Source organism: Clytia hemisphaerica, unplaced genomic scaffold (genome assembly GCF_902728285.1).
Source record: "Clytia hemisphaerica strain Z4C2 unplaced genomic scaffold, Clytia hemisphaerica genome assembly, whole genome shotgun sequence".
Classification (NCBI taxonomy): domain Eukaryota; kingdom Metazoa; phylum Cnidaria; class Hydrozoa; order Leptothecata; family Clytiidae; genus Clytia; species Clytia hemisphaerica.
Window position 1 is genome coordinate 178,676 of NW_027104192.1, and position 66,757 is coordinate 245,432.

A 66,757-nucleotide genomic window follows, 5' to 3' on the forward strand; every position below is an offset into this window, starting at 1 on the left:
TGGCCATGTGGGCACGCGGGCACGCAAAGGCACGTGGACACGTGGGAAAAAGTAAGGCACTTGGGCATGCAGGGCACGTCATTTAGCAGACTCCATATTATTGAGGGTCGCCTAATAAAATTATCAAGAACACAGTCAATTAAAGTAAACTTTAGAAACATTCTTGAAAGCTACAAAGAAAGCAAGTATTAAAAGAATAGGTTAAGTAAGAGACAGGGGTGTAAGAGATTGACTGGCACAAAAGATTTTCAGTTTGTGTCAAATGGCTTTTTCACGACACTTATTTGCAGCCCTGTTTTTTTACTACTTTCTAGAATTCAGCAGAATTCTTCCTTCTTAAATTTTATTAAAAAAGAAGTCTTTTTGCAGAAAAAAAACAGCAGTTTTTCTTTCCTATTGATATATCACATCCTGCTTTCTTCTAGGATTTTTTTTGGAAACAAATTTATTTCTTAGACTCCTTTATTTTCCATTGATATAGAGCTAATAATAAATATTGATTTAGAAAGACATCAATATTAAGAGATGGCTAGAATAAGTTATGCAACAGATTTTGAGAAATCAGTTCTCGTGAATAATTTTGAGAAGCGCGGATGGAATCATGTCAATCCTGAAGATGAGTGGCATTTTTATTGGTAGGATCTTAGAATGTTTCTTTCAGTCTCTTTAAAAGGGTTTTATACCTCATAAAAACTAAAAGGGAACTGTGTAATTGACAAATTTTTACCGGTAGTGAATCAATTCAATTTTTCCATGACAAGAATCAAATAAGATCATTACAACTTTTCTTTGTGATGAATTGCATTGGACTTTAAGAAATAAGTAAGTCAAGAGATGATAGAAGGAGTTTTGGATTTAAGTTTTTGTGTCAACCTCAAATTTTAATAAATTTGGACCTTTTCTTCATTAAGGATATTTTTCAAGAAATTTCTCCAATAATTTTTTGGCACAAATGATCTGCACCTATCTAAGAATAAGAAGAGCTTCCTGGAGCTTCAAAAGATCACTAAATTACTACATTATTTATTCATTTTAGGGCAAGTGTCGGTACTGTAAGACAAATTTTTAATATTGAGAATGGCTACAGACTCAATGAAAATCAGTAAGTATGCAATACATTATATTTGTTCTCTTTTCTGCTTTCATATTTTTCTCAATATATTTTTTTCAGAACACAAAAAGTTTGAACTAATGATATAACAAGTATTTGTAGCATTCTAATGAAATGATAGAAAATAAAAAACACAAAGAGGAATATGCTGAAAATGCTATATATGAATGATACACCATTTTTTGGAAAAATATTGGGTGTACAATAAAAAGAACTTATTAAGGGAACTTATTTTGGTGAGAACTATTTTTGGCAAACTAAATTTTGCTGAAACAAAATTGCTGTCCCACAAAAAATTCGCCAAGATTAGTTCCCATAAAGGTATTCAATAAATTAGCTTCTTAGTTTTACATAGCTATCTAATAAAAATCTTCAAGCTGGTTTGTATGAATATTGTATGTATTGTACGAAAAGGTTTTCAAAGCCAAGCTATACAATATATAAAGTTGATCTTGCAAAGGCAATGGAAAATAATTTGTCTTATCCATAAAAAATGTAGACTCAGTTCATCTCAATTGTTATTCAACTATTTTTGACACCAATGTGTTCTAGATTAGTGGTCTCCACCATGAAATAAGGCATTCTATTGTCAAGAAAAAGGATCAATAACGTGACACGTACTATTTTTCATTTCAATGCTGCAACAATACAGCTCAGTATTTTACTCATAGAAATACAGAACTCAATTCTAATACTTTCAATTTGGCTTTAAGGGTTGTCAATCATTTTCCAAATCATTACGAGTTGACAAGGAAAGATTCCATGTTGAAGAATTTGAAAAGATATCGCAAAGAATTGGAAAAAGAAGGAAACCCTTTTGCTGAGAAAGATGACAATGGAAAGTACACTTATCTTGGTATGGTAGTCTTTATTACAAAATCAATCAAACATAAGACACATACCTTTAATTCCATCAATTTCTACACACCAAATTTTTGTGCCTTTAATTTTTGCACACCTATTAAAAAGGATATTTAGATGCGCACCCTTTAATTTTTGTTCATCTTGTAATTTTTGAGCTTTTTCCGGGTGTTTTTGGTGAAAAATATGCTTAAAAAGGGCAAACAAGTCATAGAATTAATTTTTAGCATAATTAGAGGACTTGTTTTTAAAAAAGAGTGCAAAGATGGTGGCATTCCTTTAATTTTCGCTCAGGTGATTGTGGGAAAATATACTTTTCTGCGCAAAACGAAAAGGCGTCCAAAAATTAATGGGATTAAGGTATAAAATTTAATTGTTGAGTAACTACGGTAGGGTGAAATTGTTGGAACTTGTAATGACTGTTGTTGTCTCTTAAAAGATTTATTTAAGGTCCTATAAGGTATAATTTGTTTTCAATACAATATAGTGGGCTGAGAATGCTGTCAAGAAATCCATGTATTAGCTCTGTCCACTGTAAAGAATATATTTTCTAAAAGCCTTCAATAATGATGAGGCTTGTCGTGCATCCCATCAAGTGATTGCAGTAATCAAAGTCTGTTATCATTTTAATATCACCTAAAGCTACAATTGTCTACGGCTCAAAACCCTCAACTTATAAAGGTCCAGCACCAAGCACTCCACCATTCAAGAGATATTCGTATGGGGAATCTGTCTTACTAAAATCTGTTGGGAACCACTTCCCATCCTGTCTACTTTTGATGCATCTTTTATAGCTACTACTGCTTTTATATCCAATAATCAAAAACCATCTGGCGTCAGATCTCTTGCTTGCGTGGATATACTTTTCGAATGAAATATACCCTGCTTGCCTTCTTATTTAGATCGCCTTACTTCTCCCTGGGGTTCAAGACCTCGTTGTAGAAAGAGTTACTATGTAAAAAGTGTTGTTTTTTTCTCTCTAATTTAGACTTCGTTCCAACCACCTTTCTTTTACCTGGTGATTACAACCTGTTCGTGGAAGAATTTCGGAAAAATCCTTCATCAACATGGATTATGAAACCTGCAGCCCGATGTATGTATCATAAAATGTGTTTTATATTGTGAAAACAATAGCAACTCGCTGTAATCAACAGAAAGCTTTAACCGAGAGCCAATATATCTTACTTTAAAGATGTTCTTATTGCAGATCATTTTCGGAGAGGTAAATGCCTGTGAAGGAGAATTCATTAAATAAATTTTTGTAATTACATAACTTAAACAAACATAAAAACCTTCGATCTATGATCTAACTTTTTTTTCTTTAGCACAAGGCGTCGGAATCTTTTTAATCAACCGTATTTCACAGATTAAAAAGTGGTCAAAGGATGGAAAATCTGGAAAGTGAGTAACTATGTCAAACAAATAACTTAAAGTCTGTTTCAAAAGCATGTGGATACTTTACTTTTTAACAAATTTTCAGCAACTATTTAAGCTCTACTAGAAATCAATACACCGTTGGAAAGATGTTTCAGAGGAGAATAATTTATAAGATTAAGGATTGAAAAAAAATCAAGTAAGATATTTGAATATTTTAAAAAGTGTCATGTCATAACTTTTGAAACCACAAGAGAAAAGATCATTTTTAAATCTTCATTTTTCTTCTTTATTCTTCAATCTTTCAAAATTTTATTTAATCTTTCAGATAATTCTATTCTGAAATATCTTTCCGACAATGTATGGTGAAACTGTTTAAGAAAAGGACCTTTGCAGACAGACATTACGAGTCCTTCCATTGTTTTGTTAACGAGAAAAGTATCGAAATGTACTGAAAATTACATTTTATCTGATATTACTTAAAATCCAATCTGTAAAATGTGTTTTAAGGGGGTTTTAAACTGTAGACATGTTGATTAAATCTTGGTTCAAAGACAAAAATAATCATTTCATAATCGGATTTTTTGCCTCTCAAATAGTGTCCCTCACAGCAGTAAAGACTCGTATGTCATTTCACGGTATATCGATAACCCTTTATTGATCGGTGGCAAGAAGTTCGATTTGAGATTATATGTGCTGGTGACATCTTACAGACCACTCAAATGTTACATGTAAGTTCCTTTTGTCAATGCTACTTTTATCAGATTCGCGAATTTTTGAGACAAATCGGTGTTTTTACGGCCTTTTAACTGGTACTTTTAACCGAAGCTATCTCTGAAGTTGCCCGAAGGTAGGGGAGGGTGCCACTCTTTCTCCATGGATTTCTCCCTCCATCTGCCTCCATTGGATAACTTTGTATACCTGGGCGACCATAAGGTAAGAATCCTACAATCTCCTAATTCTCTATTTTTTCAGGTATAAACTTGGATTCTGTCGTTTTTGCACAGTGAAATACAATGCAGATGTTAACGAATTGGATAACATGTTTGTTCATTTGACCAACGTCTCCATACAAAAACATGGGGTAAATTCATTCAGTATTTCATTTGTTTACATATCGTCCCTCACATGACTAAAGGTTCAATCTCAAAATAAGTTTCTTGGAAAATTGGAAATCTTGCAATCATGTTCTGCCTTTCAGATTGGCCTTTTTGTCATATGAAAACATCGACTATTCCTCTACATGAAAAAAAGGGCAATCTCAATCTCAAAGATAACCACCACAGTAAAACTCTAAATTTCATAAGGTATTAATTTTGAGATTAAACCTTAAGTCATGTGAGGGACGATATACCGTATTCTAGAGTGTGAATGTTTTTCGACTCATGATATGAACCATTGTAAATGTCTTTTGACATTAAATCACGGACTGAACAGCTGTGAGAGTGACTGATTTTACGTGATTTTTCTATTTTAAGTCAAAAGCCATTGTAATGATGCATATCATATCAAGAATAATAAGAAATTCAAAAAAGGTTTTTAACTACCATTTTCAGGAGAAATGTTCCTACAATCTGAAATTAGCAAACCTCAAGTAGACATCGCTATTTCTAAAGAAGCTTTTTCAGGCATAAGTTGAATGTTTCTCATTCATTGCATGGTAATCGCTTTTTTATATTATTTTAGGATGAATACAATTCGACACACGGTGGAAAATGGACCATTGAAAATTTACGATTGTATCTAGAAGGGACTAGAGGTCACGAGGTAGTTTGTTGTATTTATTTTCATCAAAACATACAGCCGGGTCTCTCTAATTCGATTTTCGGGACCAAGAATTATCTTCGAATTATATTGAAAGATTCTAATTACGGAGAGTTTTTTGTGTCAATTTCCAGCTCAAGGACCAATATTTCAGTTCGAATTACAAAAAGATTCGAATTATAGAGTGTCGAATTAGAGAGAGTTGACTGTACTGCTCTTCTAGAGTGTTCAAGCCATTCATTATTTGCCGTGGACCAACGTCTGATGAATACGGAGCATCATGGTTTAATTCGCTAAAGAGATCAGTTGTATGTGCTCACTAAAGAAAATCTTTAGTGAGTTAGACCATAGTGTTTGTTTTCCCCATGAAATGATAAAAAAAAATTTTGGTGGCAAAAATACTAATTATTTTACTGAACGCAAGTGTAGTGATGTAGGTTTTATTTTTTAGCAATTAAGATATTCGACCGCCAGGTGATATTTAGATTTATAAAGTCTTGCAGGTCTTCGGTCGTTGAAAACTAATCGCACATCAAATTTGTAGTTCTTCGGCCGCTAGCGTAGGTCTCCGGCCGCTGGAAAACCGCAAGTTTAAGTTTTGAAGGTCTTCAGCCGCTAGCACGTAGGTCTTCGACTGTTGACGGAGAAAAAATCTGCAGTGCGGACTATGTATGGAGTTAGTTTAGTCTGTCTCAGATTATGTCAAATTCTGGTTGAATGTTAAGAATTGATTTTAGGTCAGTTATATATTTTGAATGTTTTCTTTTGTTTTTAGGTTACCAATAAATTGTTTGATGACATTCATTGGTTAATTGTGCATTCTCTAAAGTCTGTCTCAGTAAGAGATTTAATTGGGTAACTTTTCCGAATAATCTTTAAAAACATATTATGTACTTTTATCGGATTAATTTTCGGGAGATTTAATGTCACAAGCCAAAAAAGACTTTTGAGATTTCGTGAATGAGTCAAAAAAAGTTGCAAATATCCTTGGAATCGCCATTTTTCGTCGAAAGTAAAAAATTTCAGTGAATTTGAAAACGAAAATGTTAATTAAAGGTTCGTGTGGCTTTATTTTCGCTAGTGATGAGCTATCTCATGAGATTTGGTGTGTTTTATTTTCGCAAAAAAGACAAAAATTCGCGAAAAATAATCCCATTAAAAGTGAAGTCTATCTCAATATAATTTGCAGCGGAGACAAAAACGACTGTAACTTTTGATCGAATTCGATAGCGGTTTTGTGCTCGTAACAAGATAATATGGAGTAGAATATTTAAAAAAAAAAAAAAAAATTAAAACATGGAAAAAAAAGGTGAAAAATGAAGAAGAAATCAACTTTTTGTAGAATAATGCTATGGCCTTCATTTTTATATCAGAAATTCTTTAATTTTAGAACGTCATAAATGCGAAAAAAATTTCAAAAAATATTCAGCCAAAAAATACAGCTTAAAACTTTGTCCTGGTTGACACAAAAAATGGATCTTTTTTGTTGTTTTCTTTAATGGTCAATCAGTGATAAACTTTGGACTATATCTTTCGATGGAATAAATTTCTTTGAAAAACTTTTTCACATCAGTGATGTTCTAAGATCCAAGGATCACTCTTGTGAATATGATAATTTTATAACAATTGTTGAAGAAGTTCATTTTCTCAGAGACTTTTTCATTTTCCGATCCTTTTCTGATCTTTTCTTTATGATAATATTCCACTCCAGATTATTTTTTTAACGAGCACAAAACCGCTATCTAAGTCGAATTACATCAAAAGTTTAAGCCTTTTTTCTCTCCGCTGCAAGTTATATTGAAACCGACTTTAGTGACTTATTCACCAAACTAATCAACCCTTTTGCTAACAGGGATTGTGCTCAAATTTGTAACGGTTAAAGTAACCTGCTCAAAATTATGAAGTCTGATATCATTGTTGTGCTCACACACTAAAAACATCCGCTTGACGTCACTGGACCCTGGTAAATTATATCCCGATACGGTCCACTCTTTTGGCGTTATGTTTCATACCCCATTAAAAACATTGCACCTATCATATTCAGATCCTCAACGATGAAATTAGCATTTATGACCTTGAAATCTCTTCTTTTCTTCCTTTGATAGGGTGTCATGGTAAATGACAGGCACTGCTACGAAGTTTATGGGTGAGCGAATCACGTCATTTCAGGGGAAACCTCTAACTTTCAACATTGTCCCTTATCCAGCAGTAGGCTCTTTGTGTCACATGCTTCATTGTTTATTGGCAACTACGAGTTCACGTGCAGAATCATGAAGTATCCATTTACCTCAGTCTCAGTGAGACAAAAAGTTTGCTAGGTCGGCAGACGTTTCTTGATGTAAAGTGTAAAGGTGTCTTTCGGTCGAAGAACAGCGTTAACTGCCAATCTTCTTCTATCAATTGCATCGATACGCCTTTTCGCTTTATAAACAAAAACTGCCAGTCTGCGTTTGAAATGAGGTTTGGTTATTCCGATTCTGCAACTAATTCTACCCTCACAAAGTTTCTTTGTTTCTTTTGTATCAATAAAATGGAGCTTAATTCGTTTTTCTTTGCATTTCTACTATTCTAATTTTACCTCTGTCTTATTCAGGTACGACATTATCATTGATGATTTTCTGAAACCTTGGATTATTGAGGTAAGTAATTTTTTAAAGATTGAAAAGTTTTTCAAGGGAAACATGCCGTAATGTAAAAATAATTAGTCGGGAGAAACTTTTGTCGCCTTTGAGCATTTTCCTCGTTTTACCCAACCAAAATTTCAAAGTCGTCATCTTTTCCCAAGCAAATTTACAATTTTGTCACTTCAAACCTTAATTTTTTGGAAAAATATTTTTTTCCTCAAAACTTCGGAGGATGAGACTGATTTTCCTTCTAGAATATTATTCAACTTTGAAAGAATTCTCCTCTCTACCCATTTAAAGGTTAACGCTTCACCGTCGTTGTCAGCGACCACCTCAGCTGATCGAATCATGAAATTCTCTTTGGTTAATGACGTCATCAATATTGTCGTTCCTCCTGGTGAATTTCCTGAGTAAGTTCATTTGATTGGATCTTTTGATTGGTAGTAATCTCAGGCCCGTAGGAAGCATTTTCATCTTGAGGGGGCAAAGTGAGAAATTTCGCAATTTAAGGTGTCTAGATTGCTAGAAAACTGCATCTAATTAAAAGATTATTTTCAAAATGATGCCATTAATACAAGATTTTTAAAGCTATCAACTTTATTTTTTTTTGGGGGGGGGGGTGCCCTACGGGTTGCTACGGGCCTGGATCTGATCTTCATTTTAACATTCTTTGTTTTTTTTGTCTCAGCGAAGTATATAGAGATGCGTTTCCGTCTAAAAATTCTGCATAATTCACCAAAGCGAGGGGTAAAAACACTCCGAAAAAAACGTACGTGATTATTTGATTTTACTGAGTTTGCTTTTGATTTTTTTGATTTAATTGATTTTATTGATTTCAACCTTGATTTTATTTAATTTTGTCTTCGATTTTATTGATTTTTCTGATTTTTTTTTAAGTGTACGTGATTTTCCCGAGTGTTCTACCCCTTGAACCAAAGTTTCAAGAATATGTGCAAATTTATTGTGTAAAATCCATTTTCAGTCTCGAACGAAAAACCTTGTTTTGATCACTGTTATAAGGCACATAGCAAAGTCAAAACATACCTATTTAGAAAAACAAAAGTATTTTATCACGGATCAGAAAACATTTGATTATTATCTCAAAATGACTTCGGTGACCATTAGGGAAGCCAGACTCGCTACTTTCACTGTTATATCACTTTTCGTAAGCCGACGATAATCGAAGTATCGATTGATGTCAAGTGAGCTTAAAATGAAGTTCAAATATGCAGATGTAGAATGATAAACTCGGTATACATGACTATCTCCGATATCATTAGACGTATTTTTTTGTTTCATACTTTCACAGTGTTAGGAGGGAGAAGATTCCAAAGAAAGAACACCTTGGTAACTTCGATGTCCTGTAAGTTTGAAATACTATCCATCTTTTTTCCATTTCAAGCTTATGCATAATTTGATACACGTTTTTATTTATAAGCAGAAGCCGACAAGCATATACAGGCCAAAACCTTTTAGCTTTTTTTGTCTTCACACAGCGTGTTTTTGAGATATTTGGGTACATTTTACTTTCAATAAGTGGCTTAATAAAATAACTGGGTTCATTTCCCATCCAACATGTATCTCTATCCTCTTCGGGACTTTAAACTCGATAGTTCTTGTAATTCAGACTGGACGAAGAGGTAGCTGGTCTCGATGGTTCAGGCTCCGATAGGAGTGGTAAAGGCAAGAGCAAGCTGGCTAACAAGGACAACAGAATGCAACGCGCTACTTGGAAGTGAGAAAGGTATGTAACTTTGAACTTTTTTAATCCAAATAGTATGGTAAAAGATTCAACAGAGAAGACATTCTTTAAAAGTGTTGTGGGGAATCTAACTTTTATTTTTAACAAAGCACGCGTGCTCATTATCTAAATCTAAATAGTAGGACTATAAACTGCGTTGAAAGGATAATATGGTACTAGCAAACACGTTCACAAACTAGCACAATATCAAAAAGCTTCCCATTAACGTATGTTACGCAGATGTACTCACCGTTCCCGCGTTCCAATAAAGATCGAGTTAAAAACATAATAGATGTACTAATCGTAAAAACCTAAAGCTATGCCTGTATGAATCATATCAACGTAATAATCAGATACTCTGTCTATGCCTTCTTAGCACCCTGCATATTGGATTTTTCCCCGGTAAATTAAATATATTTATACCCAATACTCAGGTATAGACAACGAGCCAATGAGAAGCCTTCACTTTTGTGTATAATACAGAACCCCAACTTAAAGAGACTTTCAACTACCATGTTTACAAACTGATTACAAAAACAAAGAAAACTATTTTCAGTTTTTTTAACTGTCTATTAACCAGTCGACCGTATCTTAAATTTTAGAAACAAAACAGTCGAAAAACACGAAATAAACACTACAATTTAGTGAGCATAATGTGAAAACAGGAAACTGAATCTGATTAGAGACATCTTTGGCGATTTTTGGGACTGTTTTATTGTTTTTTTTTTATTATATAAAGACAATGAGTATACACATGTGAAATCTATCAATTGAGCACAAACCTTTGTTTTACAATGAGGAGTATACCGTCGACGTTGTCTTTATATCTTATCGCACTGCTGTGTTTTGCAGATTTCTCCTTATCCAAGAGACACCATGGTAAACAAAGGAACTATCAAGGACAAAAGAAAAATATTGTTACAGGGCGACTAGCCATTAGTCCCTTAAAACAGTTGTTGGAGACAAGTAAGCTTGATATGAAACAACACTTAAAACTGGACGATCTTCCTGGAGAAACGAAGGATTCAATACTGCAAGGTGCCAATAAACATATACCTAAAATCATGGTTGTTATGCCGAAAACAGGAGATATGATTAGTCTAAGAACATTCCATCGATTGCATCCAAAGAATGGATCAGTCACACCTTTGTACAATGAAGATAAACAAGGACGTCGTGTCTATTTCCTTCCTGTTGCAAAGAAGGTTGAAGGCAGCCCTGGATATGTCTTGGCCAAGAACTTATTGACAATGACTAAGCACACGGTCGATACTTTTCTCGGCAAACATCATTTGATGGAGTCGCCAGGTGGTGGCATCAATATTGAGAAATTCACCGATGGTCAATCAACATCTCCGTCAAGTAAAGACACTGTTTTTGATGATAACTTGGAAGAAAATATTGAAAAAGGACGACTTTTGAATGAGACTAAAGACTCTGAAGAATTTGACGTCGTGAGTCAGAATGATAAAAGTTTGCTTGGAACTGCGCATGGCGATAAGAAGACACAAGATGTTGGCAATCAAGATGATGATTTTGAGACTGTCAATTCCTTTACCAAGACTCCTCAAACTGATCAAGATATTGATGACGGGGCTAAGAGAGCCATTAACGAGAAAAGTTCCAGAGATGGATCAACTGAAGATGACGGAGTTGGAGCTAAGCGAACCATCAAGAAGAATACCAAAAACGCCAAATCAGCTGTCAGTGAAGATAACAACGACCTTGTTGATGATATTGATTACGTCAATGTTGTTGGACCGAACACCAAGGATGGCAAAGGATCTGTTGAGAATGTTGGTAAAGAAACTGAATCCAACTTCCATAAACAGCCTACAGAAAGTGTTTCAGAATCTGGATTCGCCAAGCTCAGGGCTAAATCAATTTTTGAAAACATGGCCCCTACTGAACTTTCAAGCTTTCACAAACAATTGATTTACGAGGGAATGGAATTATCGGATAATGAAGTTTTTCAAGAGATTGCAGATGACAAGGATGAAGATGAGGATGAAAAGGATGAAGAATCTGAATTCAATAAGTTGAAACAAAGTTCTGAGCAGAATCAAGCACACCCGGCAGACCCTGCAGTCAAGAAATCCCAACAACAACCAAGACAAAAGTTAGCACAGCCAACAGACCCTGTATCTTCGAAGAAATCCCAACAACAGTACAACCAGAAGCTGGCAAAGTCTTCAGACTCTTGGAAGAAATCTCAACAACAGGCGGGAAAGAGGCTAGAGAAAGAGAGCTATGGAACACAGAAAAACAGTCAAAACAAAGAGGTGAAAGAAAAACAGGGACCGAATCTTGAATCTAACAGCACAACGAAACAACATCTTCAAAGTGCAAAAAGTCTAGGTGTCAAGATACGACAAGAGTTTGTGAAGAACCTCGCTTACACATCAGACTCTAAACCAAAATCAATCCAGCAAGAATTCATTGGGAATTTAGGACAAAACAGTAAGTACCAGAAGGCTCCAGAGGTTATCCAATCAAGACAGAGCTTAGTGCAGCCACAATCAAGTCTTCAAAACAGAAAGAAAGAAGCTCCAAAGAAAATTTCTCCAAAGTTTAGGCCGAAATTCACGCAAAAACAGAATAAAAAAATACAACCCATAAATCAAGTTTTTACGCATAAACCATCGGTTAGTGGTCAGCAAAACCATAGGGCATCACAATCGCTAATGAGCTCTCTCAATCAGCAAATTGATACCCATCCAAGTGCGGTGAAAGTTCAACAAAACATCAAGCAACAATCTAAAAAAGTTTCGACGGCTAAACACACTGCAATCAAAGCACCAACTCAGAGTTTCCGATTTCAAACAAGTTCCTTTGCAAGAAAAAATCAACATACCAACATGTCTTCTACTGCTGCAATTAACAAAGTTGTGACAACTAAACCAATCCGGAAACTTGCATCTAAAACCTTGAAGTCGAGTTCACTTAAGAAGGTCCAACAAAAGCCGAAAACTACGCTTCAAGCTCAACAAAAATTGCCAACCATGCTAAATCTCCATCCAATGCAACAAACTAACCAAACCTATCAGCAAAGTTACCAAACTTTACAACAATATTATCAACAGAATCAGCAGAATACAAATCAAACATATCAATCTTATGCAAAACAACCAACCAATCAGTATTACCAGCAGCAACAGCCTACATTGCAATACTACCAGCAAGGAGATCAGAAACTGATTCAAAATTACCAAAAACCTGCTAATAAAACTAAGTTTAATCTTGAACCAAATATGACAGCATTTGCATTGACCAATTTGATGAAAGCTATCACCAACTCTAAGAACGGAACTAAGATTAACAACAGCACTTCAATGGATATTCTCTCTCTTCCTCTTCAACAACCATTCGCCAACAATAAAGAAAACCAAGCTCTCATCAACCAGTTTGCGAAGATGTATCGCCAAGGTTTACCACTCAACAAACGTCCTAAATCTCCTGATAACTCTGCTCTAGAATCTGCTTACCAGGCGCAATATGCTAACCAATACAATCAGTATCAAAGTAATCTCAATTATGCAGCATACGCAGCTAACCAACAACAACCATATCCTTCTTCAACAGAAAATACACCAGAATCACAGTATCCAGATCTGCAAGCATACACCAAACAATCCGACCCACTTTCTCAAGGAAACGAATACTCTCAATACGACGCCAACACTGTAAACGCGTATTCGACAACCAACCAAGATTCTCCACAAACAGACGCATCAAACCAGCCACAGAATTATGATTCAAACATAGCTTCGACATTCACCACAAACGCCCAATCAACTTTATCTCAAACACCACTCTCTGATCAATTCACCCAATCAAAATTAACTCAAAATGCAGCATTTCCTACCCAAGATGGATCTATCACTAATGATTTCACCAAAACAGCTGCATCAGTTATGGGTGAAGAAAAGGAGCTCACCAGCACTAATGCTGATCAAACAGCACAAGAAGGTCCTGGTAACACTCCCGATAATAATGCTGCAGATCCTACAATTTCAACATCGGACGCTACCAGTCTTGTCAGTAATGGCCAAGATACAGCATTAACACCAGATGCTACCAACCAAGGTGCAGAATTCATAGAAAAGACACCCTCGCAAGAAATCAGCGCGCCATATTCAACATTATCAGAGAATGTACCATTAGCTCCACAACAAGCTATCAACAATTATCCTGTCACTTTCTATCCTCAACAAACACAGGAGTACTCCGAATCTGCAGCCTTTTCCAGAACTCGTGGTAAAAATGTAACCCAAAAAGAAAGCAAGCTGACGCACCAAGTCAGTGCTGCAAACAGTGTCCAACACCTCACAAATAACGTTGACCAAGATGGTTTCTTAATCTCCAATGACATCCGATATCCAAGCCCTGTGTTTCAAATGTCCTCACAACAAACAGAGTTCCTACAAACTGCAAACAAAGCTATGGCTGATGTATTGCGCGCTAAATCATCTACTGAAAATTTCATCAAAAACATGAACAAAAACCAGAACAGTCAATGCTGCCATACGGCAAATACAGCACTGGCACAACAACACAATACAGCACATTCTCAACAAACAGTCCGACCTCAATATAAAGTTGCTGATCAAGTTGCAAGTATTTCTCAACCAAATACCAATGCAAACGTAGAAGTAGTTCAAACTCCACAAGTCTCTGCTACCAACTATGCTTCAAATACCAATTACTATGATCCTCAGAAAGATTACGAACCGGCGGCGCTAGATGCGTATCTACAACCAAGTACCGCTAACTATTTCGATAAATATTTCTCACATAACGGTATCCCTGATCAGCGTCATCATGCCAAAGCGTACAGTTTCTTGCATTCTTTCTTACGCCACGTCAAAAGTATTACGCACGATCCAGAGTTCTGGAAAACTCAGCAACCCATCCAAGCTGTTACCCAAACAGCGTTTAAGAGGAACGAAATCACAGAACCTATCCTTGAAGGTCACGGCAACATTCGTGATCATGTTGCAGGACGTATTTTGAGTGAACCTAACTACATGCTTGGAGATGTAGGTGATGTCAAGAAGCTTCTTCATGGATCTGGATTCAATACATTCAATGATGAAGATATGAAACTTCTCTTTGGCTCGCCAGCTGCCAAGAAATCAGAAACCAATGGAGATGAAATTAGCAAGAAAACTGTAACTAAAGCGTCGAGAAATGGAGTCATCTTTTCCAAAACTAATGCTGCTAAGAAATCAGAATCTAAAACATCCATGACCAAGATACCTAACACGAAATCAGCAACAAATCAAGCTGAGACTGCTGCATTACACCACAAGCATCAGAAGAAGGACAAAATATTCACCACCAGAGATGAAATAAAAATTGACGAACCAGCTTTCCTCACACTTCTTCTCCCAGAAGATGATGAAAGGGTATGTTAAGGTTTATGGTATTTCTGCAATTCTTTGTAAATAATATTGCAAACTCTTTAAGGCCTGTCTCCACTTTCGCGCAACATGAGCAAAAACTTTTTGATGTTTTTGTAAGGTCATTGGTCGGTTGAAAACTGAAGCAAATTCATTGGTCGAAATTGACGTAACGGATGAAACGTAGAAACTTCCTTCAACTTTTTTTTTGTTTTCGCGAAACTTTTTTATGACGTAATCTTTTCTTCAGGCAAAAAAAGGTTAAGAAAAAAACTGTCGCCCATTTCGCGCGAAAGTGGAGACCCGCCTTTATTCAGTTTTATTTTTTGATCTAACTAGATGTGACTTTTTCGCTAACCGATTGGCTATCTTTTGCCTGAGGAATAAAATGGTTAATAGACAAACTTAACATATTTTAAAAGGAATTTAAATTTATAGTAAAAGAAAGGCAGTGTCGCAATATCACTATTAAAATCTTTAAATAAAAAAAGCTAACAAGTAAACAAACCTCGAAATCTCAGAATCTTATCTTCAAAAAATGTCAAAACATGTGAGATTGACCCACCAACAAATCATTCTGGTTTATTTCATAGATTTCAACTCAAAGAGGAATGAAGAGATCAACCTCAGTTCACAGACGATCGAAAAATCCACAAGAGCGTCTTCACAAACCTACAAGATCGAAGATTCCAAAGAAAACAAAATCAGTCGATTTAAAAGCTTTGGAGTTTAATGGCACTGAATGACCAATATACTCACTGGAACATTTCAAAGAATTGTAGAGATTTTTCAGTAGTAGAGAGATAAGTTAGAGTACATCGTTTTATTATGGAATTGAAGAACGGCTTGTTTTGAAAGTAACATCGATATTAAAGTATGTAAGACTTTGTTGAAAGATCACGGTTTAGAACCGTCCTTCGATTTCAACGTTTTAGTGGGAATTTTTAAGAATCGTCTAGAAAATTATTGAATAATTGATGCTTAATGGTTTATAATGGAGTGGATGTATGAAGACCTTAAAATATTACGAACGCAATACTATTTTGGACTCGGCTTGGAGTTGAAACTGTTGATATGAAAAATACGTAGATGAAGAAATTTACCAATGATGGCCTTTTGTTTTGGTTCATAAAAACTATTTTCTTTAAGAAAAATTAATAATTGTTGGATTTTATTTTCGTTTCATGGAAGCGTATTTATTTGCGCGTTTTTTATTCAAATTATCGAAATTAAACTGTGATGTTATATCTAATAAATTTTTAAGTTGATATAGCTAAATGGTAGTTCATTACGTTTTGTTTAATCAAATCAGTTTGATCAAAAGATCAAAAGTCCCACGGAATCTTGATCAATTGCCAAAAGACTCATTAATACATAGTTGTGTACGATAGGGCCGGTACAATTGTACTTAATTTTTGTGTTCGTGTCCATAGAATTACTGTCCGAGATGTCTGTTAATAGCGTCTTTAAGGGATCTATTTGGAACGAGGTTTCGGTTTTCCAATGGTAAATTTGTCATTGGACTTCTATTGTTTCCAGTTTCAAACCATTGAGTGATTGATGTTCGTTCGTATGTGTAACCGTCTAAAGAATGATAGAAAGAAAAATTAATAGATTAGGATGATTAAAGGTCCTAAGGAAAGGGTACCTAAGCAAAGGGAAACGCCCTGTAAGGGAGGAGGCATTGAGTTTAAAGCCCGAAGGGCTAAAGTAGAATCTCGAACCTTTCCCAGGCAGCAAAAAGTGAAGCCCCTTATTTCCAGTCCACGTGCCTGGTGTGATGTTTTATAAAAGCTGTAATCATGACTACTGATTGTATCTAGTGGTTCCTTTGCTTTGGAGGACTGCATTTTTTGAAATCTAGTGATAGCTTTTAGTTCTAATCCGGTGTTTGTGGAAAAACCACGCGCATGCGTTCTGGATGGGAAATGAAACTACTTATTATATATTTGCAATCTCTTTTTTTACCTGCCACGATAACAGGATCAGTCATCAACTCTTGAGTTATCGGACAAAGAAATTCGTCCGGCGTTTCCTCCTCTTTTTCTTTAGTTCTCTTCTCTTCTTTTTCTTTTTCTAATAATTTAGTTAAATTCCTCATAATCTTCCTTCGGTGACCGATACGTTCTGAAAACAAAGCGAAATCGGGAATTGTGATAAAATTAGTGTAATGTTTGTAGCCCTTAACGAAAGGTTATCTAAAAGGAAATAGTTTTATGTCTGCAATTGAAACTAGTGTAAAATCTATTTTTTTTGTTTCTATGTGATAAGTGTGACAGCAATTGGTCAATGCCTAAATTGGGACCAGTGGATCTATGAACGTATCTCAAGAGCAGTCACTATATTTTATAGAAGCATTTAATATTTAATCTCATTCCGAACTATGTTTCAAATGCCGAAGGGAACGAAGAACAGCTAAAAAAAAAATAGAACTTGACGTTTTTAACCAACCTATTTTAAGAGCGTCTACTAGTGATTCTTCATTCTGCTCCAACAACTCAACACCATCGATCGCATGAAAGCGGAACAATTCACAATATTCTTCCAGAGAAATGTCTTTCAGCCAATCGCAAACATCTTCAACGGTCCATGATTTGAGTTTTACTCGCCAATCACCACTGCTACTTTTTAGATTGTCAGGTGCAGGGGGTTCTCTTTTGGTCGGTTGAAACATATTGCTTCTTTTAGATAACCATGAGACACCAGGAGGTGGCTCAAAAAATTTATTAGTCGATGTAGCTGGAGGTGTTCCGCTATGTATTGCTGAAGGTGGAGGAGGTGGTCCACTGCATATTACTGAAGGAGGAGGTGGTGGTCCACTGCGTATTACTGAAGGAGGAGGAGGTGGTTCACTGCGTGTTACTGAAGGAGGAGGTGGTGGTCCACTGCGTGTTACTGAACGAGAAGGAGGTGGTTCACTGCGTGTTACTAAAGGAGGAGGTGGTGGTCCACTGCGTATTACTGAACGAGAAGGAGGTGGTTCACTGCGTGTTACTAAAGGAGGAGGTGGTGGTCCACTGCGTATTACTGAACGAGGAGGAGGTGGTTCACTGCGTATTACTGAAGGAGGAGGTGGTGGTCCACTGCGTATTACTGAACGAGGAGGAGGTGGTCCACTGCGTATTACTGAACGAGAAGGAGGTGGTTCACTGCGTATTACTGAAGGAGGAGGTGGTGGTCCACTGCGTATTACTGAACGAGGAGGAGGTGGTTCACTGCGTGTTACTGAAGGAGGAGGTGGTGGTCCACTGCGTATTACTGAACGAGAAGGAGGTGGTTCACTGCGTGTTACTGAAGGAGGAGGTGGTGGTCCACTGCGTATTGCTGAAGGAGGAGGAGGTGGTTCACTGCGTGTTACTAAAGGAGGAGGTGGTGGTCCACTGCTTGTTACTGAACGAGAAGGAGGTGGTTCACTGCGTATTACTGAAGGAGGAGGTGGTGGTCCACTGCTTGTTACTGAACGAGAAGGAGGTGGTTCACTGCGTGTTACTGAAGGAGGAGGTGGTGGTCCACTGCGTATTACTGAAGGAGGAGGAGGTGGTTCACTGCGTGTTACTGAAGGAGGAGGTGGTGGTCCACTGCGTGTTACTGAACGAGAAGGAGGTGGTTCACTGCGTGTTACTAAAGGAGGAGGTGGTGGTCCACTGCGTATTACTGAACGAGAAGGAGGTGGTTCACTGCGTGTTACTAAAGGAGGAGGTGGTGGTCCACTGCGTATTACTGAACGAGAAGGAGGTGGTTCACTGCGTGTTACTGAAGGAGGAGGTGGTGGTCCACTGCGTGTTACTGAACGAGAAGGAGGTGGTTCACTGCGTGTTACTGAAGGTGGAGGTGGTGGTCCACTGCGTGTTACTGAACGAGAAGGAGGTGGTTCACTGCGTGTTACTAAAGGAGGAGGTGGTGGTCCACTGCGTATTACTGAACGAGAAGGAGGTGGTTCACTGCGTGTTACTGAAGGAGGAGGTGGTGGTCCACTGCGTATTACTGAAGGAGGAGGAGGTGGTTCACTGCGTGTTACTGAAGGAGGAGGTGGTGGTCCACTGCGTGTTACTGAACGAGAAGGAGGTGGTTCACTGCGTGTTACTAAAGGAGGAGGTGGTGGTCCACTGCGTATTACTGAACGAGAAGGAGGTGGTTCACTGCGTGTTACTAAAGGAGGAGGTGGTGGTCCACTGCGTATTACTGAACGAGAAGGAGGTGGTTCACTGCGTGTTACTGAAGGAGGAGGTGGTGGTCCACTGCGTATTGCTGAAGGAGGAGGAGGTGGTTCACTGCGTGTTACTAAAGGAGGAGGTGGTGGTCCACTGCGCATTACTGAACGAGAAGGAGGTCGTTCACTGCGTGTTACTGAAGGTGGAGGAGGTGCTCCGCTGCGTGTTACTGAACGAGAAGGAAGTGGTCCACTGCGTTTTGCTGAAGGTGGAGGTGGTGGTCCACTGCGTGTTACTGAACGAGAAGGAGGTGGTTCACTGCGTGTTGCTGAACGAGAAGGAGGTGGTCCACTGTGCATTGCTAAAGTTGGAGGAGGGGGTGGTCCACTGCGTATTACTGAAGGAGGAGGTGGTGGTCCATTGCGTATTACTGAAGGAGGAGGAGGTGGTGGTCCACTGCGTATCGCTGAAGGAGAAAGAGGTGGTGGTCCACTGCGTATTGCTGAACGAGAAGAAGCTGGTCCACTGCGTATTACTGAAGGAGCAGGAGGTGGTGGTCCACAGTGTATTACTGAAGGCGGAGGATGAGGTGGTTCATTGCGTTTTACTGAAGGAGGAGGTGGTGGGCCATCGCGCATTACTGGAGGAGGAGGTGGTGGTTCACTCTGCATCGCTGAAGGAGGAGGAGGTGGTGGTCGACTGCGTATTACTGAAGGAGGAGGAGGTGGTCGACTTCTGCTTATTTCAGTTGATGGGCATTGAGGTGAATGAGGTCATAATGATTTTAACGAATATGTATCCTTGTAGAGGGTTGGAATTTGCAAACTTCCACTGGGTGGTGTTTTGGTTGAAGGAATGAAATTGTCTGTCGGTGGTGATTGAGGTTATGATGTATGTGAATTTTCTTTGAATGCCATGTGATCATAAGTAAGAAACTACACATAGAACGTCTGTTTGTATATGTCAACTTAAAACAGTTGCTTGATATTACATAGTAATTATTATAAAATCAAGCAAGACAAAATTGTATTACTAGTCCAGCTAGACACAACAACAAAATTAGTACGCAGCAAAACCAAAACATACATAGCAGCAGTTCTAACCAACGTAAACACTCAAGTTTCACTTTTAATAAAAACATGCATACGCAAGAAATTAAATTATGTCAAAATAATATGCATTGGAGACAAAAAGAAAGGCTGTAGCTTTTGATAGAGCTCAAATTACATGTTTTTTTTTTCTACTCGTTGAAAGACTTGAAAAGATAAATATATAATCAGAAGTCATTGAAAGTTTTGTAAATGAGTTTTTCTCCTTGGCATTTATAAGATAAAAAAAGATTACACTGTCAACCAATTAAATTATCAACAAGAGCCGCAAAGATGCGGATAAATATTTCCTTTACAAATGTTAAAATAATAGTTGATGTCCTCAAAAGATTTCAAAGTGCTTTAAATCTCAGATAACATCAAGCAACACAAGTACCTAAGAATTTCAAAATTCCATTCATGTTATTGCCAGTATTTACAGGATTATTCATAAGATGACTGTAGGTTCAAAGCTACGGATCACGGAATATATCCAAGCTGAACCCGACTGAGAACAACAATGCAGTAATCAAATTGGCTGGAACTTTAATTTTCGTTAGGTGGACTTTAAATGGATTTTAGTATTATACTAGCGGTCACCCGGTGTCGCACCGCCAAGTAGAGTGTTGTTGAACACATCAAAAGACCTGATTATATAATTATCATTTTAAGCGCTGATTTCCAGAAATATTATATAGCCAAAAAGGGCAAATGTTTAAAATGAAAGAATGACAAAAAGGAGAATATTTCACAGTAAGAAAACCAAAGAAAATTTTATATATTTTCAAAATGAGATGAAATATTTTGCATTATACTTTCATATATAAAATATTGTAAAAAATGTAAAAATTTAAAGTAACTTTTGGAGTTTTTTGAAATAATGTACGTGCTAAAAAGTAAAAATCTTTCAAAACAGGGAAACAATTTCATATTTTCCGACAGAATGCAAAAAAAAAAAAAAATCTCATTTTCATATACTGGGAAACATTTCATAATCTGAAAGACTGCCGATAGGATAGGAAAAATTCCCCTAACAGAAGCCATTTTATCATTTCCAAAAGCATGCTGCAAGAGCAAAAAATGTCACATATATACTTGGAAACAATCAAAAATTCCAAAAAAATGTCATAAAATAAAATAAATTGTCATGCCAGAAAATCACTTGAGTTTTCTTCATTTTTTAAATGCATGCGGAAGAAAATGTCAAGTTCACGTTTTGAATACACGTGTATGAAAATCTCCAAATTTATCACAAAAGTTTCCACGTTTTAAATGTACATACCGTCAACTGCTTTAACTTGGGACGATTGGTCGAAACATGGGACTGTTTGATATCTGGTCTGTATTTTTACTAACTTGTTAAACCTCTTTGACAACAAATTTGTTTTGATAACTCCACCAAGTTTATCAATCATACTTCCTTTCATAACATGTCACGATAACTTTCACTGATAGCAACGATTGGAGAATTAGAGAACGCCTGCTGCCTTACCGCCTATCGCCCGATGGGATTAACTAATAACGCGTGTGTAACTTGCCGCGCGAGTGACGTCAAACGCTCAATCGTTTTGCCATTTTTTTAATACGCTGTTCATTAACTCAAATCAAATGACCTTGGAGGTTCAGTGAAATGGTGGCCAAATTGCCGTCCCATGTTTTGTCAGATAGTCCCAAGTTGGAGCAGTTGACGGTAAGAAAATCTCCAAATTCACGACAAAAGTTTCCACGTTTAAAACACACGTTGCAAAAGATCTCTAAATTCACAACTAAAGTTTTCCACGTTTTAAAATGCACGCGGGGAAGAAAATCTCCAAGTTGAAGAAAAATTTTAATTGTACATGTGAGGTGATTTCAAATTATTTACATCGCCTTATTCAATGCAATAAACCTTTTAAGAAGTATAACACAACATTCTTCATATTGGGGCTGTGGTGTTCCGGATCCGATTATTAGGCACTTTAGGCCGATTTTCAAACTTTCAAACCCCCTATCAAACTTGGTTTTTTGGAAAGCTCTATCTTTTCTCGTTTCAACGAGGGGTCGTTGACCTCTGTAGCATTTATAGAAAAAAAAATTATTGGATTTTTTGTGAAGCTGATTGGAGCAAAAATTAGCCAACTTTTACTGCAGAGGGCCTTCCAAAAAGTGGACCAAAAAAGGGCATTTTTTATTAGAAAAAAACTCTATTTTGGGCATGTTTCGGCTATAATTCAAATTTGGGTTTAAAATTTTCTGATTTTTTTTCTTCTAGGTGATCTTTGATCATTATACTATAGGTTCAAAAAATTTTTTTGAAAAAACTCAATTTATCCCAGAATTAACACCTTTTTTATAAAGGCACCTAACGAAAAAATGAAGAAATCCGGGGGTAAAAAGTACTAAAAATCACGATTGAAAGTAAGGATTTCATTTTTTCATGCTCGTTTTGATTAATTTCTGTGTTAAAAATGGTAAATCGTAGTATCAAAAAAGAATTTCTCAAAAATTTCAAATTTTCAGCCCAAAATCAAGAAATTTTGATTTTGAGCCACCTGATGACGTCATAAAACCGTTTTTTCGCAATAACTTTCGATGTACTTTGATTGTAAAGCTGAAATTTTGCACACTGAAAGATATTAGGACAAAGAAAATTTTCAAAGAAAAAATTTGGAAAAAAATGATGACGTCAGCATTTTATTGCAAAAATTTGAATTTGGCTTATTTTTGCTGACGTCAGCAGAAAAAATTAAAAATTTTGATTTTACTGTATTAAAAATCCTCCACTAAATTCATGTGCAAAATTTTATGACCAAAGGTGGCTCCAGTTGGAAGATATTTAAGTTTCTTGATTTAATGACGTCACAGTGAGCTGCTGATGACGTCATAAAATCGTTTCTCGCCATAACTTATGATATACTTGGATTCAAGTACTAAAATTTTGCACATTGATAGATATCAATACAAAGATAATTTTCAAAAAAAATTTTTAGGAATAAAATGATGACGTCAGCATTCTATTGCAAAAATTAGAGTTTTTCTTATCTTTAAAGCCTTTAAATCAGCAAAAAGATAAACTAAAAAAGATTTAATTGTTTTACAAATGCTCCATTGATTTCATGTGCAAGATTTTGTCGCCAAAAGTGGTCCCAGTCAAAAGATATTTTAGATATCATGATGACACATAATCATTTTACTATCCCCAAGAATATTCCTGTTTTTATATCAGACATTTCGGCTGACAAAAGCCAAAATTCAAATGTTTGTCAATTTAATTTCATATAGACAACAATACAAACTTTGATTCATGCAAGAAATTTCACCATTTTCTTATATTTTATATTATCTAATAAATTGGAATTCTTAAATTAACAAAATTATATAAAAAGATTATCCTCAACATAATTTCAATAAATTTCACAGGATCGAAATTATCTTACAGAATTTCATCCTAAAAGCTTTTTCAAACTCCTGAAATTATAAAAAGCGAAAAACAAAGGTCGAATAATTCAAAGTGCGGCTCTAATAATTTTCTTTCAAGTGAGAAATCCGCAAAATTAAGTTCCCGCAAATATTAAATATTAAATCTTCAACTGTGAACCGCAAAAATTAGTTACCGCAAAAAATAGCTCCCTTAAGGTATATACTACTACTATTTCCATTCTTATTGTGTCATAAGATTTAAAACAACAAGGAATGACATAAACATTCAAGTTCTGTATTAGTTACAGTAAATCAAGACCAATTATTTTAGCAACCATACATATGTCCATCGAACAACGTACAACTTCATTGTACATATCCAACGTGGCGTGGGTAAAAGTTTTTACGTAACAGTCATAATTCAGCTCTGAGTAAGAATCTTTGATACTTTGATTGAAAACGTGCAGAAACCATCAAGCCATACAATTCTCTAAAATTTCAACTTGGGGCCTATTTGTTTCACTTACTATAAATGCTGTAGATGCTATCTGCTAAAAGTGCTATGGAATTCCATGAAAACTTTGAAAATGATAGCAAATATTGCAAGTTTTGTTGTCTGCCATCTTGATGATCCCTGGTTGTACTTTAAATTCTAAAAAGTAACTTTCAATCAATTGTTTATTCACGGCTGTGTGGCCATTATCCCGCCATTATCAAAATAACTGCTATTTTGATTTCAGATATAGACCCGTGCGTGGAGCAAGCTACAGTTTCAGCTCTTCACTTCTCTAATTTTATTGGTTTAAAATCGGCAATAAGGCTAAGAAAACATCATCCAGTCTGCTTTTAGATGCAATTTTTACTGTGAAGAAATTGCAGTCTTTGCTTTGCTTGCAAAAGGTTGAGGTTTTTACTATTTTTGCTGATAAGGAGTTTGCAAGTTTATTTACAAAAAGTGCTAAAGTTCTGGACAGAAAAAATTGAAATGAGTGCACTTGTAGTAAATATAGCAAAAATAGTGATGAAACAAATAGGCCCTTGTTCTTGTTCCTTGTTCAAAATGTTCCCATACACGTACACGTACACATACACGTCAACATCTTGAATTGGGAGTCCTGAATAGGTATAAAAAGAAATTTTCAGACATTTATTGACAGCAGATTTGGTTTGTGCAGTCCTATTAAAACAACTGTGAGGCAACAAAATCCAAAATACTGTAATTGCAATAATGACAAATCAAATGATCTAAATCCTGTAGCACTCTACAATATATAGCTACTCTGTTACAGATTTTAAAGCTCACAGCACAGTGCTATAGTTATGTTGGATTATGTCACCAGTGTTAGCTGTGCATCCACAAGCAAAAGTCTTCCAGGCGATCCCACTTCGATAGTATCTATTTCTATTTCTATTTGGAGTCCCAGGAGGCTTTCAGGCCCATTTTCACAACTATAGACGTTTTCAATTAGCGCCCTGTCAGCACCTTTAACTGACTACCCAATTCCCCTCACATGACATGGGTTGACCCGGGCGAAGGTTCATTCACTTGCCAAGTAAACCACTGCCAGTGAGAATCGAACCTCAGTCGCTTGTGCAGCAACCAAGGTCAATGACCAATATACCACAGCACCTGTAGCGTGTATTACACTATCAATACTACTTAAAAATAATGCAAATGTATACTGCCAATTCACGAAGAAGTTGAACGTGCATGTAAAATTGAGTGATTATAAAAAAACTTTTTTTGGTGGTATATACATTAGATTAACTTCACTTGACTGCTTGAAGTGTTTTGACAAGGTATTTTGAACAGTAAGGTGAAAACTACATGCCTGGGTGGGGGGTACTACCCTTGTCAACCGACGGGGTGCTCCGCTGAGGTTACAAAAATGAACCCTACGTGGGACTCTAAATTTGCGAAAAAAGTGACCCTGAATGGGACTGAAATTCCAAAATTTTCTACTTTTTTCTCAAATTTTCCAAAAATAGGCACCCTAAGTGGGACTGATTTTTCTATTTTGGTGTTTTCGCGACCCTACCTGGAACTCGTGGAGGTTAAAAAAGGTACCCTGACCAGCAGAGAATCCCCGTAACCCATCTTGCCCTAGTACCCCCCTGGGCTACATGCACGTTCAAATTTTTCATGATTGTTGGTATTTAAATACATCTACATGCCCGGGTGGGGGGTACTACCCTTGTCAACCGAAGGGGGTGCTCCGCTGAGGTTCCAAAAATGAACCCTACGTGAGACACTAAATTTGCGAAAAAAGTGACCCAGAATGGGACTGAAATTCCAAAATTTTCTACTTTTTTCTCAAATTTTCCAAAAATAGGCACCCTAAGTGGGACTGATTTTTCTATTTTGGTGTTTTTGCAACCCTACATGGAACTCGTGGAGGTTAAAAAAGGTACCCTGACCAGCGGAGAATCCCCGTAACCCATCTTGCCCTAGTACCCCCCTGGGCTACATGCACGTTCAAATTTTTCATGATTGTTGGTATTAATACATCTATAATCTTTACTGGTGGGCAGGATAGCAACTATTTCTAGCATTTTATACCTAAGTAGCCTATCCAAAACAACTTGCTTATCTCTCATTGGCTGTTAACAGTTGTTGCTATATTGCCCATGATTTGCTATATTGCCCATGATTCAAGATAACCCATCATTATCATAGCTGTAGTTTAGTCATTCCAATATTGATTGCAATTTTAGCCAGCCACAAAAGTATCGGTCGTAGAGTGTAGAGTGACCACCAATAATTTGCTTAGTTTAAGATAGTTGAGGCTACTGAGATGATCTATTGGAGTGACTAAAGTGAAGAATTGATGCAGCAAATAACCAAAGGCCAAGGGAGTGGGGAGTGTAAAGTTTCAGCATCACTTCAAGGCCTCATAAAAAGCATATAAAGGGAAGCCTTTCTTCAGGGCAACTTGCCAGGAAAGAAAGTGACTCTGTAACACTTTTCTCTTAAAAGCTTTACGAGGGAAAGAAAATCATTTAACAAACTCACCTATTCCAATTCTATGGTCTTTTTAAAGAATTTTAACAGGATTGACAATTCATAGTGTGCACCCCCGCAGAATAGTGCGGGGGGTTTTGCTGATTTGGGTCGAAAATTTTCAGGTGGGATTTGGGGTTTTCCAGGTTTTAGGTGGGAGAAACAAGTTAAGGTGGGAGTTAATTTCTTTAGGTGGGACTTTGGGTGTTTTGGAAAAAGTTAAAGTAAAATTTCTTATTTTCAGATTTTCAGATTTTATGATATATTTTTTTTATATATTTCATAAATGTATATAATAGACATATTAATATATTTTGGATTTAACACAGGTTACTGTAAATTGCGGTTTAACTTTTATTTGATAAGCGCTATATATATACAGTATTCAAATGGCTGGGTGGCCACCCTCCGCCAACTGAGTCTACTTTGCTAATAGCCATGTGACGTCATATTCAAAATGGCCATCACATCTCCCTGTTCAAGTCGACGCTCTAACTGAAAGCTGACAGGATGAAATATTTTACCTCCCTCCCTCCCTGCAGTTATGGTTGTAGGCGATCCTCACTTATTTATACTAATATTGTAGTTATCGGGACAAATTTTCCCCAAAACTTCTTATTCGAGGATTAGCCATAATTTCATGCCAAACTTATATCTAACGACTCACACTTGCTTCTAAGCCGTCTGACTACTTGATTGGTTTCTACCCCTAATGTAGGTCATAGGCAAATGGAAAGTTAAACATATGTAATATATTGCATCTTCATATTACGGTAAAGAAATTTTGTTTTGTTCCTCGAATTAGTATATTTTTTTTGTTTTTAGCTGGGATCTGGGAGTCTGGGCTGAAGGTGGGAATTTTAGGATAAGGTGGGACCTGAATTTTCAGGTGGGACCTGGAACCCCCTTGAATTTGTCAACAATTTTGATGTGGATTGTGTTCTGTGTCTGCTCTGCTCTCCTCTGGCTGCTTGGTCGGTCGTCTGCAGAAAAACCCTTGCAAAATCGAAAGTGATTCTCGAGACGGGGGTAACGTTAGAAATTTGAAAATCACAAAAGTGATTTTTCGCAAGGTTAGCAATACATTGAATATAAAATGTTTATAGTTTTTGGAAAGCTTATTTTCTGTTCTATAATAAACAGGGTGTGCCTTTTTATTAAACGTGACTGGAAAAAAGTTGTGACAAAAAATAGTTTTCAAAGCTCTGTAGAATTTTACTGAAGAAAATTATGAATTTAGCACAATCGGGAGAAACTAAGTCAATTGTCAAGGCTCTGAATACAGTTATTGGTTTTTTTAAAGGCTAGAAGGAGACCTTGCGAAATTTCAATTTAAAAATGCATACATTTTCGAAAAAAACCAAAACCCCGTCTCAACATTGAAATCGCGCTTCCACTAAATCGCGGCGAGAGGTTTTAGTCACGTGACTGATGTGCCTACGATTATCAGCTAATAAAAATTTGAAATTTATAACCGCAACGAGTTTTCACTAACTGTCACTAACCATCAGTTTAATTCATTGTTGTAGATAAAAAAACCAAGCGGGAAATTCAATCATTAACCAGTCAATTTTGCTCCATGTTAAAATTTTTAGCTAAAATCAGTTCATCAACCATTCCCATTGTTGCATTGTCGGCATTGCATTCGTTGGGTGCAAACTTTTTTCATATTGCAAGTATGTAATTTTTCAGGAATAACATGGTCAGATTTATTCACAGTCTTCGTACGATTTATGGAAATAAACAAACAACATTGAAGTTAGTTTGTTGTGAAAGTTGATAAAATGTCCTGTTTTTTCAAGACCAAGAGATTGTATCATCTCTCAACTCATTCCAGCTCATTCCAAACCAACAGAATGTAAACGAAACATCAAATCCAGAAAGGAATATTAAGAAAAGTTCATCATCGACCATTCCTTGTGACAATCGTACAAAAATCATGATCCAATTCAACTCATCAAAGCATATAAACCAAAGCAAAGAAAAGTAGCGAAAGTTGTTGTCTATTTTCTGCCATCTTTGTTTTGACAGTTAGAAACAAAGCAGTATGGTCCGCCGATCAACAATACGCTTCTGAAACGGCCGACGTTGCCCGATCGACAAGGAGAATAGAGCGCCGTACGGATATTTACCACAGACGTTTCTCGAAGAAATGACGTCTTCCGCCTCGAAAAAAGAACATCCTACTGTTTTTACCGCCGGAGCTTGATTTAAAAAGAGACTCATGTACAAACTCACGAAATTGACCAAAACCGAGCGTTAGACTTGAAGAAGAAATTTTACCGTTTTAACAAATATTTCCTATATAGATAGGAAATATTTAATAAATAATAGTTATCGTACGGTACCTAGTACAATGTGGGTTATATTTTTATGATTATTATATCAAGCTGATATATTCAATAGGTAAAAGTTGGTTGTTTAAATTTCAACCCGTGGTGATGTAATATTCAACAAAGCGAAGCCGAGTTGATTATTCATTACCAAGGGCTAATAAATCTAATAACCAACGAAAACCTATTGAATATATGTTTTATTATATACGAAGAGGCAAAAACAAAACATAGTGATAGTCGAACGATTCACATTAAGTACTCCCATAATCGAACGTTCGAATATTTTTGGACCTACCCCGGTGGAAGTCCTATAAATTTACCTTTGTCCGTTCGTTCGTTATGAGCTTTTCTCCAGATTGGCTAATTAAAATTTTCCGATATTTTGCAAAAATAATCAAAATAGTGAACCCTCGAATGGGCCATTCCATTTTATATCCATACAGAGGGGTGGACGAACATTTCCAGAGGGTTATCCGACTAAGATTTCCAGGGGGTGTTGTTTCGTTTTTCCAAGGGGGTAAAAAGTTATTTTGAAATTTCCAGGGGGTAAAAGACTGATTTTAGTTCGTCCACCCTTATTTCAGGTATGAAAAGAATGTAAATTTTGCCATTTTCCAGGGGGTATCCAGACATTTTCAATGATTTTTTTTCACTTGAAAAGGTTCGTCAACCCCCCTGTATGGTTTTTTAATGGAACAGCCCAATGTGACGGAGCCCGATTTTTGAAAAAAACAACAAATTTTTGGGTCAATTTCGGCCAAAGTATGCCCAAAAATGAGGTTTTATGAGATTTCCTCGAGTTTGAATAATTAAATGTTTCTCATTTTTTGCATAAAGACAGAGCACTATCATAGGGAAGAAATGGTCGAAGCAGATTTTCGTAAAAAGAAATTTTCGGCTCAGAATATGAACTTCAAGCTCTAAGAATCATTATTTTATAAGCAAGCAGATCAAAGTTCTTACCTAAATCACTCATTTTCTCGATGAGATGGATGTTTTTTGCTATTTATTGAAATTGTACCTTTACAGAAGATAGGGTCTTATTTGTTTGAAATTTTGAGTTGCTTAAATGTTTTTTATAAGAATTGGGCCAAATTCGTAATTTATTTACAAACACATTGGAAAAGAAACATTTTACTGGCTTGAGGAGCTTAAAAATAGTCATATTCCGTTGAAATACAGTGCACTTTTTGCTTGGATGAATTTCTACAGGTCTTCTTTTTAATAATTGGAAATTTTTGTTTGGACCTACCCCGCTGGAGATCCTATAAATAAACCTCTGTCCGTTCGTTCGTTACCAATTTTTCCCGGGATTGGCTCATTAGTGTGTGATTGTGATTTTTTGCACAAAGATGTGTAACTATAAACCCTCGAATGTGACGGAGCCCGAATTTGGAAAAATAAATTTTTTGGACAAATTGGGCCAAAAATGGCTAAAAAACGGGTTTTTTGGACTGTGTGAAAAATTGGATCATAAATTTTTTCTGATTTTTTGTATGAAAGTAGGGTACCATCATAGGTAAAAGATGGCTCAAGCAGATTTTTGCAAAAAGAATTTTGTTGGCTCGAAAAATGCATGTGTATCTATAAGAAACACTACTAATAAGCATACATCAATGTTCTTAGGCAAATTACTCAATTTCTTTATGAGATAGATGTTTTTTTTCGAGGGCTTACTTTTGAGGAATACGTGTGTTTAACTTAGGTATTAGCTTTTCTCGAGATTGGCTTTTTCATTCTTTATGATTTTTTGCACAAAGATGCATAACTATAAACCCTCGAATTTGACGGAGCCTGAAAAAATGTTTTTGGGCAAATATTGGATCATTGTTTTTTTCAGATTTTTTGCATGAAAGTAGGTAAAAGATGGCTCAAGCAGATTTTTAAAAGACGAATTTTTCAGCTCAAAAAACGCATCTTTATCTATAAGAATCACTATTAATAAGCATACATCAATGTTCTTAGCCAAATTACTCAATTTTTTGCTTACAAATTTTTGAATATGAAAGAATATTTCAAGAGCATAAAATTTTGGTTTCTTAACATTTTTGTATAAGAAACAAACGATTGATTTTAATAAATCGTCACTATTTGTGTTCTGAATGATTGATATCAATTATATGTGTTAGATGCATAACCAGGTAGGTCCATAAAAGTATCACTTGTTTTTCAAATTTTTTATAAGCACATGTTTGGAAATTTGCCCGAAATACGCCCAATATTGTGTGTTTTTCTCGAGATTTTATCATAAGATTATTTTGCTTAAAAGTAAGTTACTACCACAGTCAAAAGTTGGCTAAAGCAGATTTTCATAAAAAGAATTTCTAGCTATGAAATGAAAGAATCACTATTTACAAGCACAGATCAATATTCTTCTACCTTATAAATAAATGAATTATCTTTTTACCCAAACAAACCTTATTATTTTTGATTTTGACCAGTTATGTCATATGTGTTTCATTGTTTTAATATTCATTGATTAGTTTTGATAACCAGGTAGGTTCATAAAAATATCACTTTTTTAAGTTCTTTTTGCTCCGGCCTAGGAGCCTTAAATTCTCTCTCGTCCGACGACGACGCTTAAGACATTTTTTGTTTGTTTATCTAATCCGATAATCTATTCCGATTTAATAAAAACGGATTACCTGATTCAAATAATACTGTGATTTGATTGGCCGAAAGTATTTAAGAAAAAGATGGCTGCCGAAAGTGGACTAGTTGACTGTGTAGCAAATACTGGCAAATCTCAGTGAAAAATTGATCATTTTCATCATTATTCATGATGTTTTGGACATGATTTATGAGAAGTTTGATGCATACTGGCTCTCTAACAATGTGGAAAGACTTTGGAGAAATTTTGGCCATGAATCGTCAGCTGATCGTCGAGTGCTTAAAAAATCTTGCATATGGACATATGGCTGGCTAACCATAAAATTCTGTTGGTACTGGACAATGTCAATGAAACTTTCAAACACAAATCCATTGGAATTTAAAAGAGAATACTAACATTAATACATTACAGTGAAAATTTGAAAATGATCTGAGTAGTTTTTGTGGTGTTATGTGTATGGCTGAAAATGATCCTGTTTTGTATTCATCATTATTATTGTTGGCTGGCGACCGTTCCTTTTGATTCTTCAAACCCGACACATATTTTTTACAAACATATCACAATGAGAAATCAATAAAGGATACGAAAACACAATTCCTTTTCAAATTTGAACAAGATTGGAGAAATTTTCACAGTGTTATGGCTGAAAATGATCGTTTTTGGACTTTTTGTCGTAATTTCATCGCGGCTTGTGACCGTTCCTTTTGATTTTTCAAACCCGACACAGATTTTTTACAAACATATCACTATGAGAATTCAGTAAAGTATACTAAAACACAATTCCTGTGTAAATTTGAACAAGATCGGAGAAATTTTCACAGTGTTATGGCTGAAAATTATTTTTTGGACTTTGTCGTAATTTCATCGCGGCTGGCGACCGTTCCTTTTGATTTTTCAAACCCGACACAGATTTTTTACAAAAATATCGCTATGAGAGTTCAGTAAAGGATACGAAAACACAATTCCTGTGTAAATTTGAACAAGATTGGAGAAATTGTGGCAGTGTTATGGCTGAAATGATCGTTTTTGGACTTTGTCGTAATTTCATCACGGCTTGCGACCGTTCCTTTTGATTTTTCAAACCCGATACAGATTTTTTACAAACATATTACTATGAGAATTCAGTAAAGTATACTAAAACACAATTCCTGTGTAAATTTGAACAAGATCGGAGAAATTTTCACAGTGTTATAACTGAAAATTATTTTTTGGACTTTGTCATACTTTAATCGTAGAAATTTTAGCAAGACTTATTTTAGCGTATATTTGAATAGTTAAATTTTAGCGATCTGGCGATTTGGTGTGTTTTAGCGAGATTTATTTTAGCGAAAATAGGGAGAACTCGCTAAAACGCTAAAATTAGTCTCGCTAATATTTCTACGAATAAAGTAATTTCATTGGCTGGGGCGACCATTCCTTTTGAAGATTTTTCAAACAGGAAACAGGTTTTTTCCACATATACCACTATTTATAACATACACACTATTGTACCATTTTATTTAAAGGTTTATCCTACTCTTCCAAGTATTATCCCAACAGAAAAAATAATGCTTAGCTCAAAGCCGTGGCCTCTAATTTAGGCTATTTTTCTCCCCAAAATTTCATCCGGACCAATCAAATCAACAGCGCATCATGGCTTCGCTATTGGCAAGTTTAGAAAAAAATTAATTTACAGTATAAGAACTTGGAAATATTCACTTCTAAATGTTCATCTCCTTTAGCTCCAATTTTGAACTTTTTAGTCGAGGATGAGTGGGCGGGGGTGGGGTTAGTTCTTTAGGCAAGAAAGTGCATGTGTAATCACTTAGAAGAGCTTATTATTTATTTGTTAAGATTATTTCTCATACTCGCTCTGCAATAGAATTATTACTTTGCTTTCTGATCTGTTCTGATTAGTAGTTTGTGGGCAACATTCTAACACAACTAACTCAACAAGCTCATCTTTCACATCTCTCAAGCCGGAGCTTCCAGCGCAGCTGGTTTATTTAATTTGATTTGAGTGGAACAGTGTGGAAATCACACTGAAACGACCGCCGCCAAAAAATTGATCGTAGCAACGCTAACATTTTAAATAGACTCGTTTATTCATTTTGAAAAGAAAAAATGTATACGGTGAGTACTAAATTGGTCGAGTCAAGCGAAATAAAAAAATAGTTGGCTGTCAAAGTAATGGAGCCCAACCAAAAGGAGATTAGAAGACCAATGTGAAAAAACCCGCCTCCGGCGGTCGATAATGGGAACTGAATGCTTTTCTTATCCGTGTCCTTTATAATTTCATAATTTAATGATAATCGCGAAGGTACATCTTGAAGTACTAGGCAATTGACCATTCGATAACAGGCCCTACGTCAAGAGGGGACGTCCACTAATTTAGATGAATTGAAAGTTATAGCTAGTGCTTGTCCATAGCCCCATTGATTTTACTCAATATCTGTTCCAAAAAAAAAAGAATCGGAAATATTTTACTGATAGTTGGTGATCAATTCAACGAGGTGTTTGGGAAAATGTTTTGAATCGATTCCTCGAAATGATGGAAACTGATTCATGTCAATCAAACCATAATGTCCTGTGTCCCGTTCAACGATCAAATCGAATTTAAATAATTGGATCCCAGTCTTTTGGCGCATGCGTTGTATAATGTCTTTAATTAAATTCCGATTAAGCATGTTTGGTTGCTGATCACATGATAACCAATCGTGGTCATTCGGATCTTTATCGTGTAGATTCGAATTAAACGGTTGTCCGACTTTCGCTATTGTTCGCGTATTAAAAAATATTGTCGGACAATCGCTATCCTTTTGATGAAAATCTCTTATAGATGGATTTTCACAAATATTAAATCGGTCTCCAACAACAAAAACTTTGTAGTATACACCTGAATGATTACAAAATTCCTGAATCAAACAAGGTCGTTTCAAGTCGATTAATCTTTCTTCTGAGAAAACTAACGCCATATTATGACTACCATCATCTAGAGCCGCGTTAAAAGGCTTGGCAACAACTGGTAACCTGATATCCGTGTTCCTTATGACACGTTCAATGTCAGAGGACGACATTTCAGCAGTCAGTTCTACAGTTTTAGGAAAGAATACTTTAATATCATCCATTATGAATTGACAATGTTCAAATACCTCGATCATCGATTTTCTTTTAGTCAGTCTGAGACACCAATCAAAATCATCTAATACAACCATTTTTGAATGTCGGGTTGCATATGATACCAGGCGTTTAACTTTTTCATCAGCTTCTTGAATTGGAAACACATTGTAATAGTCAATTATTTTATGCAACAAAACATCAAATGGTCCTTGTGATTCTAAATCTGCATCTATGTCAATTTCTATAATCTTTATATTCTTTTCATCACAAAGTGCTTCGATACGTTCTGGTAAACAAATAGCTGATTTCTTCCTCTCCGGGATACACAATCCCAGTCTAATTGCAGACATCTCCACAAAAGATGTGTTCTCAATATGTTCTCAATATGTTCTGATCTATTTTAGTGGAATCGAAATCATCAGCACTGAAAGATCTAGAGTCGTTTCTTTTGAACCTTTACACAAACCAATAGTTCTAATCGATAACGTTTATTACAAACAAACCACCAATTATGATGACAAGTTTTTGACAAGCTTATTTTATCTTCTAAAAGCTCAATAAAGTTTGTTGAGAAATAGATTCAGTTCATGGTCAACCAATGAAGTTCAAATGCCACGTTTCCAATGCATATATTATTTGTTTGTTCAGATCAAACTTTTTTGTTTCTCAAGTTATCACAAATTACCAGACATTTCATTTCAACTTGCAATCCATTGAGTAGGCGTAGCATACCGTGTACTATTTAAACTAATAATATCTAGAGAGAAAAATGAATAAACAGAAAATTAAAAATCGATTTAAATTCATTACAGATAAATAAGAGAATAATTCATTTAAGGCTGTATATACACGATGGCAGAGAAAAACGACTTTGTCAAAATGATGATAATCTGTCAACCGGTAGTAATGAAATGATAGTCTAATTTTCTTAAAATAAATTCGAGCTTTTTTCTAAGGAAGCGAGTTCAAGACTTTTTTTTCTTTTTTTGGCGAAAAAAAACTGCCCGCTTACTCCACCCCCTCCCTGTCATCAAAAGGGAACTAGGATGACAACTTTGAAACAAAAAGAAAGCCATTGGGGATTGATATCTGGATCGCAGCTATATTCTTTTTTTTTCATATCAATTTTTTCATGGGAATATGTAGCCTGGATATCCAAGCTCAAAATGGGCTTTTCCAGAAAAAATTCGTACATGGGGGGTTAAGGATATTTTGTCCGGGGGGTAGCAAAAAATCATCAAAATTTGCCTCGTCCGGGGGGTAAATTTGCTCTGTCCGGGGGTAATTTGGGGTGTCCGGGGGGTCAGCAGATGCTTGTCCGGGGGTAAAACCTATTGTCCGGGGGCCAAAAGTAATCACTAAAAATTGTTATATCCTCCACCCCCATGTACAATTTTTTTCTGGAAGAGTCCAATTTTAGAAAAAACAAAATTTACCTCAACATACAAAAAAGTTCTAAAATTATAGAGCTTGGTCTCCCTAAAGAATGAAAGTGCAAACCCATGTTTCCAAAACTTTCCTAGCCAACCCAGGGCAGCAAAACAAAAGTTAATAAAAAGGAGCCTTACAAGATCTAAAGCCATTAAAAACATCCAAAGATTACATCAGAGTCCATCAACAAGTTTGCATGTATCACCATGACCAACCATCTTTTCTTGAAAAATGAACTTGCCTCTGTTTTCTTCCTTTTCATGTTTTCATGTAACAGAAAGCTCTATCTTCACTAGCAAGTGGAGGCCTATCCTATTTTTGCTTCAGAATTGCTCCGCGCCGTGTAGATTGGTCCTTACGGCTTTAGCGACAAAGCGCAAGCAAGCGGACTGCATTCTCATAGGGAGAATGCAAATCGCTCTAGGGAGACCAGGCTGTAAACCAGAACATAAAATATCAAAAACTAGACTGTGAAATAGTTTACAGCCTGGATATCCAGGCTAGGGAATATTTAGTGAATTTTAATATGGTAATCAATGGACGTTTTCAAATCTCAAGACGGCTTTAAAATTATTTTCTACATTTCAAATTTGACCATGTGATATTAACTCTAGTAAAAATCGGATAAAGTTTGCTATTTGATTTTAAGATTTACTTCATGTTCTCATTCAAGTTGCCGTCCTAGATGCCCTAAAGTCGATGGTACATAAAAGAGAGAATCCTCGAATATTGACGATATACGGCTTTGCCTGTGGAAATGAAAGTTTATTGGTCAGCCTAATTGGTCAGCCTAAGCTGAGCATTCAAATAGGTAAAATTTTCTTCCACCATAAGACGGCAAAAAAAAAATCCGATTTTCCGATCTCACTTTGATTTCTAAACTTCCTTCCGATCGGGTTAACTTTTTGGGTACTTTTAGCGTGCGTTGTTTTTACAGATCATAATGTAGTTTCAAGATGGCGACTCAAGCGATAGTCAGATGTGATAAGTCAGTGTTGTACCAAAGTATTTCCAGTGTAAATCTGTTGCAAGCTTCAATTTCTGTCATTTATTTTTTTAACTCAGCAAATCAAACACATGATTTTCATCAAGGGGATTCTTTTCCTACATCCTTTGAAGGTTTAAAGCCGTTTGCTCAAGTTTTTGTTTATGTTGAATTTTCTGATACTTTTTTATAGTTTTTGCAATAAAAACATATTTTTCTTGTTTGCCTCTAGGGGCATTGATGGTGTTATAGTGTTATTGGAATTAAATAAAGTTTACAAAAGTACAGCTACTGTATAAATTTGATATAAAGACTGGATGCAATCGTGCTTTTTTGGACTTGGACGTGTTTGTGATAAGGGCGAATCGCAAAAAACTGTTTGGTTCCCGTCATTTCTACTTTAAAAAGTGGGAGTCGTTCGGCCGGTCAGTCGAAAATATTTTTCTGTTAAGAAGCAGCTATACATCTTGTTGAAAGGGAATAGACCTTTTTTCAAAGAGGACGTCCTGTTGAATAATTATGTAGTCCAGCCATAAAAACAATGATAGAGCCATGCATAATTACTGTATCATGCATATTGTAATAATGCATCATTGTTTTTCTGCTGGACTACATAATTATTCAACAGGGTGGCCTCTTTGAAAAAAGGTCTATTTGTGTGGACTGATCCGAATTTTAAAATTGAGAAACCGTGGATAAACTGGTGTTTTCGGTTTACTCTCCATTAGCATGCGGCTCTCTACTTCGATTTGAAAACTTTTAAACACAGAGCGTGCAGAGGTCGACAGTGGAAATCCAGCAAAGCATCGGAAAAGCTTTCCGACTCTCCAGCTCTACCTGCTGACCGTAAATCAGATGACGGGAACCAAATGATGACATCACATCTCCTATTATTGGACTTGCAAAATTATGACAAATGGTCTTTGGAATTTGATCATTTATATTAATATTAATATATACAGTTCTTGTTGAAATTGATCAAACTATTTTTCACGCAGTTCCGGACGCAGATTGTGTTTTTCTAACCTTTTCTAACCTTGGCGCACATTTTGACTGAATGATGGAATGAAATGAATGGCGATAACAGTTTATACATATCTCTTATCATGTTTATCAGACTTGTAGAAAGCGGGCTGCCGTCAAGTTACACAACATGCACACTCTCGTCACAACTTGCACACCCATAACAAACAGATCAATCTGGTCTTCATTTAACATTGTTTTAAAGTTTAAAAAACACTGCCAGTGCTTGGCACAGAAGAGAGGACTCCCAGTTGAAATTAGTTGCTACACCGCTGCCCTGTTGAATTTATTTATTATGGTTGTGTGTTTATTCCGCCAAGGCGGTAAATCAATTGCCCAAATTCATAGACCAATCAAAAGCGAGTTTAAAACAAAACGGGGGAAAAATGAGCTTCCCCGCATAGTTATGAATTTTAAGTTTTGCTTTCGATTATCATTTGCGACCAGCAAAGTCTTCAAGATGGTTGTGTGCATGTTGTGTAACTTGACGGTACTAAACTACAAAATTTATTTACCCAGGCCAGACTGGAGGGGCCATCCATATAGTACGTACACAGTGAAGGGGGGAGAGGGGGTTTAGCAAAAGCGTACATCTATTGTTTAAACAAAGTCATTTCTATTGTTCTCTGCGTACAAGGGGGGAGGGGGTGTCAAATATTTGGAAAATCCTTGCGTACGTACTATATGGACAATGCTAGAAGAAGTATACTTTGAGCTTCTCGTGGGGGGGGGGTTGGAGGAGCTCTCAGGCTTGTTTTACATAATTTTAAATCAAGTTATCAAATGTTTCACATTTTGTAGATTATTCCACATATTTAGTCTACTCTGTTTCAGTGCATCTCTTACATCTGGTAACCCACTTATTAAAGCTATCTAGCTAAGCTCTATTGGCTGACCTTCCAGCCTCGGCTGGTTTATTGAGTTTTGCAATGCAAATGGGTGAAGAACTTTCAAAGTATTTTTCTCACCGGGACGATCTTTCAGTGGGGAGAAGGCCCAACCTGGTTCTGTGACATGAGGACTTTTTAGACCCTTTTTAGGAAGGAGGTTCCATTTAAAGGAAGTTTTAGGTAGGACCTGTGACGAAAATTATTCCTAGGGAAAGGACTAAAAAACGTCAAAATTCCTTTTAAAATAACATTGAAATTATACAGATCAATTTATATCAATAACATCAATAATACATCACTTTTACAACCTGTCAATTAATCGTCCTTTTATATGTTTTAGAGCAGAAATTTGTTCAAAATTTTTTATTCATCACACATCTGATGATCGTCTATAAGGCGTGAAACAAGCTGTAATGTTGTTTTGATTTTTGAAGAAATATACATTTTAAATTAGATCAATTTATATTAATTGTCTGTTTTTATTTGGTGTAAAAATATTATAAGTATATGTAATCGTCAGCCGTGCAAAATTACTCGAATCTGATTGGTTTAGAGGAGTGCGATTAATCGTTAATTGCCCTATTACCACTTTTTGCACTCTTCGGCGGGGGGACACTTTTGTCCCCTTATTCTTTTCTCTCCCAAGTCCTGTGTCAGAGACTTTTTTTTACTATAGAGGGTGTCCCTAATTAAAGTATCGAGTTTGAACATGCGATTGAGTTGAAAAGTTTTTGTGTGTTATCGCTAAAATATAAGAACGTTCTCCATCACACAGGCTTATTACAAAAGGTAGTTACAACGTATAAATTAATCGTAATGACAAAGAAAAAAGAGGGAGAGCTTAAAATACAATTTTGTGAACACGCACATAAAACTTTCTACTCATAGGCTGCGTTTAGACCAGCCTGGCATTTGTAATTGCTTGCAGTATTCTTTTGAATTCTATTGTTCCGCGCAATTGTTCGGTTTGTCAAATGCCTAATGATGCCAGCGTGTTGGCATTTGAAATGCCATTTTGAGCAAAGGAATCCCCTTTTCTGGCATTTCAAATCAAACAAAGGAACCAAAACAAAGAGAAAAAAATTGACATTTTGATTTTTTAAGTATTTGCACGTTTTTTATTCAGTTCTTTCTATAGATTGTAAAATTTGCAAAATTTGCCATAGCCTAGCCCTACGGCAAAAAGTTTCAGTCTTAATGACTGCAGTTTTTGAGAAATTCCATGCTTTTCATTGTTTGATCTGTCAAAGTTGAACTTGAGGGAATCACCTTTTCAGTAATGACTTTAAAAAGACGATTCCTTAAATGCCATGACAGAAAATACAATGGAAAAGCTATTAAAATCGAATCTCTCATGAGCAAATGCCAAATTACAAATGCCAGTTGGTCTAAACGCAGCCATAGTTGTGTTTCGACTCGATACTTTAATTAGGGACACCCTGTATAATAAAAAACAAAGACATTTTTTTTCTTCAATATAAAAAAGAACAAAGAAATTCGCTTTGTGTACATAAGTTGCATTGCAATTCGAATGTCAAAAATTTTCCCTTTTTCTAAAAAAACTATGATTTACTAATGATTATTTACTGACGATTACCTCGGAATCGTATGTTTTGTCGTGCAATTAACGATTAATCACTCGTAACAAAGGAGAAAATACCGTAATTTGCACTCGTCCTTCGGACTCGTGCAAATTACTATTTTCTCCTCTGTTACTCGTGATTAATCGTTAATTGCACTCCAAACCATACGATTACCAGTACTAATTATATGACTGATTTTATTTAGGTTGCGCGCTCTTATCCTACGGCGGGGTATTATTTTGTAATACCCCGCTTGATTTGTAATACCCCGCTCCCGCCAAAGATTTCTGATGATACGCCCTCTTTTCCGCCGCCCCGCCACAAACAAAACGCAGTTTACAAATACGTAAGCAACAAAAACTGTTGAACCATTCAGGAGAAATTAAGATTCTTCACTTCATTTTTAGAAGTAATATTTTTGATCAAAACCATTTTCTCCTAACATAATTTCACGCCTAGAGTAGTGTTCGAATTTCCAAAACATTCGATTATTTTTGACAATATTCGATTTTTTTAAAAACAAACACAAATAATATTTTGAGAAGACAGCCGTTCGATCAAAATCAAAGGAGGAAAAGTACAAGAGAAATGTACAAAGACGACAATAAATTCGAGCTGTTGGATATGATGTTATTCTTTTATAATAGCAAAATTCTAAAAACAAAAACACGAACATTTAAATGCACTTCAGAAATGGGCGAAGTCTCGTGGACTTGAGGGGAACGGGAGAAAATATCCGAATAATAACCATATAATTTGAACACTTCATTGTGACCATTTTGTGTGGAGATACGCGAAAGAAAGAGTATGACACTGATTACGAACCTGACTCGCTGATAATAATGCAGGCGCCTTTGCCATGGCAGTACCTTTACGGCCAATCACAATTTTAGCTTCTCAAATCTAAAATCAGCCTCTCAGATTTGGAATTCGGCTTCTCAGTTTACAATTTCAACTTCTCAGTTTTATGATATCTTTTTACTATTAAAGTTTTCTTCTTCAAAAATTAAGAATTGATTATTCCGCTTCTCAAATCATCTTTTCAGCTTCTCAGATCATCTTTTCAGCTTCTCAGGTCATCTTTTTAGCGTCTCAGATTAACTTTATAATTTATCAAATTGAATAACTGTGTTCTAAATCAAGTTGATGCCCGAGTTAATTCTATTGGGAATAGATATAAGCTGAACAGCTGATTTGAGAAGCTGAAAGGCTGAGAGTAAAAATTTGAAAAGTAGAATCGATGATTGGCCGAAAAATACCTCTCATACTTTGCAAAGGAGCCGAAAATACAACTTTTATGAAGAATCTTCTTACCGATAATATTGTTTGAAAGTTTGGATAATGGATTATTAGTTTTGTTGTTTGACATTATATTTTTGATATATTTATCTGCAACAATTTGAAAGTGATATGGGATAGAATGATTTGTGTTTTGAAGCAAGACATCATACCCTTACGGAACTTCCGCGCGTTTTAAATGCATCGAATTTTTCATTGAAATTTGAGTTTAATTGCAATTTAAATGTAGTGAAACCTGGACCTGGACAAAAATGTTAAACGAATTTAAATCGCATTGCTAGAGTAAAAACTTTGTAAATAAAATGCATCATGGAATAGCATACAGTATGCACTTTAATTGCATTGAAATAACATTTGAAAAAATAGGATATATAATTCATTAGGATTTCATTTTAACTGCATTTACTTTTTTGAACAATTTTATAATTTTTTGATACTTCACAATTACAAATACATTTTTAACATGAAAAAGAGAATTGAGGAGAATTATAAATACATTTTTAATGAACGGCGTCAAAATTAAAATGCACTTTAAATAGCGGACAAGATTTCAAATGAATTGAAAATCCAAATTTAAAATGCCTTTTTAATATCCGAAATATTTCTTATAGGAAAGATTTTTCATAAGAATCGAGAATTTTTAATGCATTATTTTTCTTTTCTTTGTAAGAATACCACTACCAGTATTCGGGTCCTTATAGGGATTTTATCGGGGCATTTTTTTTATTATTTTCCGAGGTTTATCGATGCTTGTAAGGGGTATACATTGTTGAGCTGTATTCGATGGGTTATTGGTTAATATTCACTCAGATTAACTGCGTTTTGAGATACAGGATACAAGTCTAATCGTTTGACTTGCAAATGGAATATTTTATTTAGTAGAATAAACAAAATTAAAGTTAAAATTTACAACGAAAATTCTAATAAATGATTAAAAATTTAAAAAAAAGTTTAAAAATTGAAAAATAAGATGGCGTCTTCGTCTTGGTTTGGTATATATCGTGATTTAATCATCCTTCAATTGTGTGTCCGTATTCCGTCGGTATATTATGGTTTTACCTGAAAGTTAGAAAGAAAATAAATATTAATAGATAAATTTTGGAAATACCATTGGAGTTGTTGAATTTAACCAAGGAAGAGAGGGACTCTTCCTAACATAGCCTCATGGCCTGACGGACATGGTGACTGACACAACTGACAACTGGCTTGTTAAGTAAAACTTTAAAAACAATTTTCTCAAATCTCTTGTGTTCTAATTGCTCGTATTTGATCAAACTAAACCGCCAATACACAAAACAATTTAGCTAACTAATTTGCTACAATTATCAATGAGCAGAGCATTTACCCAAATTATTAGAAAAAATAAATGTATTTTAAACGTATCTAAGAATTTTGAACGTAAAAAAATGTCACAAATTTTTACAATTTGGTTACGTTTCTTCGCATTGAAGAATAAATCAACATCAAAAACGATATTTTCTTTGTGATAAAAACAGATTTCTGTCCTTATTTATTGTGAACTAGCTCAACTTAAAATCCCATAGAAATACTGTGCTAGTCTCGTTTTTACAAGTAAGACAGAAATTAGACCCTAGATTTTCATTTTTTTTGTCATTCTAAACATAGCTCATGGCCTGACGGACATGTGACTGACACAACTGCAACTTGGCTTGTTAAAATAAAACTTTAACATCAATTTTTCTCAAATCTTTGTGTTCTAATTGCCGTATTTAATCAAACTAAACCGCCAATACACAAAACAATTTAGCTACTAATTTGCTACATCTCATGGAGCAGAGCAATTTACGCAAATTTCGAAAAAATAAATGTATTTTAACGTATCTAAGAATTTTAAACGTAAAAAATTGTCACAATTTTTACAATTGATTAAGTCTTCTGCATTGAAGAAAAATCAAACATCAAAAACGATCATTTTTTGTATAAAAACCAATTTCTGTCTTATTATTGTGAACTAACTCAACTTACAATCCATGGAAATACTGTGCTAGTCTCGTTTTACAATAAGACAGAAAATTTGACCCTAGATTTTCAATTTTTTTGTCAGACAAAAAACTTATGATTAAAATCAGAAAAAAAGTTGCGCCATTTTTTTTGAATACTGATATGTATAATAATAACATCAAAATTTTGTTCATAATTTGCGGAAGAATTCATCCTACTTCAGGATCATGCGCTACTTGCAACTAAAAGCTAACATATTCTGTTATCTTGCGCGTAGAGCTTCTAGAATGGCTGCTACGCGCTGGCTTTTCCAAGTTTTTTTCGAATTTAAAAGTATTGTTGTTAGACAAATATTCATTTTTATCCGATAAAAAATCATCGAAAGTTTATCTGTTCAGAAAAAAAGTTTCGTTATTAATCGTGAGGACGGCTGGTCACTAAATTTAAAATTTAAATGATTTCCCGACCCCCCTGCATGTGCACAAAAAGCTGTATTTGATTTTTTTAAAACTCGTGCACTGGTCGTGCTCTCAAAAAGACAGAACTCCTAAAAAGTACTTTCTGACATCATTTAATTTTGAAACCTACCATAATGAACTGTAATTTTTAACTCATGAAAAATAGCATATTCAATGAAACATAACTTAATATTATTTTCAGATCCATTTCCTGACACCCCTGTCTCAGTGACCCTGTTAAAGTTATTTAGCCAGTGAAGATAAAATGAGCTATGCCAATGGGAGTGGAAAACCGCTTGTTTTAAATGAGTGGGGATTTCAATTCTATGTTTAAGCTCAAAAATCCAGTGGGAGGCCTCAGTGTCTCAGCGTTTTTTTCCGAGCGGCAATGAGAGCTCTTGTAGCTTTTCAATGGGGATGAAATTTAGTGAAATTTCAGGGTATTTTTATCACCGGGACCATTTTTGGCGGCTTTTTCCAGTGAGGAGGGGTCCCACCGAGTCTGTTTCTAGGGGCTGTTTCCTCTAGCTTGTGAACAGCTGCGAGAGAGTTAATCAAGGAGGAGATTTAACAAAACATGATAAACATGGATTAAAGATTTAAAATTGATGGCGAAATACTGTACTGTCATCAGCGTGCCTTATTTTTGACGATTACGATCTTCATTTTACGGGTGCGATTTTGCGATAGCCGCATTCTTTTGTGGTAAATATGGTTTTAAGATTAAAGATTACAAAAACGCTGGGTCTTTCACTTCACCACGGAAAAGGTTAGCTTGAAATTGAAAGTTACACTGAAAGAAAGAACATGGGATTTCAATTAAGTTTCAAGAATTTTGGTAACATTTTATTTGAAAGCTTGCGAAAAATCTCCATTCTGCAATGAATTCAAATAGGTGAAAATGGAAATTTTTGGTAATCCATCCCTGTACCATTAATCATTCTACAGGGCCGGCGAATCGGTTTTAAAAGTGAAGGGGCTAAATGATATAGTGACTAAGGAGGCCCCACCATGGTTGGGGCCGAGGGGCCGGAAAATTTTTGAAATTATGGTACTCTAGATTGGCCTAGAAGTGGTCTAAATTTAATTTTTGTGAAGTTATTGGAATGAAAAAATCAAAAAAGTTAGGCGTTTTTTTATACTGATAATCACCAAAGAATATACTACTATATATAACAAAATGAAACCTTTAAGTAAATAAAGCGGACTTTTACCTGTTCAAAATTCACAAGTAAAAGTAGATTGAGAGTATGCTTTTAATAGTAAGTATACAGTAATAAAAATAAAAATTTTCCAAAGTAATTAAAGCAATGCTCTCGAGTCGACACAACTCTCTACCAACTCCATCTAAATCAAGTTTATCCGTTAGATTTTTATATGGATATGGAGCAAAGAAAGATTGTTAAACCGTTCTGGCTTCATTGTTGAACGTAGCCACGTCTTTTTTCTCACCCTCTCTTTCTCTCTCTCACTCTTTTTTTTTTTGGCAAAAAAGTGGGGGGGGCTACAGCCCCCCTAGCCCCCCCGGTTTCGCCGGCCCTGATTTCAGCAAAAAAAATTAAAACAGCATGGAATGGAAAGTGCATTTTATTTGTAAAACTATTTGAACTGCGTTTTATTTTATCAAATTCGTGACCATATCGAAAAATTTAGTTTCAATACGTTTAAAAATCGAATGGAAAGTGCATTTTATTTGTAAAATTATTGGAACTGCATTTTACTTTATCGAATTCATGACCATATCGAAAAATTTAGTTTCAATGCGTTTAAAAAATCGAATGGAAAGTGCATTTTATTTTTAAAAATATTTGAACTGCATTTTTTTTGTCAATTCATCAGCATATCGAAAAATTTAGTTTAAATGCGTTTAAAAAATCGAAAAAAAAATGCATTTTATTTGTGGAGAGCATCTGAATTGCTTTTATTTTAGTGAATCCGTGGTTCACATTAAAAATATAATTTTACTACGTTTAAAAAAGTTAATGGAAAATGAATTCAATTGAAACAACATTTGAATTGTATTTTCTTTGCTCAAGTTCAACGTAATCTTTTATTATACATTTATATGTAATTTAAAGTCTAGAATTTAAATACATTTTGATACCCAATGAATTAGAAATTCATCAAAGTTTTGAACGTAGAATTTTATTCTATTTTAATGCATTTTATATTCGTTTTCAATGGAATACGAGCATTTAGTTTCCGTAAGGGCTTCTATACGGATATATAATAATAATGACCTATTTTGCACAAGTTGAGGGAAGTTGGTTAAATATTACTTAAGTATTAAGCTATTAAGGGCTCTGACCATAGTCCAAAAATTGATTTTCGTATTTGAACATACAAGTTATATTTCAGGTTCCTTAACACTTTTAACAAATAATTGCCTTTATAAATTGCTTTTTAATCGAATCCCTTAAGAGTAATTAAGAATTTAATTGCAAAAATGACGTTGTGAACTTTAAAAAGATGTTAATAATATGTTGCATCACCCTTTTTTACAAAAAATGCTTAGTTTTAATGGGTAATTAACTTTTTTGTTTCAAAATTTCTTAACACTGTCCGCAAAGAATTTAACTATTTTAAATTTTGCGGAAAATTTTTCTAAAAAGATGTGTTAAAAGTTATGACTATTTTATTAAGCAAAATCCAGATAAAAAATTTATGAAAAACCACTATTTTGAAGATTTCGAGACAAAGAAGCATTTACAAAAATTTTCCGCAAAAATTTTTATTGTTCGGTAAAAGATACACCATCTACTACAAAAAATTTTTCAAAATTTTTTTTCTTCGCCAAAACTAAGCTCTTCAAAGTTGAAATACTCTTCCTCACAAAAGTCTTCATTTTCTTCTTCATCAAATTTTTTCAATGCAACTTTTGAATTTTCAGATTCAGGAATAGTTTGTCTAACAGAAAATGTATAACATGCCATAGTTTTGTTGGTTACATCAGTCAGAAAACACATTTTAAACACGGTAATTATGAAAAATTCACTATGGTCAGAGCCCTTAACTATTTTTGCAATAATTCTTGTTCCGACCCCCTGTTATTCTCTCATTGTTTTCTATCAACCAACTACGTCTGAACTACCAACTAACACGTGCTTTTTGCCTTCTTTTCAGCTACTTTATTCACCATGAAGGACCTCTATCACAACATTTTATACATTGCTATAATTGTGGTTGTAATGTTGGATTTAGCCTGTGCTCGAGCATCAAGTAACGAATGCAGTCTTTCATCAGAAGCTAAAAATAAACATTTGTTCAAACAGTTCAGAGAGGTTTGATATTCACTTCTAACATTTGGGGCTCAATTTGCCTTAAACATTTGAACTTAAACTATATTCTAATTCTGAGAGTAAAACCCGGGAGTAAAATTCAAAACACTGTTGGTAAATTTCGGATTGGTTGCTTAGCAGTTTCGAAATCGTACCTCAATTTTAGTTTGATTATTTTGTTAAGCCTTTTGTTGTTCTCTTTAATGCTTTCTTGACTCATCTCAGCTTAACGCGTTTTTGTTTCATTTACGTTTTTTTATAAGAAAGTCCGAAGTTTTTGAGGTCTAATATGTTCTTAAGATGCATATTCACCTATTCTTATATTCATCATTTGCGAATATGTTTTAGAGTCCGCAAAGCCTTACAATGTTCTTGACTTGTTCTTGATATTTGGCCAGCGTTATGCTCTTTTAAAGTTTGTTCTTATAAAAACGTTTTCATTTAAGTATGCGTTATTCAATGTTAGACTAGGATTGTTGTTTGTACCATTTTAGGAATTTAATTTTTTTTTTGACTCTATTTTTACAGATCCAAACGGAATACTATACCCTACAACCATATCTTATCGCATCCAACTTAGAATATGATGGATCACATGTTAAAATGCAGTATGCCCCATACTTACCAACTCCTGAAAACTTGGAGCGCATTGCCAATAAATCTGCACACCTTTTAAACAAACTGGAACATTGGAATGGTGCCAGATCCGAGTTAAAACCTCGAGAAGAACGGCTTATACATCAATTCAAATATTTCTTAAAATCAAACTTTGATTCCATATATGAAGGTTATTATGATGGAATGTGGATGCTTGGCCCAGACTACTTTTGTGAACAGCCTATATGTTACGCTCTTGAGTATTTCCATCAAGCCTTACAAAGGATGTTAGAAATTGACGGGTCTATTTTGACTTTAACTGACATGCGTAACATGATCTCCCTAGTTAAAGAACATCGTAAAACATTCGAACAATATCTGAAAAATATGAAAAACGGTGTAAATAGCGGAATGGTATGGAGTGAAGAAGTCTGTAAAGCAAGCTCTAAAACGTTCCGTAAAATATACAGGGATGTTCGCACTAAACCGGAAGGTATTCTTAAAATGAAGTTTGCGAAAGTCTTAATGAATGGTATACGAACTCAAAAGGGTTTATATAAAAAGCTTGGTGGTCCAGAATTGGAACAGTTCAGAATAGACCATGGAGATTATGAGACTCAACTGAACAAAACAATTATTGAATATATTGGAAAGCCTGTTCATGATCTGATAAAGTATATGAAAGATGAACACATTCAACACTGCCCACCTAGTAGCATTTCAAGTGGCCTAGGATCGTTACCCTTGAAATATGTTTACAAAAATGGACAAATTGACGGGTAAGTTTTTCTTTTCCAGCCGGTACTCACAGAAATCAAGAAATCATTCTTAACTTTTTGAGGAAAATCATCCTAAAATATTTTTATGGTATTCTTACGCTAGGGTTCCAAATCTAACCTATATATCTAACATGTAATACACACCTGAAGCATAAAATGGTATTTTTGTAAATCTTAGTGGGGGATAATTGTCAATTTACAGTTAAAATGCTCAAAAAAATAGCATTCTCATGGTTTAGTTGCCGGATTTCATGATGGTGATATATTCAGTATATTCTTAATTTTTGGCATTTTTTGCCAATTTCATCATGAATATTCTTATAAAAAGAAAAGCGTCTACGACCATCAAAACGACGTTCGAAATACTCTATCCTTTGTAGGGATGCAACACAAAAGTTACCAGGGACGAAAACACCTATCAACGTTACAGCTGGTTACAAAAGATTATTGGCGTATTACACTTCAGGAAATTACACAGGAGACAATGCATTTGAAGTGGGTACTAAACTGGCTGATTCATATTACAAAGAGGTAGGTTTATTATATAATATAACCAAGGATAAGTAAGGTTACTCCGTATAAAAATTTTCTCTAGAAGCCTTTTATTTCTTGCTGTTGTTAATATCGAACGGTAATCATAAAAACGATTTTGTCCGCCGTCAGTTTTACTGGAATATGGTGAGTAGTTAGCACTGCATTTTTTCATTTTTGATTCTAAACGAATATATGAGTATTAATCAGTGGCGTGGTGGGAAAATTTCTCTGGGGTGGCCAAGGCAATAACATGGCGCCCTTTTTAAAGGTTTTTTGTTTTTGGCGCCCCTCTAAATTTATGAACACAAAAAAGAGAGTGTGCGAGCGAAGCGAGTCAGAAATTTTGAGTTTTTGAGGTGATGAGGGGCGCCATTTTTGTTTTTTCATTTGTCAATCTTTCGATATGGGCGCCTGAAAAATCCCTCTTGGCGCCCCTTATTTTTGGGCGCCCTCTCAAAAGGGCTCCGCTGGGGGGGGGGCTGGCCCCTGCCCCCCCCCCCCTGCCCCCCTGCCACACGCCACGGTTTAGACCTGAAACAAATAGCCACGATATCATTATTTAGATATTATAAAAAAGGAGGAAATTATTCTGTATGTGTCACACCGTCCAAAAGCTCGATAATAATTTAAATTCAGACTTCAATAGTCTGGATTAAAATCTGAATTATAATATCAAAAAGATACAAGAAGATGTGATGATAGTTATTTATGTGTATACACTGTTTTTTTTATAAAAATAATGAGGCTCAAAATTTCCAAAAAGTAAGAACAATTTAAGAACAATGCTGGGCCTGAAATTAAAAAGAACTTACTCTATTTCAATCAATTCAGAAGTCAAAGTACCGTAGGAAAATTGGGTATAATGCCTATAATACCTCAATTATTGCACCCCATAAATAAGAACATGATAAGAATAATTTGAGGCTCAAAGTGCCAAAAAATAAGAATGATAAGAGCAAAATTTTACTGGTTCTTATGAAAAAAAGTGTAATCTATAAAGGATCATTTTGGATTATGTTAAAACCAATTTATCTCCGGTATAATTTCTATCCACAGGTTGAAGAACTAGCCATGGAAATTACTGACATTGACAATAAAAAAGAAGCAATCACTGAATTGAAGAAACGATTGAAATCCAAGGATTTCATCTTCAATAAAGAGCCTTTTCCAGAAAGTGAATCTGATGACGAAGCTCACGAAAAATGTGATTCGGAAGAGGGTAGGATCTATTTTACAATTTCTCTAACACCGTTATGTTAACACAGCCAATAGTGTAGTCTGTTGACCGAAATTTGGTCGAACTGGGGAGGCAATTTTTGAAATTGGCAATTTTACCGCCTCCTACCTATTAAGAAAAAAGTTTTTCGAAAAATCTCGCGATCGACGCGAGCACGTAAAGCTTTGGATAATTTTTTCTTCTATGACTAAAAACTGCTGCTAATTTTGAGGTAAAAAAGCAAAGGGGCTTAAGTTGGCAATCCGTTTAAATGATATCAAAACCAGATAGTAATCACGAATTTTTCTTATCTTTAGATGCCAAGTTAAATTGTCCTAAACGATGGAAAGCATTCGAGGCTTGGAAAAATAACAATACGGAAATTTTGAAGGAAGCATCAAGTAGAATCAAAAATTTGTTTTATACCGAAGGGGCTAACAAAACAACCCCCGATTGTAAAGTCCAAATTGTTCCTGATTATGATCCAACGAATGGTGAGTCATATCAAAGTAGTGGCCATAGCCAACATCACAGATTTCTGTAAAGCCCGAAGGGCTAGATGACGCGCTTTAAGCTCTTCCAAGAAAAAAAAGTGAATACCGCTAAAAATATTGTTTCCTTTTGTTTTCGAAAATCTGCGAAGCTTCTGTTTTGTCAAGCACCGAAACTCTATTGTAATATCACGTGCTGTCGGTAGGATTTCCTATCGAAACACGGCACAGTCAAAGCACGACATCTCTAGCCACTCGGGTTTTATAAATATGTGGCTGTTGTCTAAAGATATAGAATTTTGGAAGGATACAGATCCCTGTGCCACAGATCGGATCCGGTGGGGCCCACTGGAAAATCTGGCAAAGATTTCGTCTTTGGTGGAAAAAAAACTCTACAGTCTAATCCTCACTGGAAAATTGACTTTGATTTCATTCCCATCTGAAATTCAATGCAAAAAAAATTGCACCCTAAAATCATCCCCACTTGATTTTTTGAGCTTGGAACAATAGAGTTTTTATCCCCATTGGGGTTTTGATTGAAATTCTTATCCTCGCTGCGGGAAAAGATTCAACCGGGGCTGTGAGACGGGTGTGTTTCGTCAAGGGCTTGAATAATGGTTTTTAAGTTCATTAAGTCTCCCTGATTAATTTTTCATATTCACGATCAAAGAAAATCTCAATGAAGTCAATCCCAATTTTTCGACTAACTTTTTTGGGGTTTCGCCGCCCTCGTTTCTCGATATTTTGATCTTTATCTAGCACCTAGATGCAGGAATTTTCATCCGACACGCTAAAGCTCTGAAGGTTGGGAAAATTTGCAACACCTGGAAGTTTTATATTACGGAATTTTGCGAGAGGATTTTGCAGTGGGAGATCTGATAACCTATTCCTCGTAGTTGAACCATACTGGGGATGCGGCACATCAAAGGCTGACTATCAATCATCTCCGATGGGAAATTGGCTATTTAGTGCCTTCCCACAAACCAAATTTTTTCTTTGTTTAAAACGCGATAAAAAGTGGGTTTTGTCTAACAGGCTAGAAATTGGCCTGCTCCTTTAGATTTTTAGCGTTGGTGGCCGCTATAATTCACCATCGGAATGCCAGATAGTTTTAATCTCAACATTCATGTATTCATTTTTTTAGGTGTTCCGAGTTATTTAGAAAGTGATCCTGATTGTGACGAACCGGCTGAATATTTTTTACCGTTCTTTAAAAACAAAATGGGACCTTCATTTGATGATTATAATACAAATTTTCATGAAGCAAGACCGGGCCATCATTTACAGGTAAATCAAGGGTCTTGGCGAATTTCCCAGCTAAAAGACCTGAAAATATTTAATTCAAAATTTTTTAATACTTAAGACTCATATATCATATAATCTAAACTTTTGCCAGGTTTTGCTGGAGTTAAGGGCTCTGACCATAGTCGGGAAATTGATTTTATGATTTGACATAAAAGTTATGTTTTAGGTTCTTTAACACTTTCAACAAAGAATTACCTTTATAAATTGCTTTTTGATCAAATCCCTTCAGAGTAATTAAGAATTTAATTGCAGAAATGACGTTATGAACTTTAAAAAGATGTTAATAATATGTTGCATCACCTTCTTTTATAAAAAGTGCTAAGTTTTAATGGGTAATTAACCTTTTTGTTTCAAAACTTCTTTACACTGTCCGCAAAGAATTGAACTATTTTAAATTTTGCGGAAAATTTTTCTAAAAAGATGTGTCAAAAGTTATGACTGTTTTTTTAAGCAAAATCCAGATGAAAAATTGATGAAAACCCACTATTTTGAAGATTTCGAGACAAAGAAGCATTTACAAAAATTTTCCGCAAAAATTTTTATTGTTCGGTGAAAGATACACTATCTACTGCGAAAATTTTTTCAAAATGTTTTTTCTTCGCCGAAACTAAGCTCTTCAAAGTTGAAATACTCTTCCTCGCAAAAGTCTTCATTTTCTTCTTCATCAAATTTTTTCATTGCAATTTTTGAATTTTCAGATTCATGAATAGTTTGTCTAACAGAAAATGTATAACATGCCATAGTTTTGTTGGTTACATCAGTCAGAAAACACATTTTAAACATGGCAATTATGAAAAATTCACTATGGTCAGAGCCCTTAATTGATTTATAACTGGACTCGAAAAAGCAAAGTAAAGTATGAATGAATGATTTTTTGCCGCCTCATTCTAATTCAAACGCCGAGGGAATTGCTCTGGGGTATGATATCGATATAATAATAAGTTGATTAAATAAGATTGAAATGGGCCATTAATGTAGATGGATAGAGTCGTTATTTTACGTGTAAAGCCCAGTGAACAAGGACTTTCTAGATAATCTTTTAATTGTTTTCAAAAGGGTCCGCGGTCAGCCGACTCGGCTATTTAAACGAAGAGAGTGGGAACAAAGAACCCTTGGTTTTAGTGTTAGAATCTTTCAAATCGTTTGTTACAGATTCAAGGTTCTTTGGAGAATTTTAGGGATATTTTTCAAGATTATTTGGAAAATTTGTGTGTTAAAATCTTTCAAATCTTTCGTTACAGATTCAAGGTTATTTGGAGAATTTTATGGACGAATGCGAAGACATTTCAATGTGGATAAACAACTTGGTCGATTATTATCCATCGTTCTCAGAAGGTTGGGGTTTATACTCTGAAAATCCAATCTTACTGAAAGATGTTAACCTATTGGAGGACAAGTTGTACCCGAAATATGGCGCCCTAAAATGGCAGGTGAGAGAAAAAAGGTTTTAGTTTCATTTAAGTGTTCCCGTTTCATATCAAACACATGTTTCATATCGGGACAGTGTCTCCCTATTGTGCTGAATAAACAAAAATTGTTTTTCTTTTCCTTTTTCTGACCAATCTTGCTCCACATCCGTATCAATTCAATATCAAAAAGCTAGTGAATTAAAATTGATGAGTAAGCAAACGATATCACTCTTACTTAAAAAAAACAAACCTTTAAAGACCGGTCTCCACTTTCGCGCGAAATGGGCTAAGTTTTTTTCCTAACCTTTTTTGCCTGAAGAAAAGATTACGTCATAAAAAAGTTTTGCACGAACAAAAAAAAAGTTGAAGGAAGTTCTACTTTTTTCATCCGTTACGTCAATTTCGACCAATGGAATTGCTTCTTTTTAGATTTATTTCATTTTGAGTTATCCAAACTTTGTTTAGTTTATGGCATGCCGGGACTGCCTCCGCGCGTTTATAAAAAAATAAAATAAAATAAATGGAATTGCTTCATTTTTCAACTGACCAACGACCTTACAAAAACGTCAAAAAGTTTTCACTCGTGTCGCACGAAAGTGGAGACCGGCCTTTACGTCAATCTCGACCAATGGAAATGCTTCATTTTTCAACCGACCAATGACCTTACAAAAACGTTAAAAAGTTTTCACTCGTGTTGCGCGAAAGTGGAGACCGGCTTTAAGACAATACATGATATTAAAAGTTTGTGTTTATTAGCAGGGTGCTGGTTTTAGTTTACCAGGGTCGAATAATGTGATAAAAGGGTGGACTCATTGCGTCAAAGTGATCACAGATACAGATTATTTAGATCCTATCCTCTTGAAATACAGCTACAGTATGGTTTTGACACCCCTGTTTCTGTGCTCAAGTGGGTGGGATTTTAAAAATCTGAAAGCGGTGCAAGAAAAAAATGGAATTGATCTGAATTGAGTGGTAAACATTTCATTTGAATTTTCTACTGAGGCGGGAAAAATGTTGACAACTTTTTACATGAAGTAGAGCGCTTTGGACTAAGGATATTAAATCTTAAAATTAGTACACTATACACAGTTTTGCGATATACATTTTTGTTCATTTTCTTGATAGATTTGGAGAGCACTGCGCCTGGTGGCTGATGTTGGTTTTCATCAGCGTGGTATCTCACGTGACGAAATCTTAAAGAAATTTCAAAAATACACATGGGACACTTCAGACACCGTTGAAAAAGAATTAACACGCTACCAAGGTATAATATAAACTTTTTGTAAAGAAAAGCAAAATTTCGATGAGGCTTGGCTACAGCGAGAATAACTTGTGATATAGTCTTGTGATATAATGTACCTTAAGGGAACTTATTTTTGTGGGAACTAATTTTGGCGGGCAGCAAAAATACTAAAAAGAATTAATTTTGGCGAGAACTTATTTTGGCGAGTGAGCAAAATATTTAATTTTGGCGGGAACTAATTTTGGCGAATTTCGTCTAAATTCGCCAAATCCGCCAAAATTAGTTCCCGTTAAGGTATTTCGTTTGTTTGCCTTAGTTAGAGCTTAACTCATTCTAAAGTGTGTTGAGTTGCCTAAGATAGAAACAGGATAAAAAGAATTTTAGGCTCAAAATGGGATTTTCCAGAAATAGTCCGTGCCCCTCCCCTGTTGAGGATATCGGACATCGGGTTAACGTTTTTTGTTCAAGGGAAGGGAACGGATATCCAGGGGGTAAAGTGTCTTTTCAAGTAAAAAATACGATATCCGGAAAAGCCCAATTGCAACAAATAAGAACAGCCGAGTCTCATAAACAAAATTTACTGGTTCTTATAATAGAAAAAATAATTTCGTTTTTTCAAAATTTTTCAGGAACACCGGGTCAGGCCACCTCATATACACTTGGTCAACAGACCATTTTAAAGTTACGTAATTATACACGTCAGCAACTTGGGAGCAAATTCGACATTCGCGAATTTCATTACGCCCTTTTATCCGTTGGACAAGCGCCATTTGATTACATCAAACTTCACTTGGAAAATTACGTTAAATGTAAAAATGGAAACCACAAAGACTTTAAATTTTGTGACCTCGTTTTGAATTCGGACAGTGGCTCACGAAAACGAGGCTACATGATCAACGACCCCGTCAAAATCAAAAGACAGACATTAATCAAAAAATTCTCAAGAACTACCAGAAAATACAAGCATTTATAGCTTTTTATATATTTTCATCTTCATTTATTTTTTTTTCTTTATATAATCATCTGGATAATTTCACAAACATGAGATTTCAGTATTTTTTCAGACCATATGTTTAGACGTTACGGCTTCGTATCGTTCCAAAACGAAACGGTTCCGAAACAAGTGAGAACGTCAAAATTAGAAACGTAAAAGAAAAGACAATACATAAAGCAAAATTGATCGAAACGCTTTCGTTCCACTTTTTTCATCGGAACGGAACTGCTCCGTTTTCTTACTCCGAAACCAATATAAACATTCTTGATCCATAACGAAACCATATATCGGAGCGACACGAAGCCGTAATGTCTCAGCATGCTCTACATTAAAGGAAAACATTTTGACGGGAAGATAATTTGGCGGATTTGGCGGATTTGGTAAACATCCGCCAAATTAAGTTCCCGCCAAATTTAATTTTTTTTGTCATCTGCCAACTTAAATAAAAGTTTTTTTTCTTTTTTAATCGCGTTTCTCTGAAAGTGAAAAAACTTTTTCCGCCATCCACCAAATTAAATTCCCACCAAAATTTCTTCCTTTAATGTAATTCTACTTCGAACCTTTAGAGTTCTCCTTATTTTCACTGTTTTTTTTAATGTCCTGGTATGGTGTTGGAGGTCGTTAATTATAAGGGGTTATAAGGTAACAAGCTAATTTAGGGCTTAATAAAATTGATATCTATTTATGTTCAGAGCAATGATTAATTTGGAAGACGACGACCTCTTCCTACTGTTTTTACCAAGGCAAATGTATGGCGTCATATACTGGACAAAATCGAATGGGCGAATTGGAAATGCAGAACGCCAGCTTGAATTCTGATATATCAACTTGAAGTATTTCAAATCGGTATATTCCGACTTATCGCATTACAACTTGATGTATTCCAGATCGATGCATTTCAATTTGAAACATTTCAAATCGATGTATCCCAACTTGACGAATTCCTATTTGAAACTTTCTACTTGACGGTCTGCAAAATAGATTCCCTCCGTTTTTATCTGGCCTGCGTTTTGTACGTCTTAAAATTTAAAATTAAAGTTTGAAAGAACTCCATAGGAAATATCAAAAGACGGTCATCCAGCATTTCCTGTCCTGGAAACGAAAACTGCCTGGTTGTACTGAAGAGGAGGTATAAAAACTTTCTCCAGCGACTTTGCCGTATTGAAAGATACTTGTAAGTTGTTTCTGTATTTAAATATCCCAAAGCAAGGCCTTGAGATGCAAGTGGCAAAAGTTGGATAAATTTGTAATACGTAATACGGAGAGCGGGAAATAAGACGCCCATGTCAAAAATACCCGTACGAAAAAGATTATCCAGACCTGAAAATCCGGTCCTGGTTTTTCTATTGTGGTCAAGTCGGAATACATCACGTTGGAATGCGTCAAGTTGGAATGCATTAAGTTAGAATGCATCAAGTGAGAATGCGTCAAGTCGGAATACATGAATTTGGAATAGATCAAGTTGGAATGCGTCTAGTCAGAATACGTCAAGTTGGAATGTCTCAGGTTGAAATGGAATACTTTAGTTTGATATATCAGAATTCGGCTTAAAATGCGCCATTCCAAAACGAAAATTGCATTTCAAGCTGGCGTTCTGCATTTTGTCTAGTATATGACGCCATACAAATATAGCTTTAAAGAAGCGTATTAACGAGAGGATTTCGAAAAGTGCTGGGTCCAAAATTCAAAATAACCCTTTCTCAAAATATGGGTTATAAATTATGTCGAAAAACACGTCACAAAGATGACTTCAATAACGTCACCATAGAAAAACGGCGATAATTTCAATATTTTTTTTAATGCTATGGACACCATACTTTAAATAATGATGCATTTTTAGCACAGAAATTAATCATGTATCCGCTTGGTATACTAGCATTTATTTTCATTAATACGATAAAGTTAGAGAAAATTTTAGAAATAAGAGTATCAATCATTTTTTAAAATCAGAGTCCTTCGAGCCGTCCTGACAGTTGTCCTTTGCGGACAAAGCCTGTACATACATACATGAATTGTTTTCTGAAACAATGGAAAGACAATACTTTACTCTCCATCGTTTCATTCGATGTTTATCCAGAGTCTCTATAATAAATCCATGGCCCGGGGGGGGGGGGTACTACCCTTGTCGACCGACGGGGGTGCTCCGCTGAGGTTCGAAAAATGGACCCTACGTGGGACTCGAAATTTGCGAAAAAAGTGACCCTGAATGGGACTGAAATTCCAAAATTTTCTCAAATTTTCTACTTTTTCCCCAAATTTTCCAAAAATAGGCACCCTACGAGGGACTGATTTTTCTATTTTGGTGTTTTTGCGACCCTACCTGGGACTCGTGGAGGCTAAAAAAGGTACCCTGACCAGCGGAGCATCCCCGTAACCCATCTTGCCCTAGTACCCCCCCCCCGGATCCATGGGTAGAGCTTTCCAAAAAAAAAACAAGTTTGAAAGTTTGAAAATCGTGCCTAATCGTGCCTAATTAGGCACTTCAGTCACGTGACTAAAACCTCTCGCTGCGATTTAGTGGAAGCTTGATTTCAATGTTGATACGTCATTATTAACGACGTCAATGAAACCGTCTTTTGACGCATTTTTTCGACGTATTACACAAAGTGAATATATCGGTTTATAGCCGATAATTTGATAGAGGGTTATTATGAATTTTTAACTTTTCTTAACTCACCCGAGTAGATTTAACATTTAATACATACGTCTCAAGCATAAAATGGCATTTTTGTAAAAGGAGCGAGCCTTACTTGCGAGTAATTGGCAATATATAAATAATTGAAAATGCTCTAAAAATGGCATTTTGAGTAGCAAAATTCCATGATGGTGATATTCTTAGCATATTCTAAATTTTTTGGCCATTTTCATCATGGACATTCTTATAAAAGTGTATTCCTTTAAAAAAGCGTGTTACTTGGGATAAAAAGTGATCGGTAATGGTATATCGGAATTACGAAGTCCCGTACGCCCCAACAATAAGATTATCCAGGATTGTTGATCGGCATAAAGATAACAATTTCCTAGTTTGATCTGGATAAGATAAAAAATTTCCCAGTTTTGTTCGGGAAGTAAATTTCAATCAATTTTGACCGAGTTCACTCATCGACTCATTATCCTTACCCGGGGCTCGACCCAGGGTACAAAATCAGGCCATTTCGAGAATTATTTCATCCGGCTATCCACCGAGGTGGTTCTTACCAACTGTTACAGGGATGTGTTATAAGTTTTACCCACTAATAAAGCCAACAATCACTTATTCTTACAACAATGAAATTGCCACTGCAAAATTATTTTGGTATTCCGGATTCCCAAAGCTTTTTATTTTTTATTAGGAGATTTCGTTTTTAAATTTTTAACATTACGAAATCTTAGTACTTGTTAGTAAAATGGCTAATAAAAAAAGGAGAATAGGAAGTTACGAAAATTAGGAGAGATAGAATTTTCAATATTTTGTGAAATCCAAAAAATTCAGAACCCTCATACACGTTTTTTTTTTATAAGGAACCTTAACTTTGCTCTGAGCCTGGAGTTCCTTATTTTTACAGAGAATTTCAGCCTCAAAGTTCCTTATCGAGTTCCTTATTTACATAGCTGCTAAGTTTGGATTCGCAAAAATTGGATTCCTTAAAACTTGTTTTCTTATTCTCAGCCTGAGCAGTTCCTTAACAATTCCTTATTTTTTGGACCATTTTCAGCCTCGAGTTCCTTATAAACGTGTTCCTTATAAAAAAAAAACGTGTACAGTACACCCCAACCCCCTTCCAAGCAATGGACCGGGAAGAGAGACTTGGCCTTGAACTTTGTTTTTACTTTGTTCTTATAAGAAAAATATTATTTAATCAAACACACCCTTCTGGAGCCAGCCGAAAAATAATTAGAACAATACCCTACTGGGACCCTACTTTTGAAATCAACCAATCAATTAGCGATTGCACTCCTTCGCGGCTGAAGTGTGCTTTGAAAGAACTTTTGAAGTGCACATAAGGACTTTTTTCAAGTTTTGAATTTTTGAATGTTGAATTCGAAAAACAGTATGAGGCTTTTGTTTTTCGGTTATTGAATTTCATTATACACCAGTAAACATTCTTTATAATCAATTTTATTAGAAGTTTTTTTATCGTACGTATAAGGTTTCAATTACAAAAGACACCCCGGAGACGTAAACATAAAAGAATTTTTCTATTTTGCAACATGCAGCTCTCTCCTTCACTGTTTGTTTTTCTTTTGTATTGAAGTGCGAAATCAATAGAACGCATAAAAACATTCTATTGTTAAATAAGAGAAAAAAATGTGCGCACACTTTCTCATTCAGATTTTTTTCTCTTTCCACAACGTTGTGAGAAAAAACGAGCTTGTTTTGAAAATATTTTAGAAAGTGAATTTGTTTGTAAAGATATTTTACTTGGATGGATTTTTGAATGCTAAGGGAGCGGTCATAAAGTATCTACTAGGGGGGGGGGGGGTGGAGGATTCTAGGGGGGGGGTTCGAAATTTTTTTCGAGGGTTTAGGGGGGGGGTTCCAAAATTTTTTTGAGGGTTTAGGGGGGGGTTCCAATTTTTTTTGGGAAACTCAAGAGAAAATGTAGGAAGTCTAATTTCATAGTTTTACGTTTGAAGATTTCAAAAATTTTCAACAACAACTCATAATTTATCTTATTGGATATATGTACATTTCATATTGCCATTATTTGGGCATCATCCCCTTGCCCTTTTGGTTTGTAACATTGAGCTAGGTGAGGGAAGCAGATTAGTTGCTCTCACAGATCATCAGAGTGGTTTGAAAAAGTACTTCTTAAAAGAAATTTGTCAAAACAAAGTGTCTTTTAGCTAAAATGGTGGTGAAAAATATTGAAATTTTCGCCCGTCGGCGCAAACCATGGTTGTGCCCATTGAGTTTCAAGCCGAAGGCTAGAGGTCAATCTCTAACCTTTCTCAGGCAAGAAAAATTGAAGCCTTAAAATATGCGCCGTATTTTTGATGACGGATTGAATCTAGCAGTTCCTTTGTTTTCGAGTGATATATTTTTCGAAATTAAGCGGTAAATTTTAGTTTCAATCTGTCATTTGTGTAAAAACCAGGCGGGTCGCTCAAGGCCGCGCAACTTTGGTAGGATTTGTTGGCTTCAAATCCTACCAAGGAGATTGACCTCTAGCCTTCGGCTTGAAACTCAATGGTTGTGCCTCCTTAGCATCTGCTAATGTCAAAACACCTTAACATTTCAAATCACAAAAAACAAATTCCAAAGCTTCTTGACTCAAAGATTCCGGGCGTTACTTTCAACCATACTGCTCTTACAGTTTAATATTTTCACTTAATAATGGAGGGCGCAAGTAAGGACAAAAAATACCAGGGGCGCCAATTTCATAGTTTGCACCCCCAGAAAATTAAGCCAGGTCGCTACTGGGGAAAAAAAGCCGTATTTTTTTCCAAATTTTACAGAAGCTCAGAGAAAACCACTTGATGATTCTTGTCTTAACCCTGGTATACTTTAACTTAACAGGGCTAAACTATCTCCCTTACCTTATTTTGACATAAAAAACTGTCATACAAACAAATAATACTCTTTGTACCGCATCTGGATGAATTCTTTTTCGCTTAAAAATTTTCTTAGTAGGGGGGGGAGGTGCGAAAAAATATTGGGCCTTATGAGGGGGGGTTCGAAAATTTTTTCCAGGTTAGGGGAGGGGGTGCGAAAATTTTTTTGGATTTTTCAAAATATCCTCCACCCCCCTCTAGTAGATACTTTATGACCGCTCCCTAATAGTGGAGTATTTTTTATTTGGAAATTTCATTGATAGTGATACGTAGTACTGGTAGCTTGAAAAATGCTGCGCGGTAAGTTGGACTTTGTTCTGTCTTGCGTGTGTGTTTAATTTGTTGCTCTTTCCTAATGGAATGAATGTCTTTATATATGATGAAAAAGATTTCGAAGATTTTCTCCCTCAGTAGATGAATGCGGCCATGGTTAACTTAAAGACCTTTTTTTATTAAAAAAACGTCAATATATAACTTTTGATCTAGGAATTTTGGAAATTTGTTGTACTGGTGTAGTACATTTTTTGCTCGATGGTTTGTACACGTTTTTTATAAGAACAAGGTATATAAGAACATACCTAAGGCTTCGATGGCCTAAATGTTAAAAACAAGTTAAGAAAATCTTTAGGCTTTGTGGACTCAAAACACCCTATTTCTTAGGGAAATGGTAAAAAATTAAGTTAAGTTACAGAGTTAAAAGTTAAGTTAAGAACATCCGAAGGCTTCAAAAATTTTGGATGTTCTCATAAAAAAAGTGTAGCCAGGGTATGCAGACTCGAAATTTCAGAAAAACCATGTTGCCTCAACAGTTTTAAAATTTTAGAATCTGGTGCAACTAAAAAAGTCTTATCCAGTTTGTATGACACAGACTGTGGGTACACCCTTGTTGAAAGGGTTTCAAAACGTTTGGAAACCCACGCACGCAGACACACAGTTAACTTAAGCTTTTTTCACATTTGCGTAAAATTTTACTTAAGACCTTGAAGGATGGGGAATTTCCCTAAGCTTACGTATAGTGAGAGCCACTATGTTCTGAAAACATTCTTCGTGTGCACAGAGTTGTTAAAAGCAAACCAACTTTTTTAAATGATCAATTAGGTCCATAAGATCACAAAAACGAGTGGTGAGAAAAATTTTGACCATTTTGCTGGTCCCCATGTGACGTCATCACCTTTGAAGGGGCTTGAAAATAAAAGTGAAATATATCACAACATATACCTGAAAATCAATATTTGAAAAGCTATAAAGGAAAATAGCTTAAAAAATGACGTCATCGATGACGTCATCGACAATCAAAAAATTGTTAAAATCGAAAAATTTTTGTTTCGTTTGAAAGAGGACCATCTAGTGAACAAAAAATATTAAAAGCCCCTGTCAGCAAATTTGTGCCTGCGAAAGGTTAGCTTCGGGCACGCCCAAGAATCTTTAAAAAGCTTGAGAGTCAAGTCGAACGCATTTTACAAAATAATATCATATCAAGTGAAATTCAAGGTTTTCTGTTTTTGTTCCCAAGCAGACCCTCTTTCAAATGAAACAAAAATTTTTCGATTTCGATGATTTTTTAATTGCCGATGACGATGACGTCATCGATGACGTCATTTTTAAGCTAATTTCCTATATAGCTTCTCAAATATTGATTTTCAGGTATATGTTGTGATACACGTTTTTTTTTTTATAAGGAACACGTTTATAAGGAACTCGAAGCTGAAAATGGTCCAAAAAATAAGGAATTGTTAAGGAACTGCTCAGGCTGAGAATAAGTGGATTTGAAAATAATGTACCTTATTGGGACTAATTTGACCAAATTTTGATCTTTCAAGGGGCAAAAAGTTCAAAATTTCCTATGTAGTAAGGAACTCGATAAGGAACTTTGAGACTGAAATTCTCTGTAAAAATAAGAAACTCCAGGCTCAGAGCAAAGTTAAGGTTCCTTATAAAAAAAAAAACGTGTATTTTTTGGAATCCTTGGATAAATATCTTTCATTTGAGCCTAATATGAGCTTCTAATTTTTACTTTCATTTTCAAGCCCCAGCAAAAGTGATGACGTCGCATGGGGACCAGCAAAATGGTCAAAAAATTTCTCACCACTCGTTTTTGTGATCTTATAGACCTAATTGATCATTTAAAAAAGTTAGTTTGCTTTTAAAAACAAGTCTGTGCACACGAAGAACATTGTAGCTCTCACTAGTAGTGTTTTAAGGCCTTTGTTTATGTAAAGTTTGCTTCAGCTTTTTTCACATGTACGTCAAGTCGGTGTTTTTTACACTTTTAGCGAAAACGTGAAAAATTGACCACCTTAGGAAAATGAGTCATTGTTATCTCACTGCGCACGTTATACTCTAGGGGCTGAGTTAGGTCTCGTATGCACATCGGCGTATAGTCATTTTTTCTTTTGATCATGAAAGTAAAGTCCTTGAAGAGTCAGAAAACGTGTGTGGCGTTATTTGGATCAGGCACAAATTTCCATAATGGCGGATTTTAGATTTTCAACCTTTTTTAGCCCTCTTGATTGAAAAATTAAGAAAAAGGTCAGAACCATGGTCTAAAAATTTTGCTATCTCGAGCTATGAAGTACTTTCGTTTTCAAAACTTAGAAAACGTAAGTACTTCGTATCTCTTGATAAGGAAATTTTCAGACCATGGTTCTGACCTTTTTCTTAATCAGCATAAAATTTCTGATCGATTAGTATATAATATATAATATGCAGGGTTTTAAGCTCAAAAAATATTTTTCTTAGGCTAGCAGAGCCTAAGAGCCCATGTGACGAAAGAAAATTTTGAATCCGCCATTATGGATTTCGAAATTCATGTAGAAAAAAACTTTTCCTGAATTTTATTATTTGAACGGTAGGCAAGACCCTCCGAAAATTTCAAGTAAATTAAGTAAGCCAATCAAATGTTACAGCCACGCAAATCTGGAACCAAAAGTAGTCATTTCAAAAAATCGAAATCGAAAGTGCTTCATATCTCCAGATAACGAAATTTTCAGACCATGATTCTGACCTTTTTCTTAATCAGCATAAAATTTGTGATCTTTTGGTATATAATATGTCTATGTTTAAAGTCAAAAAAATTTTTTTTTAATCCAGAGGGCTAAAAAGGGTTGAAAATCTAAAATCCGCCACGTTTTCTGACTCTTCAAGGACTATACTTTTATGATCAAAAGAAAAAAATGACTATACGCCGATGCGCATACGGGACCTAACTCAGCCCCTAGAGTATTAGCGTCAAGCTTAGGCAAAATTCAAAGAAAGAAAGGATTGGGCATTCCATTGTCTTTTACCCCACTTTTCTAGGAAGTTTACAGCACATTTTATAGGCTCTGAAAGATGAGAGCACTTAAGGATTATGTGATTCCAAAATGAAAATGGATTATGCGTTCCATGTCTAATAACTTTTCATGTAATAACTATAAACTCTTCTTTATTTAGAAATCGTATTTTCAATACTTTGGGAGCACTCAGGGATTCTAGAATTCCAGTCTTCGACCAGCACTAACCTAGCACTGCTATTTTTGGACATTTGTTTGAAAGAGCTCTATTTCTTGATAATAAATGTCATCGTGATCACTCACTCATGTTTTGATTTTGGGTCACTTTAATATTACTGCATGCAGAAAACTCAGTTTGAAGACTATTGGAGCGCTTTAGGATTGCCTATTCCATTTATTCCTACATTTACAAGGTTTGAAAATGGAACGTCTAATCCTGGAAAGCTTGTAATTTTGAACAATAAAATGCAAGAATACGAGAGAGCAGTTAATAATGAGTCGCTCAGCAATATTTTAGTTCTGAAAAAGAGCATTTTAGGATCAAGAAAATCCTTATTTTTTCGATGTTATTTAATACCACTAAAACTTCAAAACTTCTTCATTTTCCTCAAGCTTTGAAAGTTTTTTATTTGGAATTAGTGATCCCAGATTGCTCGCTCTTTCACGAATATCATATGATTTTACAGTACAGTTTAAATTTGTTAAGTTTTTGTCTTTTTTTCTATTTTTAAACAGTTCCAACAAATATGTTTCTTGAAGTAATAAAGTAAAAATTTATGTTTTAATCATTATGAGTTTAAAGAGGAATCCTTGATCCTAAGCGCCTCTCAACAACCTAAAAGGGTCCTGTATTACTCTATGATACTTTGCCATGAAGGTTTGATATCTTTTAAAGACTAATGAAGTCTGACGTTGCGTGGAATAAGATGAAACATTCGACTTTATTTTCTCTAACTTCGAACCAGCTTGATTTTGGAATGCCTAATCCAAAAGTGCTCTTCAGTGAGGATTTATAAAATATAGGCATTAGACTTTAGGAAAACAATATAATATCCTTCGAGATGATTGCCAGAGTCTCATAATAGATAGAAACAGAAAACCTTTATTTTTGGAATATCTGATCCCTCTCTGCTCGAATAAAAAAAAAATACATGTATACAATCCGATTTTGCATCTTTGTGGAACTTTTCATCCAAAAATGCTCATTTTTCTTTCCGTCAGACCAAAAAAACTGTTTTTGACAAAAATTAAGTGTCAGGTTTTCGCCAAAATTGTAAAAAACACCGACTTAAATTTTACTTAAGACCTTGAAGGGTGGGGAATTTTTCTAAGCTTACGTTAAAAAAGTTTTGAACGGAAGGAAAAGTCACGTAAGACCCTCTTAATCAACAAAAAATCTACATAATGTCGTGGAAATTCCCAAAAGACAGCTATGCGGACGATCTTCCGTAAGGTCTAAAGTATAATTTTACGTGCAGCTTTTTTCACATGTACGTTAAATTTTACTTAAGACCTTGAAGGGTGGGGAATTTCCCAAAGCTTACGTTAAAAAAGTTTTGAACAGAAGGAAAAGTCGCGTAAGACCCTCTTAATCAACAAAAACTTTACGTTATGCCGGGGAAGTTTCCAAAAGACAGCCTTACGAACGATTTCCCGTATGGTCTAAAGTAAAGTTTTGCGTGCATGTGAAAAAAGCCTTACCATAAAACCTTATCAACAAGCTTTTAAAACTTTCAAAACGACTAAAAACAACATCAAATACATCAGCAACATTAATAAAAGCTCCCAAACATCAGTCAGCTTTTTGCCATAAATTATGCGCGTGCATAGAAAAATGTAAATAAACCAGCTGCGCTGGAAGGTCAGCCCAATAAGCTTAAAACGATTAGAAGGCAGTACAATCAAGAAACC

At 35.4% G+C, this 66,757-nt stretch overlaps 4 protein-coding genes across 5 annotated transcripts; 2 read left to right on the forward strand and 2 right to left on the reverse strand.

Annotated features, from left to right (window-relative positions):
- Window positions 1-477: 477 nt before the first annotated feature.
- On the forward strand, window positions 478-16,145 carry LOC136815126 (polyglutamylase complex subunit TTLL1-like). 2 transcript variants are annotated; one of them, XM_067071570.1, is made up of 15 exons: window positions 478-635; window positions 1,037-1,102; window positions 1,825-1,967; window positions 2,961-3,065; window positions 3,298-3,373; window positions 3,946-4,077; window positions 4,322-4,430; window positions 5,033-5,113; window positions 5,886-5,948; window positions 7,216-7,256; window positions 7,704-7,749; window positions 8,035-8,144; window positions 9,044-9,097; window positions 9,362-9,478; window positions 15,471-15,560. In XM_067071570.1, exons 1-14 carry the CDS (start codon window positions 526-528, stop codon window positions 9,471-9,473), a joined length of 1,248 nt encoding a protein of 415 aa, XP_066927671.1. In that variant the 5' UTR covers window positions 478-525; the 3' UTR covers window positions 9,474-9,478; window positions 15,471-15,560. The 2 variants fall into 2 exon arrangements, with proteins under 2 accessions (XP_066927671.1, XP_066927670.1); XM_067071569.1 differs by lacking the exons at window positions 478-635; window positions 1,037-1,102; window positions 1,825-1,967; ... (9 more) ...; window positions 9,044-9,097; window positions 9,362-9,478 and adding an exon at window positions 10,074-14,883 and having other exon boundaries at window positions 15,471-16,145.
- LOC136815127 (uncharacterized) lies at window positions 16,036-20,272 on the reverse strand. The gene is made up of 3 exons (XM_067071571.1): window positions 17,329-20,272; window positions 16,846-17,004; window positions 16,036-16,461 (listed from the first exon to the last, which is right to left on the reverse strand). Exons 1-3 carry the CDS (start codon window positions 19,697-19,699, stop codon window positions 16,313-16,315), a joined length of 2,679 nt encoding a protein of 892 aa, XP_066927672.1. The 5' UTR covers window positions 19,700-20,272; the 3' UTR covers window positions 16,036-16,312.
- A 13,653-nt stretch (window positions 20,273-33,925) lies between these two features.
- On the reverse strand, window positions 33,926-34,912 carry LOC136815092 (inositol-tetrakisphosphate 1-kinase-like). Its single transcript, XM_067071531.1, has one exon. The coding sequence runs from the start codon at window positions 34,910-34,912 to the stop codon at window positions 33,926-33,928; it is 987 nt and encodes a 328-aa protein (XP_066927632.1).
- A 12,410-nt stretch (window positions 34,913-47,322) lies between these two features.
- Window positions 47,323-56,082, forward strand: LOC136815129 (uncharacterized). The gene is made up of 9 exons (XM_067071572.1): window positions 47,323-47,474; window positions 48,000-48,847; window positions 49,228-49,378; window positions 50,438-50,600; window positions 50,915-51,091; window positions 52,233-52,375; window positions 53,635-53,823; window positions 54,928-55,066; window positions 55,675-56,082. Exons 1-9 carry the CDS (start codon window positions 47,331-47,333, stop codon window positions 56,016-56,018), a joined length of 2,298 nt encoding a protein of 765 aa, XP_066927673.1. The 5' UTR covers window positions 47,323-47,330; the 3' UTR covers window positions 56,019-56,082.
- Window positions 56,083-66,757: the final 10,675 nt, after the last annotated feature.

Excerpts from the sequence above, each read along its gene's own strand:
- LOC136815126 (XM_067071569.1), top strand. The coding sequence starts at position 10,270 with ATGAGGAGTATACCGTCGACGTTGTCTTTATATCTTATCGCACTGCTG. Across the intron at positions 14,884-15,470 it reads TCCCAGAAGATGATGAAAGG|ATTTCAACTCAAAGAGGAAT; the intron begins GTATGTTAAGGT and ends TTTATTTCATAG.
- LOC136815127 (XM_067071571.1), bottom strand. The coding sequence starts at position 19,699 with ATGCAGAGTGAACCACCACCTCCTCCTCCAGTAATGCGCGATGGCCCA. Across the intron at positions 17,005-17,328 it reads AGTAGACGCTCTTAAAATAG|AACGTATCGGTCACCGAAGG; the intron begins GTTGGTTAAAAA and ends CTTTGTTTTCAG. Across the intron at positions 16,462-16,845 it reads TGATCCTGTTATCGTGGCAG|ACGGTTACACATACGAACGA; the intron begins GTAAAAAAAGAG and ends ATCATTCTTTAG.
- LOC136815092 (XM_067071531.1), bottom strand. The coding sequence starts at position 34,912 with ATGTCTGCAATTAGACTGGGATTGTGTATCCCGGAGAGGAAGAAATCA.
- LOC136815129 (XM_067071572.1), top strand. The coding sequence starts at position 47,331 with ATGAAGGACCTCTATCACAACATTTTATACATTGCTATAATTGTGGTT. Across the intron at positions 49,379-50,437 it reads CTGATTCATATTACAAAGAG|GTTGAAGAACTAGCCATGGA; the intron begins GTAGGTTTATTA and ends TTCTATCCACAG. Across the intron at positions 55,067-55,674 it reads AGAATTAACACGCTACCAAG|GAACACCGGGTCAGGCCACC; the intron begins GTATAATATAAA and ends AAAATTTTTCAG.